This window comes from Limanda limanda, chromosome 16 (genome assembly GCF_963576545.1).
Source record: "Limanda limanda chromosome 16, fLimLim1.1, whole genome shotgun sequence".
NCBI lineage: Eukaryota > Metazoa > Chordata > Actinopteri > Pleuronectiformes > Pleuronectidae > Limanda > Limanda limanda.
Window position 1 is genome coordinate 7800410 of NC_083651.1, and position 70914 is coordinate 7871323.

Consider the following 70914-nt stretch of genomic DNA (forward strand, 5'->3'; position numbering starts at 1 on the left):
CTCTAACTTTACTCTGACGGCGAGATGAACCCGCAGTGTCCCTCAGCCGCTGGTAAGTATGTGTGTGTGTAACCCAGGTGCGGAGCTGACGAGTGTGCACCCTCGGTCGGCCCACCGCTAAACAGAGTAGATGATGGTTAGATGGTGATCAACTAGGAACTGTAACAGGAAGCGTGAAAATGTTTGAGTGTGTGTGCTTGGACCGCTGGTGGTCAGTGACGGGGCCGCTCCGTCACACAATTAAACAATCTGTGAAATAAGGAACCATCATTCCAAAGTTGTATTCATTAGAACTATGACAGTTTTCTTTGATTTTCAAATATGTGCCTGATTTAGAAATTAACTCATGATCTTACACCACCACTTAAGCACTGATTACATTTACATGGACACCAATATTCAAACTGTTGACCCCATTGGGAATAAGGGCCTGGTCCCACATTTGCAAATGCAAAGCCAATATCGTTGAACTCCACGCGACGCCACACTGCAATTTTTTCCACAGGCAGCAAATGTTCTGTCCGTTTCCTCGCTCGCAAAGATCAGAAGTGAACAGGAGGTGAGGGTTCGACATTGAAATGAGGAGGTATTTCTGATTATGACGTTTCCATGAGTTGCTAATAGAACATTCCATTCATATTCCTGTTTACATGTTACAGATCTGATTATGACACACAGCTATGACTTCTTTACACTCGGACCTGAGGCATGTGTCGTCAAGCAGTTGGTGACTCTTGAACGTCGACCTCTCAAAATGCTGTGCAAATTCCAACAGAGCATTAGGCCTCTATGGAGGCCGCCATGTTCCTTGTAGTAGCCCAAACTGGACAAACTAAACCCCCTTTGTGTTTTGTTTGAAAACAGAGGTTCCACATGTAGGGGAGGATGAGGTTAGGGGTGTTCAGCTGCAACGTGAAACTTTATGTCACTAAATTTAACACACTGCAACATTAAACAACAAAATTCAGGAAAAAGTACTTGTCAATCAATTTCTAATTACATTCAAATAAGTTACTATCGCAACCACGGTGAGGGCGGCAGAAAAATGTAGCTAAATTCACACGTTAATCAGAAAATACACAAGCTTATTTAAGTATTTTTAAAACAAAACTTTAAACATGAATCAAGACGAATCAGTCATGTGATCATTGACCTTTAGAAACATTTTCAGACATGGAGACTAGATTTTGTCTGATGCTTTACATGTGATGGACTCTTTATAAATTGTGTATAAAATAAACTCATAAACTAAACTTATCTGAGTTGGAAAAAGTCTTTATTATTTTTAGACTCCTGACCTGTGAGTGCAAACTCCAGCTCTGTGGAAAACAAGGCAATGAGTAGCCCAACAAAAATCTGATCTACTGTTAGCTTTGTACAGTGAGGATTCATTATTAACCAGGGTGAAAACTTATTTTGCATTAGACAAATATTGACTGAACGGCTTGGACAAACTCACGCAGACAAAATACCTTCAGGTGGGAAGGAAGGGAAGATCACATGAGGGAGAAACGAAAGGAATAAAGGACAAATTGGTTATATGGACGGGGATGAAGGTGGATTGAAAAAAGTGGGAGGAAGTAGAGACAGAAGGAGGACGGGACAACAAACCATTGACCTGCAGCTTTTGGTGTGTTTTTGGCACAAAGAGAGGCCGGGGTTCAGAGTGCTGACGTGACGGCTTATAGCTGGTGCAGCGCCACCGAGGGAGGAGCGTCACACTGTGAGGGAGGGGTGGGGGGGTGGAAGGTCGTACAGGGGGGGTCAGGTGGGCCGGGGGGGCTGCCCTCTGACATGACCCTGTCACATGAGAAGGGAGCCAACACGCACTGTAAGCTGGACAAGCAGCTGACTTTAAGGTAAGACAATGATTTCATCCCCTTCACTGTCTTTTATTTACACTTTGCTGAATTCTACTTATCAGCTTATTTTACCTTTTTCAGCCAAATGTAGACACCTATAGGTTTTTTTTTTCTTCCAGATATTTTAATGGCAGCAACAAGGTGTCAGGTTGTGTTTATTTCCTGGGGATGAGACAAGGTCCGGGCTAACTAAAGGCCCATGTTGAACTAATAATCTATAACAGAAGCCGATTAGATCCTACCCTTGTTTTTTTGCATTTCACACTAAATGTCAAACACCAGGTATTCTAGAAACTCACCTGGACAATGTGCTCTCAGCAGCCATTCAATGAACAGGACAGAGCTCTCATTCACCACACACATCCAGCCACACTGGAAAAAACGCTTTTACTCACAGTAAATAAACCAATTTTATTAAAGTTAGAAAAAAAAGATTTTGTAGCTGTGTAGTCTGGTGGAACTATAAAGATTGTAAAAATATACTGCAATTTTCAAACAACACGTTTTATTTGCTTTAATTGTATCTATTCATAGTTTTGCAAATGTTTAAGTACAAAGATGTAATGGAACGTATAATTGCAAATATGTCAAATATTGTTACTTACTTTTGAAAACTCACATTGGCCTTCTTATTAGTCTTTCTTAAGTTAAAGAAATATAGGGAAAAAAAACAATTCTAGTTTAAATATTAAAAGAAAAGAAAAGCAGGTTGGTAGAGTTACAGTGTTGTGGAGTGTGGAGTGCGGTGTCTTGTTTACTACAGTAAATATTACTACAGATAGTATTACTACATAACCTACTAACTACAGACATCTATGGTTTTTCTATAAAGTTTTTAGTAGCTGCAGTACTGACACACACACACACACACACACACACACACACACACACACACACACACTAACTGAAGCTTGTGTTTACCTGCTTTACAGATGTTGAGTGTCTCTTTAAGAACAGACGTCAGTCTTTCAGATTCAGTCAGTGTTGTACTGCCCTCAAGTGTTCACAGATGCAAACTTATACAACAGGATTTGTGCTGGAGAGATGCATTTATTTGATTTGGTCCCATTGAGATACAACATCTCTTCTCTCAGGAGTCATGGTCAAGATGGGCAGCAATGAAATAAAAAGTTTAAACTATGAATACAAGAATAACAGATTCTAACACAGAACAAAGTCAATGGTAAAAAAAAAAACACTATTATACTATAGAATTACTTATTGCAGCAGTAATCAAATTCAACAACTTATTACTTTTTTTATTTAGTTTATCAGATATAATATGAGACAATGGCTATCACAAATGTGTGTCAAAATCCAAGGCTTATATAAATATATAATATGGTAGTAGTAGAAGTAGCAGTAGTAGTAGAAGTAATAGTGGTAGCGGTGTTGGTTAAAACAGTGTTTATCATTTTACAACCTGAAACTCTTACAGTATCTAGAGGAAGCTCCACAAGTAGTGTTTGTATTATAATGAATATATGAAATATTTGTGATAGTAGCAGCTTCTAACTTTAGCAGTAGTGGTACTCCCATGAGTAATATAGTTGTGTACTATATTCTCTGTTTTTGTGATGGTTGCAGTGTAATGTTTGCAGTAATAGTACCACCAGTACTGGAGGTAGTAGCAGCACTATTAGCAGTAGAAGCAGTAGCAATGGTCTTAATGGTCAAAGTAGTAGTATTACTCTCAGTACTGGAAGTATCAGCAGTAGAGTATCTGTATAGTCTGCAGTGGTGATGTAACTCCCTGTGTTTTATTCTCAGGTAATGATTCTGACGAGAGGGAAAATCTACTGAGTGAGAATGAACATTTGTAATCGGTGAGTAAACTCAACTAAAACACAACAAATGTGCGTGGCCATATGTAAACTACTGTATGTACTGTATTTGTTCATATGTAGGATTGTGTGACAGAAGCGTGTAATGTTTGTACTGTATGTGTTAGCATGTAGGATTGTGTGTACGGAGCGTGTAAATGTGTGTGGCCATACTTACACTACTGTATGTATTGTATTTGTTAGCATGTAGGATTGTGTGTACGGAGCGTGTAAATGTGCGTGGCCATACTTACACTACTGTATGTGCTGTATTTGTTAGCATGTAGGATTGTGTGTACGGAGAGTGTAAATGTGCGTGGCCATACTTACAATACTGTATGTATTGTATTTATTAGCATGTAGGATTGTGTGTACGGAGTGTGTAAATGTGAATGGCCATACTTACACTACTGTACGTATTGTAGTTGTTAGCATGTAGGATTGTGTGTACGGAGAGTGTAAATGTGCGTGGCCATACTTACACTACTGTATGTGCTGTATTTGTTAGCATGTAGGATTGTGTGTACGGAGAGTGTAAATGTGCGTGGCCATACTTACACTACTGTATGTATTGTATTTGTTAGCATGTAGGATTGTGTGTAGGGAGAGTGTAAATGTGCGTGGCCATACTTACACTACTGTATTACCACGCTGCCCTGTGTCAGACACCTCTTGTCCTCACTATAGCTGCAGTCACCATCAGCACATTTCCAGCTTGTGGAAACACAATAAGAGCAGGGGTCACCCTCGGGTCACATTCACTGTCACTGGCTTTTATAGTGGCTCTATGAAAGTTTGATTCTGTGCCGACACAAAAGCAACCAAGTCGACACAAGGACTCACACACACACACCAGGATTTAAACTTGTTAAAAGGTCCACATTGACAAAAGTAAAATAATCATTTAAGTTGCTCTGCTTGAGGCTTGACGGATTGGTTTGTTGGCCACGTGATGGTTCCACATTTGCTGAGGGGTGTTTGAGTTTGAGGGGTGATGTCGCAGCTCCAGTCGTCTGTGGAGGATGTGTCACATGAGAGGGACGGACTTTGTTTATGACGGATCGATCGTTTCGGGGTAAGTCTTGATGGCGTTGTCTGTTGGTGCCCGTAGCATTCTTGTCTCACATGCAAAGGGACAGATCCTGTTTGACACTGGAGGAGAGACGACAGTTTGGGATAAACAAAAACAACTGACTCTGTGTAACAAGAGGGAGTTTACTTTATTGATATGATCAAAATATATTGTGGATATTTAAATCAATATTTTAAGTGAACCATCATTATAAGGCCTGTGCATGGGGTGAAATGTATCTTGGAGGAGGTTGTGTTTTTAATGGTGTTTGTCTGACTTTTAGCAGGATTATGCCAAAACAGCATTACGTTTTATTAAATTTACCGGAATGGGACATAGAAGAACCCGTTAAATTCCTAAGTGGATCTTAATGAAAAAAATCTGCCATTTATGAGTGTGTACAATTTGGTGCAGTTCCCTAAAAATCCAGATCTAATGAAGTTAAATGTGTTTTCATAAGGAAAGTGTTGGAGTTGTGGTTTCAACCATGTCCATGTGTTGGTTTGTTATTCAGCAGGATAACACAAAAATTGCAAGATGGATTACCACAAAACTTGATGGAAGGATGCGGTACAGGTCAGGGAATGACGTGGCATTACATTTTCCAGGAATTGATTTTAAGACGAGGTGTTTTTTTGACTTTTTACCTTGATTTCGCAGAGAATACTTCACGGCTCTAGATGCAAAAAAGACATGTTTAGGGAACTGATATTTGTGAGTATGTACAAGTTGGTGCAGCTCCAATAACAATCTGGAGAGTGAATTTAAATGTCTGGCTGTTGGGACTTGTCAGAGAAATGCGCTCTATTGTGTGCCATAGTTTGTATATTGTAAATTTTGTTCTTGTCAATGTTAATAAGCTTGAGACTGAAGATGTTGTGATCTATGTCCCCCCCCAACAGAGAGGGGGGTCGCTGTGCAGAGATGGCAATGGTATGCCTGACAGATTTTGAGGAGTATGCCAAGGAGCATCTCTCAAAGGCCACCTGGGATTACTACGCAGCCGGAGCAGACGAATGCTGCACCAGGGACGACAATCTGCTGGCTTATAAAAGGTACAGTTTACAGTTTCATCACAAATACACAAAATCAGTGCATCAACAGTCCCTTTTAATACTCGGATACTTGTATTTATGGTAACATGCCGGGTCATCTCTACACAGCGCAGAGAGTAAACAGGATTTTTATTGACAGCTTTAGTGCCATCAGTGTCACTGTAACTCATTGACACATACTGACATGCTGAATAAAGTACTTCACATCTAGAGGTTGACATGATTAGTGTTTCAACTCCTGGTCGTACGAGGACGCAGCTTGTAAAAGATCGTAAATCAAAGTTTTTGTGGACTGTAATCTGCTGTAATTAATTTCAGTTGAAACAGTTTTTTTACGTGTGGTTTTAATTCCTCCTAATCACAAACAGACACTTATATTCCCCCGGAGCTTAGGCAGTGTTGTTGTCCCAGCTCCTTTATGAAGACTAATGATCTGTTTTGAAAGTTGTTACCAATGGGACAAAGTTATTTTTGTATCTCCTCAATGTTTTTCCTTTGCGTGTCTCCTCATGCATTCCTCTCAGCTCTGCTCATGTCTTTCTGAAAACGTATAGACAGTGCTTTTCCTCTCTGCGATGATGTGTACATTCATGTTTTTGCTACAACAAACCTGTTACCAAGGATTTATTCGCCGGTGCATTTGGCGTCAGGTTGGAATTTCTGTCTCCCAGTAGGAATAAAGGTTGGGTTGTGTCCTGGAAAGATGATGTTACCTCCGAGGTTTGGGAAAACAGAATCACAGCTTCTCCTGATTCCAAGAAATATGGTTTGTCTCAGAAAAACAGCAGGTTATCATTACAATAAGAATTTACCTTCGATAGACTCTCTTTGACTTATATATAGACTTATATAATATTAGATAATGTTCTTGCAATGCTGTATCAATATTCTGGTTTAGTTCCATCACAGTTCAAGACTTTTTTTCTCTCCAAATGAGAAAACTGAGGTAGACAGTCAGTTTAATAGACTTTTACTTTACGTAATTATATATTTTGAGTTTTTAAACATAACAATGTCATGAAGTCATTCTCATAGATATGTGCCATTTTATAACATAACACATATGAGACGATATAAACGTCCCTACCATTGGAGACATATATGATTCATACAGCTTTCATTTAAATAGCCACGTAATATCATTTATCAGGCCACAAATTATTTAGATCAATGATATCTATGGTTTCAGCTGTTCAAATTGTAAAATTAGGTCATTTTGTGTGACTGCATTGGCGTGAACTGAATTATCTTTGGTTTGTGTTTGTTAAGTAAAGTAAAGCAAAGCATTTGAATAATTGAACTAATCAAACAATCGACTAAATAATCTGTACATTAATCAATCATAAATGCAATAATTATAATCCTCAACCTTCTGCGGATCTTAAGCTGGTCAAAAGATGCTTTTCCTACAAATTCCCCACAGTGTAGTTTTCAACCGAGTGAACACCACCATCTACCTGAACTTTCACCCCCTTCATCATGTTAATATCGCATGTTCATCTGCTCTCCAAACCCAGGATCCGTCTGAGGCCTCGGATCTTGCGGGACGTGTCGGTGAGCGACACCCGGACCACCGTGCAGGGGACAGAAATCAGTTTTCCAGTGGGCATCGCACCGACGGCCTTCCACTGCCTGGCCTGGCATGAGGGAGAGGTGGCCACAGCTCGGGGTGAGGACGGTGTTTCTGTGTTTGTGGGTCAGCGAGGAGCATCTCTTCATTTGAATTGAACTGATACGTTGAAGATTTAATAGAGGAGCCCTTGCTTAATTTAGTTTGAGTTACAGTTTTTGGTTCCAAACATGATGAAACCATTTCTCAAATGGAAAAGATCATGAGATTGTGTTTATCTATAACTATTATCCAGTAATAACGTAGCATACATAGCCAACACTAGATGGAAGCATATGACTGAAATAAAGGCCGACATGTTGTACAGGACACAAAATCATTTCCTCATTTAATATTAAACTGAACTGGGCTTTCAATAATTGAGTTGATTAATAAATGCAGTGCAGATGCACTTTTTATACACTCATAGTATATTATATTACCTATTGTATAGTCAAATACTTATATTTATACCTCTACTATATATCATATATTATATCATGCTCTCTGTATATTCTTTGTGTATATAAGTCTATATACACATATTTATACATGTGTACATGTTATAATTATAATTATTATTATTATATTATTACTACTATTATTATTATATATACTGTTGCTGCCATTGTTACTATATACTGCTATTATATTGGTATAATTACTATCATATATAAATATATATTATGTTATATTATATACTATATATACTGTACTATTTTTATATACTGTCTAACAATAACATTACCATCATATCATCAGTACTATTACCATCATCTTGCCACTGCACCTTATCTACCTATTTATCTTGTGTTTCTGTTTTTTATTCTTTCTACCTCAATATTTTTTATTTTATTGTATTGTATTTTATTGTATTCAAATATACCGGCTGCTATGACAACTTAATTTCCCTTCGGAGATGAATAAAGTACTCTATCTATCTATCTATTTATCTTTTGTGGATCTTCTCAGAGAACCCAAAGGGTTTTTAGATCTACATATCAAGTCATTGACCACTTCTCATCTTTCTCCACACAGCCACGGAGGCCCTGAACACCTGCTACATCACCAGCACCTACTCCACCTGCTCGGTGGAGGAGATCGTGGCAGCTGCACCGAGCGGATACCGCTGGTTCCAGCTGTACGTGTACCGGGACCGGAAGCTCTCAGAGCAGATAGTGCACCGTGTGGAGGCGCTGGGATACAAGGCCCTGGTCCTCACCGTCGATGTGCCCTACACCGGGAAGCGCCGCAACGACATCCGCAACCAGTTCAAGCTACCGCCTCACCTCAAGGTCAAGAACTTCGATGGAGTTTTCCAGGTGACAGTACTTTTATTATTATATATATATTTATACTACTTTATGTTTCATATTAGATCTTTTGTATCTTAGAATTAAGCTCATTATATAACTAAACATTTCATTATCAAATACACATATTGCATATTGTTAGATGAGTTTATACGTAAATGTGTGTATTTTTGTTTTTTTTATTTACATTCTCATTGCCTTTGGTTCCTACTTGCCCATGCTTATGAGGGACAATTGTAAAGGTGACACTGGGGTTTGCACATCTGCCGTTGAGGGATTTAAAGTTGCCGTATCAGAACTGTTATAATTAATGAGACTGTGAAGAAGAAACTGTAACCTGCATGTTACAGTTATAAATTCGGCTTCCTGCCATATTGTAACATTTTGAAAATTATTAATATCACATAATCATTGATTAACTGATCACCAATGCAATTATGTCACTACTAGGTTTTTGTAGTATTTGATATAGTCAAAGCATAGACACTGAAAAAATTCACTTTTTCGACCAATTTAATAAAAATCAGTGTTACTGGCAATTAGTAGTACACAAAAGGTATTCCATTTTTATTTTAGATTAAAGTTAACAATTGAGTTACTATAACTTGTTTGCGTTAATTACTTTGTGTGTTACCAATTCAATATATTTATTTAAGCTGGTTAAGGATTCTGTTTTTGTGCATAGGAAATTATTAATGCATTTTGTTTTATTAATCAATAAACTAAATATCACAAAAGATCAACTCCATGTACCAGTAGTATCAGACCTGCCCCCCCACAAGAAACAGCAGTAGTTCATCAACTACATGCATAAATCAGTTGTTGTTGTACGTTGTGTACCAGCAGGAGACTGCAGGACCAGAGGATTATGGGATCCCGGCCAATACCTTGGACCCATCTATCAGCTGGAAAGACGTGTACTGGCTGCAGTCCATCACCCGCCTGCCCATTATCATCAAGGGCATCCTGACCAAGGAGGACGCGGAGCTGGCCGTGGAGCACGGCGTCCAGGGCATCATTGTCTCAAACCACGGAGGGAGACAGTTGGATGGAGGACCGGCCTCGGTACTCACAGACCATATCACATTTTATTTCATATTTGAGAATTGTCCTGTCCAAAGTTAATTAGTGGGGTATCACAGTCTGAGGATTGATGCTTTGGACGTAGAGGTGAAGCCCCGATACAGGAGAATAGGAAGTATTATAGCAGCTAGAGCAGTTGTATCATGTGGCTTTTGTACTGCTGTTAGCTCTAAAAACACAAGGCAAGTAACATTACTGCAACTGGAGTCTCTCTCTAATGAAATCTACTTATCCTAGCTTTATATTCAGGACAAAGACATGAGGTAGGTTTCAATCCTAAAAATGTTCTATCCCTTTATTGTGACAGTGATATTGCAGTAATAATATCATAGTATTATATCATTTGTTTGCTGTCATTCTGGTTTCAAAATGTTTAAGGGAAATGTTTTTCAGTCTGTGGCAACACATACAGTTAAACTTGAGGTGCAGTGGAAAGCGAGTCGACATCTCTTTGATAAATAGCAGTGGCCTTACGTCTCCGCCTCTGCTGCCAACAGATCGATGCGCTGTCAGAGATTGTGGACACGGTGCAAGGAAGGATCGAGGTCTATGTGGACGGAGGCATCAGGACAGGAAGTGATGTTTTGAAAGCGCTGGCCTTGGGCGCCAAGTGTGTTTTCATTGGCCGTCCAGCAGTGTGGGGCCTTGCGTACAAGGTAGGAGAGCAGCACTGATATGACCGTGTGACGTACTCTGTGTGTATTTGTGTCCTTTGATGGATTATTGATTGAGTTGTTTCTTGTCATTATGGTATTATTACTGACTGAAGTCTGACTCTGTTGATGTAGTTCTTGGATTTGTTAAAGCTCCACATACTCCACCGACCTCCACAGTTTAAGTTTATCCTTGAAAGTCGCTGACATTGTAGAAGCTGAGGCCTTCGTGTGATTTAAACTGCTCTTGAACTGAACACAGTCTGTAACCTCTAACTCCGTCTAAACTCAATGACGTCCTTTCAGTCAAGATCACATGAATTCAATCAAAGTTAAGTCAATGGATGATAAGATATTTTGTGTTTTATAATAATTATGGTTCCTGTGTGATCTTCCAGGGAGAGGAGGGAGTGAGGGAGGTACTGCAAATCCTGAATGATGAATTCCGTCTGTCCATGGCTTTATCGGGTGAGTCTGCTCATGTTAAAACAAGTTACACACGTGATCACAGGGGACTCATTGAGATCAACACAACACATCAGGTGGTGGTGTGGGTACTCTGGGAGCTGAGGGGGCCAGTAACAGCCGGGCAAAAAAATACTACTGTTCCTCAAATCAATTGAAGAAATTGTATTTAATTTTCTACAGTTACATTTTGAGGGGAGCAAAGTAATGGGTCTTTTTTTTTATTTTTTATGTAACATTTCGTTTTCTTTGAGAACATTCAGTGTATTTTATAATGCACATATGTAGAACACGACACAGATAATGTTAGGCAAGTACGGAAGAGGATTAGGGCCACTGTGGAAAAAACAAGTGAGTTCTGAGTTTAAACTCAGAATTCTGATATTAAAGTCAGAATTCTGAGAAAAAAGTCAGAATTCTGAGAAAAGTCAGAATATTGAAAAAAAAGTCAGAATTCTGAGATTAAACTCAGAACTCACTTGTTTTTTCCACAGTGGCCCTAATCCTCTTCCGTAGGCAAGGACTGAAAGTGCACTTGTAGTTTAAAATATACAAAACCTAGTTTAAAATGTTGTAAAAAAGAATACACCACTGCCATCTCTCTCTGACATCCAGTGCCCCTGTGTACGGCCACTGTCTACGTCCACTGAAGTTCTCAATGCAAACAAGAGTACGTTCTCATTCGAACTTACTCAGTTGGTTGTGAAACTTTGACAACAATGATTTGTAGGTAACTCTTCAAACGGGTTTTCTGCAAACAGAAATCTTGTGCAAGGAGATGAAATCAGATCCCTCGAGAGAGCCAGGTTTGGCCTGGTGTGAACAGGGCCTTTGAGATGTCAAGTCACTGAAAGCAGCCAGACAGTCGCCATGTGAATACATTTTGTGCACATTCAGCAATATTTAATCTCAACAGTGTCATTTTGTTTATATTCATATGATTCAGGCTGCAGGAACGTCGCTGAAATCAACAGGAACCTGATTCAGTTCGCCAAACTGTAACTGGCCAGCAGAGGGCAGCAGTGTGGACAATGACGGCAGCCTCCCCCCACAGGACTGAACCAAACCAGAAGTAGTTGAGCCACAGACTGAATCGTGAAATGATGAACTGAGAGATGTCCACCTGAAACCTTGTGTATTTATCATTTAAAGGAAACGCGATACATTTGGGGAAGCTTCCATCATTTGGATATGTCTCGTGTCTGACATCCAACATGTGTTCAGAGTGAAGTGAGAGTGTGTGGGGGAGCCCGAGGGTCAGTGGCAGATTTAGCAAGTGAATAATGAAAGTGTGTTTGCGTTTGGAGGGGATGGAGGCTTGATTATGACAATGACAAATTTCTTTTGGTTTTATTGTAATGAGAACAACATAAAAAGAATTTGCCCTGTGGTTTGAAAAGCTGCCAGATGGTTTTGTGCCATAATAAACACCTGCTGAGAGTATGAAGATTTGTTTTTGTCAAGCAGGGAAACACACATGTAGCTGTAGCAGAAGTCGTTTACGCTCGAGGAGAATTACAATTACACTGTTGAATACAGGGAGGATTCGGTTGTACGAGTCTGATCGAGAGATGCAAACAAAAGTGGCCACAGTATCTTTACAGTATCTTTACAGTATCTTTACAAAAGCTTGTGGCAATTGTGAAAATAGCTCTATTGTGTTTTATTCCCCAATGGATCTAATATAATCGAATCAGTGATACTCTGTAAGGTTTATGAGTAGCAGGACCCGAATGAAGGAAAAGCAGATTTGTCGAACAGGGCGTTTAGAAACTGGACCATGGTGAGACATAGAGGTGTGAAGAAGTCATGGATCTAAAACTCAAAAAATCATTCCTCTGAAAAATAAACAAAAATATCTCACAATTCTGACAAAAAGGTGAAAAAAAAATCTTGGATCCCCCCCCCCTGCTCCAGATCTGCATCCAAATATAAAAGGTTGATCCTTGGGTCACGCCCCACCTCTTCACAAACCTTCATGGAAATTGGTTGATTCGTTTTTGAGTAATCTTGCTAACTAACGGACAAACCAACACACAAATGTAAATCGGTGAAAACATCAATCAATCATTTAAATGGTAATATACTCAAAGTGAAAACACTCCTTACACTTAGCTATTGCATTTTACTTATTACTTACTGATGCCTATTTCTGACTCTTGCTGCTGTAATATTGAAAATGTCCCCATTGTGCGATTATCTTATCTTATAGGATTATCTTATATTTTATTATCTTATATTATCAAACAACTGAGAAGTAAATACAAAAAACAAACACTAGGAAAGAACGTTGCTATAAATAAAAAACATGTCCAAATATACAAAAACAAAGTCCAAACACAAGGAGAATACAAGTGCAAACCAAATATCACAAAGTCTATGAATTAAACAACGAGTCCAACACAAAGATAAATCAAAAGACTGTAACAGGGGGAAAACTCGAGAATGAAAAAAATCCAGAACTAAACCAATCAGTGCTTGAACCTTGAACAGGCCGGATTCTCACCAGCATCTAGAAAACACAGTATGAGTATGTTTCATGATTTCAGCTTCATCTAGAGAAAGATATACAATTGCCATTAGAAATGTAAGAATCAAGCACGATAGTTCCAAACGCTTACTAAAAGACCTGAAAAAATCCTGTGTGAAACTTTCTGCTCATTTAACCCACAGTATCTGACACACTGTGGTGTTGAGCGTCAAGGTGCAGAAAGACTCCGACGGCGATACACAGAAGTAGAACAGGAAGTGGCTGAGGTCTGTGTTAAGCTACAGACACTATGATGCTTTGCTCAGACGCCTCAGATCTCCAACCAGCGTGTACAGTGCAGCAGACGCTCTCTGCTCAACTCTTCCTCTCGGAGCTCTGGTTGGTCCCACGGTCAGGCTGGAGAAGGGCCTCGGGTCCAATCTGCTGAGGAGGATTTCTTCCAGGTAGGTTGGGATACGGCCCTGTGTGAGGCGCCTGCACTAACCCATGATAACAGAGTATTACAAAGCTGCACAGGAAGGTGCATTTAGCCTAAAGAGTGTAGTGTATAACTTGTTTTATTTCTGTTAAATATAATGTATGATGTTAATGACCCCGAGGTGTTGTGTCTCTTCATTATGACACTGATGAGTTGAGAAAGAATTAGAATGTGGTAGATCCACTTCACTGTGCTTCATGTAAGAGCTTACTTAAAGTGCAGAGGAGCCCCTCAACTATCGATCACACCTTAGACAATTTACCCATTGATTCTGAAACTCATTGTATGTTATTACTAACATTAAATAGTTTTAAATGACAGATCATGATGACATCCATTATGGTGGGGCTCTAAAAACATGATTAACAGGTCAAAACAACCAGAAGAAAGAAGAAGTATTTTAGAAAGAGGACACCAACACGCCCTCATATGGTGCAGTTATGTGCTCCAGGATATTTTAACCTCAGTTTAGAAATTGAAATGGGTAAGACAACAAGTACACACAAGAGAAACGGCCATTACAGATTTGAGTCCTGTTTGCAACAATAGAATAGAATAAGCAAAAATCTATGGAGATCCTCAAATATATAATTGAAATCTTTTGTCAGATTATATTTTGGTTTAATTCAAATATATGCATGTGGATAATATTTTGAGCATCTATTTACAAAAAGAGAAGCTGCAGCGTCTCTGACTAAAGTTTCAGATAAAAAAATACACAGGAAAAAAATTTTCGGGGGGGGCTCAGCAGACACAGTAAATAAATGTCAGTGACAATAAATGCATTTTGGTAAAGACTGAACTAGAAGGTTTAAAGTCAAGGTCGGTGAAGTTTGTATTGTCGGTCACGTTTATCACAGATAATTTATCAGAGTCTGAAATTGTGTGAGAAAGGTAAATTCACTTCAGGAAACTTAAGAAAAATCAGACTAACTTAGTGTCAAAAAAGAATCATCATACACGGGATGTAATAGTTTAGCTTCTTGCATGGATGAACTTCCACATAAACAAACTGTCTCCTTCCTCTGGGGACAAAACCTCTATAGCACCAGACAAAAAAGCTAATAATATAAATACTTTTTTTTTTTTTGTCCTCAGAAAGTCTCGCCAGCGGAACGACAGTCCTCAGGAGCCCAATGAGATGGGGTATTTTTCTTTTTTTATTCAACACCCTTAAAAGACAGAGGATAAATTCAGGGTGTCACTGAATGCATCACTAACTGGAGCTTTATGTTTAAGTGTCTTTATGTTGGAAACACAGTCTTTCAAGTTAAAAGTGTTTGATTTCCATATTTGTAATCCTGTCCTAGCCTGTGTCTACAGTGTTAAGTTTGATATCTACTACTGCACCCTGTGATTAATGCTAATAAGAAACAAATTTTACATTTATTAATGATTTACTTAGTTACTCTTGAAACAGTTTTGCCAAAATATTAAATCATTTTGATTCTTGACTTCCTCATGTTACATTTTAAATAATGTACCATGAATAAAGCAGGTAAGGTACAACATTTTGGCAGTTTGAGTGAAACTGGTTTTAATTATAATGTCAGATTAATACTTAAGTACAATAGCTCCATTATTCTAGAAACTGACAGTTTATACCTTCGTTTTGGTTTATGTAAAGTAAAATAATATTTAGTTTTGTTTGCCAAGTATTTCTCTTTGTTTTGTTTTTTTAACCTGGACTTACTGTATGTGAGTAGTTTGGCAGGAAGCACTTTCGAAAGAAGTGTTTTTTTAAAAAAAGCGTTTGCTAGTTCCTTCTTTTTAAGGGCACAGACGCACCCACACACACACACACACACACACACACACACACACACACACACACAGTAAGAAAAACAGATGGGTGACTTTCGTCAGCTGTGTTAACATCTGTCAGTTCTGATGAAGCAAGTTGAACTTGTACACAACTTGAAACGAAAGAGACAGAGAATAAAAATTTGAATCAAACTGAATATACAGTTAATTAAACTGTCAAAATAGATCTGTTTTTTTTTCTCAGTTGCATTAAATTGCTTCTATGTTGCTGGTTAATAAAATCAAATCAAATGAAGCAGTTTTTAGTACAGCTTAATCTCTATATGCTATTTGCTTTGGGGAAGTTAAATGTCACAGTTATACACCTCCTCCTCCTTCTCCTCCCACTCCTCCTCCTCCTCCTTCTTCTCTGCAGGGGAAGTGGAGACGAAAGCGGGACTGGGAGGCTGAGCCGCAGACGGTCTCTTTTTGGCAGCAGGCATCAGTCCAGGGATCCACCGAGACCTCCAGCTCAGCCGGAAAGACCCCCGGCTGCAGCTGAGAGACCTGTGCACCAAGGTGCGTGGTCACTGGCTCGCCTGCTCCAATTCCATTTCACTTTTCAATTATTACAATACATTTCTTCCAATAAGTGTTCTCCTTACATCGAGATATTTAAGGATAAAGTCAAGATTCACATGTTTTCTCAGGCTTTTAACTGTTCTCAGTATGTCTCTCTATGTTTTTTATTACGTTTTGGTTTAACGACTCTGGTCGAATAAATACATTTAAATGTGCTTTATACATAAACTTATCTTGACTTAATATTTGACAAAAGACAGAGGAGAAATTTTGACATCCCGATGAAATCTGTTTCCAAAGTATTCAATGCAAACACGGAACGAATGCATAAAATGATAAAGGACTCGGTACATTTACTCTAGTGGTGCTCAACAAGACTAACAACATTCATACAAGTACAAATATTTACAACGTATGCAACATTTCACCAGGAAACATTGAACCTTTAAGAACATCAATCTGACTGTTGCAGTTGAGAACTTTTACCTCTGATTCTGGCATTTTGGGGTTATTACTTCTACACCTTCTATACAATCCATGCACCTGCCTTAAAAGCAGTATCATGACTTTAATCACATCTTTGATGCTATAGATGACAGGCCTCCTCCACAAGCTGCTGCTCCAGCTCCGGCTCCAGCTCCGGCTCCTGCTCTTCCCTCGCCGCCTGTGAAGATGCCGCCGAAACGCCCGGACAAAGCAACCAAGCCCAAGCTTCCTCCTCGACCGCTGTCCAAGGTGTTCAGCAGCACTGACCATGGAGCAGCTGTGTTGCAGGTAGACGTTGTGACTGACAGGCAATACCATTCATCAGCCTTCTTAATCCACAGACACCTTTTCGGCAGTTTCAGAATCAGAATCAGAATCAGAAGTATTTTATTGCCAAGTACGTTTACACATACAAGGAATTTGCTTTGGTTATTGGTGCCTACAATGAACATAGAAACACAAAAACGCAATAAATACAACATACATAGAAGAGCAATAAAAAATAGGAAACCAGTATATATTTACTCACTGTTTACTTCTTATTTACTCACTTTTTACCAATATTTATACAAAGTAACATTTATTTTGACATAAACATTTCTGAATAAAAATATATAAAAGATAAAAGATATAAAAAGTAGAGTAAAAAAGTGAAATGCTAAATGCAAAAAAACCGTGAACAGTATCAGATTGCAATATGCAATGTAATGCAGTATAATATAATATGATATGATATATTGTGTTAATCAGGTGGGGGTCCCGGCCTTGTTTCTGTGATCTTCTTGGTGGCTCTTCTTTATCTTCTTTTTTGCCTTCCACCAACACCTCCTACATTCTTCCACCAGCTCCAGATATCTAGATATTGGACAGATATATTTCAGAGATGTTCAGGTTTGTTTTCTCTCTCACACAGGGCTTTGATCATTTTCGGGCAGATACGACTCTCTGCGATGTCATACTGGTTCCAGGGGATAGCAACGAAACCTTCCCAGTCCACAGAGTCATCATGGCTTCATCCAGTGACTATTTCAAGGCCATGTTCACTGGTGAGTGGTCATCGCTCAACAACATACAGTATAAACATCCATTCCAGTGACCCACTCCTTCTATGCTTTCGTCGTGTTTCTCCACTCTTTTTTTCACACTGTAGTAAAAGAAGAGGAAGTGTGTGGTGGCCATTTTTCTTCACTTCTGCCTTATATTCTTCTGCTGTTAGATTACTTGACTTCTACTATTCACTTCTTGTGGATTGAGCAACTGCAAACTTTTTATAGTCAGCTTTGTCTTTGTATCTTGCTGACGGTGCCGTTTCTGCACCGGACAAATCTGCAGAATAACTTTTTCACCTTGTCCGTGACTCTGTACTTTTTTTTTGTCTTTGCTCAGGAGGCATGAGGGAGCAGGATATGAAAGAGATCAAACTGCATGGGGTGACTCAGTTGGGTTTAAAAAACATTATAGACTTCATTTACACATCCAAAGTCAGCCTGGACATGAGTAATCTCCAGGACACCCTGGAGGCTGCAAACTTCTTGCAGGTCATGCCCGTGCTGAGCTTCTGTAATCAGCTTCTGAGCAGTGAGGTGAGAGGGTTTTTTAAAAAGTTATATGTCACATTTCTGCACTCATCAATTATATTCGAGGGTACTGAAGGACAGAGCTCATTAAACTGTCCTTCCCCTACACCTTTTCTTTGTGTTAGCTGTACCGTGCACAATGAAAAACGTCATGACTCAGCCAATATGAAAGTGATGCAGAAAGTAAAGAAAATAAACTATTTTCTGGGATTTTGTTCACAGATCACGATTGATAACTGTGTGGAAATCGAACGCATCGCCACTGACTTGCTTCTGGAGGACGTTAAGTTAAATATAGGTAAGAGAAAACTATCTTTGCAATTCATGTTAACGATATAATATGTAACGATTCTTCATTCAAAAGTGTTTCCAGCCAGTTTAAACTCAGAGGAATCCCCAATTGTATTCAAGGGAAGGTTTAATTTGTCGGCTTTTAATTGCAACATTTCCTCTTTACATGTGGCTATATCCGTCTCTGCTATGACTTCAAATATCCTATGATGAACAAACTGCTGGCTAGGTCCCCTGTCTGCAATTTTTATGGTCACTTGAGAGAGATCAGGATTATTCGTTGCTGTTTGCTATGTAATGTAGATTTTCATTGTTATTGTTTTGATTGAGAGACCCCTAGTGGCTGAAGTGTCATATTGTCAGTTTAACGACTAGTGCATCAAGAGTTTTATTTCCAATCTCACCAATCAGAAGAAAAAGTCCATATAATGGACCCGATGTAAGATCACTGAAATTCATCGTACCAATCTTTTTGGTTCAATAACTCAAACTAAAAAAACACTCAGAAGAGTGTATACCTCCAGGCAAACTCACAGATATCAATCAACTAAAGTGTTGAAAAAAGTAGGGAAAAATCTGGATCTGTCTCTTCGTCCAGATCCATTAAGCAATCTAATGGGTTCTTTCTTGACCCATGCCCCATAATTCCACCAAGTTTTTTTGTAAATCCATTTTTTGCGTAATCCTGCTGACAATCTAACCAACAGACAGGGGGAGGGAACAAACCTTTTGGTGGAATAAACTGAAAGATTCATATTACTCTTTTTTTCTTTCAAACCAGGTCAGTTTGTGAGTTATAACCTCTCTGCCATGGTGCAGAGTGACCGTTACCTCCAGCTCTCAGAGACCAGCATGGCCAACGCTCTGGCCAGCAACTCGCTGGAAGGTTTCTCTGAGCTGGAGCTCTACAACATCGCCAGAGGATGGCTGGCCCACGACCACCCCAAACGTCGCTCGTCCATCTATTCTTTAATGCGTCATATTCGCTTCCCACTGATGAGCCCCAATGAGCTGATCCAGATCTCACAGGATGATGAGGAAGGAGGCGACTCCATGATGCGCTCTGAAACGGCCTGTGTGAACCTCCTGCTTGAGGCCAGCAACTACCAGATGATGCCGTTCATGCAGCCGGCCCTGCAAACTGAGCGGACCCAAATACGCTCGAACTCCACGCATATTCTGGCGCTGGGCGGCGTGATGAGGCAGCAGCTGGTAGTGAGCCGCGAGCTGAGGCTGTATGATGAACACACTGACCACTGGAGGGCCCTTAAACCCATGGAGGCTCCACGCTACCAACATGGTGTCGCTCTTCTGGGCGACTTCCTGTTTATTGTTGGAGGTCAGTACGACCACTGTACACTGTACTGCAAACCGTCGACACTTTCAGGACAATGCTCACATCACATTACCTAGAGAGTAAGCGTTGACTCCTTCAGGCGTTTCGGTACGAACAGTTTGACACCAAAACATTTGATTGAGACACAGGAAATGCAAGAAAAGGAAAATATGGTCATATTGTTTTTAGAAGTTGTAAAAGTGTAATGAGGGAATTGGACTTACTCGTTGTGTTTCTGGAAAGACGTATTCTAAGTGACTAAAACTGTTTTCAGACATGACCTGCGGAGCAACTCTTGATATTTGCGTCCGGACTTTCTCCGCAGATTGCCTTTCAAACATGCACAACGCTTTCCGCTCAGACGCGTTCAAAACAGCAACGAATCCTTTGCAGGATTCAGGTTAAGGGGTGGTGCAGAAGGCAGAGGCAGGAAGTAACATATCAATTCTGCTGCAGAGGTCACGTGTTTTCGTTTACATCACATCGACATCAGCGGACATTTGCAATCACACATACATCATCTCCAGAGAAACTCCAGGGGATCTCCGTAGTTGATTGCGTGTCTAAAAGCTGCTTAAAGGGAGGTTTGGGGTATTTAACCTGTGTTGGTCAGCACCTGTGTTTGTTGGTCGTTTGGAGGTCATTAACTTGTATTCCCCACAGGCCAGAGCACATACGACACCAAGGGTAAGACGGCAATCGACAGCGCGTACCGCTACGACCCGCGCTTCGACAGGTGGCTTCAGATTGCTTCACTCAACGAGAAGAGGACGTTCTTCCACCTCAGTGCTTTGAAGGGGAGACTGTTAGCAGTTGGAGGAAGGAACGAGTCCGGAGAGATCGGTGAGCTGCTGCAAATGCTTCTTCTACCTCTGTTGTCAGTTTGTGCACTGATGATTCATTTCCATCATTGTTTCATATATTATGTAATACATGAGGAATTGCAGTTTAAATTACTGAAATTAGGGTACAATTTCAACTATTGTGCTAATAGATTATTGAAAACTACTCTATTATACTATGATACTGTGAATGTGAATAAAGTTTTGACCCACTTGTGTCTCTGTGCTCAGACACGGTGGAGTGCTACAACCTGAAGAAGAACGAGTGGACGTTTGTGAGCAACATGAATGAGCCTCACTACGGTCATGCCGGAACGGTTCACGGTAACCTCATGTACATCTCAGGTAAAAAAGTTTGTTATTCACACTAATTTAACGAATTTCAATATAATTAATCTGGGGATCACATTCCGATAAACCACAATTCATGATGCGCTGATAATCTGAAATGAATGGCTCTACTCCTGCTTAGTAACAATTTACTAATAAGTTCTCTATCACTTCAAAGCCATTAATAACGTTTGGGTTTCCTTGTAAAGGTAAATTACTTTCACTAGGAGGTAGGATTTTGGGTAACATTGCAGGACATCCAGAACATGAGCCATTTATTAACATTTTTAAGAACATAGTTTATTCTGTATATCCAATTATTCAATGCACAACATGGCAACAGAAACGTTTATCACTGCATAAGTATTAGTAAATGTATCATTAACGTTAAATAAAGTTTTCAAGTGAAGCTTTTGAATAATGGTTTTATAAATTGTTTATTTTTGGAAAGTGAATATAAAAATAATAATAGGAATAAGATAAAACCATTGAAGATAGATACAGATTAAAGAGGTTGCTGCCTTAGATTAAAAACTTTCAAAATAGAGAGAAGAAAAAAAAGACACAATAGAGAAAATTAGTGACTGGCAAACAAAATAAACTTCACACGTTACTGTTTAAAATGTGACTCAAATGTTGGTTTCGATTCCATAAGATTTGTCGTTGAAGGTCTGTCAAGATTTAGGAAACAAAAGCTACTGTAGGGGAAAGATCGTGGTCATGCTTAGAGTTACAGAGAACTTGTATTTGTGGTAAAAGTAAACACAACCCATTCTTTGCATTCTCAAACCATCCAACCAGACTTCCTCTTATGTAAGGGTGTGCAACATTGTTGTGAAGCTTCAGGGCAGGACTTGTCGAGAAACACTACGCACTCATTTTAGATGTTTCAGCAAATGACTCATAAACAGTCATCACATGTCAGCCATTGTCAGATGTACAACTAGACTCCTCGAGCCAAATACATTGACCTACGCAAAGCAGAATTTGTGCATCTCGTGTGTTTGGGTCAATGTGAAAATGCTCCACAAAGAGTTTTAATTGTTGCTAAAATATATAATTCAATATCACACAAGCAGAAAAGCCTTAAGCTGTTCACTAACCCTGTAATCAAGATAGAGAATTCAGACTGAAATAGAAACCACGACTCTGGGTTTACTTATAATATTAATATCAAGCAGCTGTGTAACATCTGAATTAAATTGTGATTTTCTTGCCCACTTAGACTTTTATAAATTGTTTAGGAAGATGATACAAAAATGTGGAAACCCTGTCATTCATACAGATCACGTCCATCAGTGTTCACATCTCAACCTTTTCAGGCAGATTTGACAGCGGTTTTCTAAATATGAGAAAGTTCCACCTTGACAAGATGAATTTTATACAGCACTTGCATGGCCGACCTTATTTGAAACCACTTCCTGTTTAGCAGCAGCCTCAGCGGCTGCTCGTTGTCTGATCCGAGGCAGGTTTCTTAGCAACGTTGGACAGGAAACCGGCCTCTTGTGGTAAGAGCAGAAACATAAGTATCACACGTAGGACGGAGAAGCAGGAAACACAAAGACATGTGGTTGAGGGGGCCCAAGGTGTTTTTCAAGAACGTTAAAACCCAGAAATCGATACTGCTGCACAGTGTTGGGGTCTCCGGATTTCTGCAATCCCACTCTGACAAAGAGGAACGAGAAACAAAACTCTAACAGTATTGTCACGCTTTAATGCTCAGAGCATGGTTCACAAGACAGAGGTTTTTTTGTAATATGCACCCTGATGGGAAGCTCTTCTATTCTCTTTATACATTTGGCTCCTTCCTCCCCTGGTTGAGGGTGTTTCTAAGCCAAAGGTCAGGATCTTCTGATGACATCAAGGCAATAATACCTTAGTTAAAGCAATCAGGCCAAGATTCATTCAGTTGTACAGGATACAGCATGATCAAGGTTACATTGTGTAAGATTCGATCATGATCAATCAAAGGGGAAATGAGCATGGTTACATTGTGCACGATCAAAATGTTACATTTCTCTTACGGTTGGTAATCTTTATTTATTTATTATTAACTAGAATACAACACAGAAGTTATGTGGTCACAACATCCTGTATCAAACCATATACCGTATAATTTCAGTCCAAAACAGTGTCTTGCAACTCACGCCTTTTACAAAAATAATAACTCAAATAAAAAAAAAATTCTAAACTACAGGCAAATTGACTTAGGATTGTATATTTTTCACGATTTACATTAAATATATATATATATAATATCATGTATGTTGGCTTCTGCTCTGTCCCTCAGGTGGAATCACCCGGGACGCCTTCCAGAAGGAGCTTTGGTGCTATGACGCTGTGGCCGACACCTGGAGCCGACGGGCCGACATGAGGGAGCTCCGCGGACTGCACTGCATGTGCACCGTGGGAGACAGACTCTACGTCATGGGCGGGAATCACTTCCGAGGCAGCAGTGACTACGACGACGTCCTGGGCTGCGAGTACTACAGCCCAGACACGGACCAGTGGACGGTGGTGGCGCCCATGTCCCGGGGCCAGAGTGACGTCGGAGTGACTGTGTTTAACGGGCAGATCTATGTAGTGGGAGGGTATTCGTGGAACAGCAGGTGCATGGTGGACATCGTGCAGCGGTACGATCCAGAGCAGGATGCGTGGGACCGAGTGTTCAACGTGCTGGAGCCTCTGGGGGGGATTCGGGCCTGTACGATGACGGTTCATCTGCCGGAGGGGTCAGTGGACGAGGCTCAGATACAGGAGTGTCCGCTGCTGCCTACAGCGAAGAGCTGAGCGCACGCCACAGAGCCGAGCCTCTCCTACTCTGACCACCAAAGCAGAAAAGTGAGATTTGTTTTTGGTGGTTTTGCAAAGTCAAGCTGCCGCTACTAGCATGGCTATACAGCAGTACAGTACAAAAACTCATCTTTGCATCTTTCTTCAAGCACCATCTTTAGTATCATTTCCTTTCCTTGCACTCACTGTCAGCCATGCAGCGTCTCTCCGACTCAGCTCCTTGTGGTTCTTTCTCTCTGCAGTTATGGTAAATGACAGGAAACGGTCAATGCATCCTGACAGAGAGGTCAAACCCACGGAGTAGCTTTGTTTTATACTGTAGGTCAAAGTCAGGGGCATTATAAGAGATGAGACAAACCATGTAGATAATCTTGAATAAACTGCAGCAGGAATGAGTCCTGATATACAGGAATGAGTTTGCATCTTTGCACTTCTCAGTTTCCCAATCCCCAGTTGAAGTGTTTTCAAATGGGATTTAGAAACGTCTAATATATAAACTCTGTGGGAATCACAAGCTCAAGACATTTTCCTTTTTTATTCCACAAAATAAACATCAGTAAATACAGACGATACAAAGGTTGTCTGGAAATGAAACATCATCCCACAGAACATGAATTTAAATCTACTCTGATGTTTTAATGTTGGCTTTTTACTTCTAGTGATTATTATTTTTCAAAAGTCACAAAAGTGGTTTTCATTTGTGAAGATTATCTTGCTGAACATGCTATGTGAATGTCATAAATTCAGTTTTTCTCTGAGCTTATATTCTGCAACGGGCTAAAAGTCGATGGAGTTGGGTTCCCTAAACTCTCATCAGGCTCCTCCCCTGCTCCTCCAAATATGGGTACCTCTGGTATCAAAAAACCAAGATGGCGCTGGCCCCAAGATCAACACAAGGTCTGAGCTCACAGACCAGGAGGTGACGTCAACCGTGTTCTTACTGTGGAATCAAAGATATTATTTTGCAGCCCACACAGCTTATCATGCAGTGTGTGGGAGAAAATACAAAATAAAAGCTGAGCTCATTTCCTCTTGATTACAGAGTTGTTCCCCATCGTCCTGTTTTCTTCCACTGTGCCCACATTTAAATACAAGAAGGAACCTGGAATTTTTATTACGTTTTTTCCAGTAAAACAGGTTTGTTTTCAGTTTGGATTTGGACCATGTTGCCAAAACAAAAGCTCAGTCACCTACTGTCATGTGGTTTTGTATATTTATGCTGATATGCAGTGTTTTGAAGCCTGAGTGTGGAGCTGTATGGCAGTAATATGCAATAGCAACACACTTTCACAGCCTTTCTCTTCATGTGTGATGTAAGTGAATGAAGATAAAGCTGCCGTTGAAAATGCATCCTTCACTTCCAGATAAGACAACAGACTGCTGTGATATCCAAAGAAAACTGATACTATGCATGATTGTGTTTAATAACAAAAAATAAAAATGACCGTCAGCGATATTTTTGGAGAAAATATGGCAAAAGCTATTTTGAATATGCTTACGTAGTTCTTATATACTATATAATATATAAGACATAATCTAATATGTACTACGTTCTTTGGTTAAAATGCCCACAGTCAAATTTAATTCTAAATGTTTACTCACAGTTTCCATCACACCCACCATGTACACGACCAAATGCAATTAATCACTGCACAGGAAGATAGCATTGGCCATCTGGCAGACTCACGTCACCTTGAAACTTCAAGTCTTGTTTTATTTGGCTGATCTGGCCTTGTGCTTTCGTCTAGAGTGCAAAGTATTTAAAACACAGAGATTAGATCGACCCATCTTCTCTTTTAAAGTAATACTGTAAAACTATTCATCTGGATTTCTGAACAGAGCAGAAACAAATGGGTCTGACCATGTGGAGTCACATTATTAAGCTGGCGTCTTGTTTTGTCTGCTGTGGGGCAAAGATTTTAAATATACAAAGTATATACAGCAAGCAGCTGACAAAAAATAATAAAGTCTCTAAAACTCTTTTTGTTGAATTCAATGAGCCAGTATTTTATATCTGTTGGGGTTTTCCTGACGTTGCCAGATTCTAAAATTGAAAGTAAAATAAACTATTCATTAAAACCTGTAAATAAAAGCCTTAAAAAACAGACTTAAAAGTATCATCCACAAACTGTTCTTAATCTTCCAAAAATATAATGACCCATGATGCAGAGTTAAATTATTACATGTAATTCATATCAGATTATTATTAATTTTAAAGTAGCTTATCTCAATATGGAGACAATTTAACTACCCCTTGAAAAAAAGAATGATCAACTCAAGCGGTTTACTCCATGATAATAAATCGTTATACTTCGAAAACTGGGTAGTTTAATCTTTTAAATACATTATATTTATTTGATGTGTTTTTTACACTGGACATTTTATTTTGTAAAATAACTTGTCATTAAAGCTGACAAATAACAAACAGGGATTAAAAAGATTTAATGTGAACTATTAAATTACCTCTTCCTCAAATCATTCATTTCATTTCAGTGAGTAACCCTGGTCTTGTTTTTCTGAGTGTCCCAGGCTGATACCACCACCTGAATCAAAGCAGCATTGACGTTGAAAAAAAGATTGTACCGTCCAACAACAACTGTCCCTGGCATATAAAAGGTCCATCCCACAGTCAGTGAAGCTCACATTCCTTCATCAAGTACCAGCGTCCATCCCAGTTTCTTCACACTCTTTTTTCTGAAAAGGCTCTTGAGGAGATCTCAGAGAAAAGAGCTTTGGAAGAGGAGGATTTGTTTGTTCTCTTTAACCCCGGCCATGTCTCTGGGAGGTGATGTGTGTGTGGTGACGGGAGCCTGTGGATTCCTGGGAAGGAGACTGGTGAAGCTGCTGCTGGAGGAAGAGACGATGGCTGAGATTCGGATGTTGGACAAACACGTGCAGCCTGGAGTTTTACAGACTCTGGAGGGTAAAATCTGTCTTTGTAGCTCAGATAATAAATTCTATTAAGATATGCAGCACATGAAAACTGTTGGATGAGGTTTTTCCTGATTTATCCATCTATCAAAACAACGTTAATATTACAGGATTAATCTGAATCTTCTAGCTTTTCCACCTTCTCTGTTTCCCCATGAGAACTGTGATGCTCATTTGCAAATATCACAAAGGTCATGACCACACTATGAATTATGATGCATTTTATATTCAGTTGAAAAATAACTACTCAAAAAAACTTGTTTTCAAGGGTCCGTGGCCAAAATATGCAGCAAGAACAAGGACAAGTGAATTAATGGGGATAATCATTGATAATTCGTTCTCAAATGTATCCCACAGTAATCAAAACTAAAGCTGTTTTATATAAGTGCTGACTACTTTAAGCTTTTCAAGAGATTTTTTTGTTACTGTGCAAGAACAATAACATTTTATGTGTAGCTAGTCTGTGGCTGCCTAATTGATGACACACAAAATGTAAGACTTTGAAAAAAGTAACAGAAAACCTATATATAAAACACAGAAAACACAGTGAAATACTTTATTATATATATTTATACATATATATTTATTCAAAAGCTATTTGCAGGAAACGGCACTAAAATGACGTCACAAACCTTGTAATGAAGCATCGAGAACAAGTGATTGCACAGATAATTTAGAATAATATTGCACTGTGGGGAGGTTGATATGAAGATAATTAATAAATAGATGCAGCAGTTTACATTTATTTTTTAATGGGATAACAACTGAATGTATTTTGAAGATAGCATATGCTTTATATCATTATTTTTGGAACACATGTATGTATAAGTATTTTTATTGTGTTGTTGATGTCCTTTGTGTAAGATTGTAGAGGCAGCACACAGCTGAGTGTGTTTGAGGGAGACATCAGGGACAGTGACTTCGTGAGGAAAGCCTGTCGAGGTGCGTCAGTCATCTTCCACACGGCCTCCATCATCGACGTGAATGAATCGGTGGAGTACAGTGAACTGTATGGCGTCAATGTCAAAGGTAAGGCGGAAAATGTAATCCATAACGAACACTAATTAGTGTTTATAGGGTTGCAAAATTCCGGGAATATTCAAAGTTGGAAACTTTCCATGGGAATTAACGGGAATATACGGGAATTAACAGGAATAAACAGGAATATACGGGAATTAACGGGAATAAACTGGAAATGTTGTGGGTAATTTATACTACCTGTATTTACCTTGTCATATACAGACATAAATATAAACATTTTGTTTTGTCATAGGCTGATTTGAGCCCTGAGGAAACTTTGGGCACTTGACTATATGCTTCTGCATCGTCTCATTCTTAACATAGGTCTTTGCACAGTATTTGCTAATGTACACAGCCTTTCCTTCTACATTGGATGGGGTGAAATGCCTCCACACATGAGATAGTGCACGTGGCATTGTTCTGTAGAATAAGATGAAAAAAAAGTTTGTAAAAAAACACTAATGCAATGCCAGAGATATAAATAGTTAGCCAAACTATTGCAATCGTCTGTAAACATATTTTACAATTGATGGATAAATGAATGGAAATAAGCTAGATGAACAGATGAACAATCCTCAATCAGCATGCTAATATATTTTCCCCAGTAATATCATCGAAACTTACCTGACTAGTCCTGCACACTACAGCAGGCCTCAATAGCCCTGCTGTAGAGTGAAGGATGCTGGGAATTATCTGTGCATGTGATGGAAGAATGCACAGTGGAGGGTTGAAATTCAACGTGCAGTGTGTACTGCATTCCATACATCTTTAAAATAGAGTTTTAAATTATGTTTTTATTGCTCAGCATTTCATTTGCGTAGTTTTTTTTTTTTTTTTTTAAATTCCCGAGCTAAACTTCCCATGGAAAGTTTCCGAAAAATTTACCAGAAACTTTCCGCCCCTTTGCAACCCTACTCACAGTCACTCAGAGAGAGAGGGAACTTGAACCTGGTGTATTAAGAAAACATAGAGAAGGGAATAAGGTCAATTATTTTCTTCTACTGAACTAAGGAGCCTCTTTCCTTTGCAGGAACGCAGGTTCTTCTGGAGGCATGTGTTCAGGAGAACGTGGTGTCCTTAATCTACACCAGCTCCATCGAGGTGATGGGACCAAACCCCAAAGGTGAACCCATCATCAATGGCAGTGAGGACACAGTTTATGACTGTACCTTGAGGTTCTCCTACAGCAAGACCAAAAAAGAGGCAGAGCAGAGAACCCTGCTGGCCCACGGAGAGGTGCTTCAGAACGGAGGCCGACTGGCCACCTGTGCCCTCAGACCTATGTACATCTTCGGCGAAGGGTGTCGCTTCCTGCTGGGCCACATGGACGACGGGATACGCAACCAAGATGTTCTGTTGAGAATGTCTCTGCCAGAGGCTCGAGTGAATCCTGTCTACGTGGGAAACGTAGCCGCGGCTCATCTCCAAGCAGCTCGCGGCCTCAAAGATCCACAAAAGAGAAATGTGATAGGAGGAAAGTTTTTCTTCATTTCCGATGACACGCCGCCGGTGAGCTACTCAGACTTCAACCACGTCCTGATGGCGCCTCTGGGCTTCAACATTCAAGAGAAACTCCGGCTGCCGCTCCACCTCCTCTACGCGCTCTGTTTCATTTTGGAGATCCTGTGCACGATGATCCGACCTCTCATACGTGTCGCCCTGCCGCTGAACCGGCAGCTCCTCACCATGTTGAACACGCCGTTCACCTTCTCCTATCAGAGAGCCAAGGATGATCTAGGATATGACCCCAAGTACAGTTGGGAGGAAGCACGCAAACGCACCATTGAGTGGCTCGCCTCAGAGCTTCCTAAAGAGAGGGAACGAATTACAGCAAAATGATTAAAAGTTGTCAACTGTCTCTCCTCAAATTGTTTGTCATATACAAAGGTTTTAACAAAGAAGGAGCTCAAATTGACTATTTGAAAAAATATTTTTTTCAAACACAACCTTTCCCTCAACTTAACCAAAGTAATTGTGTTACTTAAACACAACCCTGACCCTGGGTATTAATGCGTTAATGAATGTGCAGCTTTATTCATTTAATAAATGTCCTTACCTGAGCTGTAATGTTGCCCAAACCATGTCATTGAGAAAAACTGATTTTGCATTTTTTCCCACTAGGGGTCAAGGTCGGACATGTAATAAAAAATATATATAATTGTCAAAAGATGAAAACATAAACAGCGATGTAAATAGTTTATTGATTGAATTATTGCTTAACTAATGATTGACACAATAATTTAACAAAAAAATTTAAAAAGTTATCTCTATGTTATTTTTTTATTATCAGTTAATGATTATCAATAAATATCAATACATATTTAATTGTATATGCCTTTTAAATTAGCTCCAATCTAGTGACTTGGAAAATATCCATCATGATTCATGCATTTGTTTTCTCTGACAGTTGAACACTTCACATTCACACAGGAAGAATAAGCTGATTATTATCAAACCAATGAGCTGAGATGGAAACTTGTCGCAGCATCGCTCAGTGGTTTTCTTTTTGGCACCTGCATGTTTTTTTGCTTTTCAGTGCATTGTTCTCTTCTTTTCTTCCCTTCTCTCAGACCCATCTGACAAATATCAAAATAAAACCAAATGCATCACTTGTGAACTTGACCTTTTTGCCTCCAAAGAGAAAAAAATCAATTGTTCTTTGAGATTTGCAGCAAATACACATAACTAAGCTCTAAATCATGATTAACACAGAGCCAAACAAATCACTGCCAACTGTGGCAAATATCCTTGACCTATTTTCCTAAGAATGGATTGTTCTTTTGTGTGACTGCTCCAAAACAACTAGTTGTACTTGTATCTGGAGAGAAATATCACACTTATAATTAAGTACAGAAACTGCAGTGAAATTATTGAAATGCTTACGGCTGTGGAATTAGTATTGTTTCTATATATTCGCAACGAGCAGTGATTACATAAACCAGCATTGATGGTGGAACAATCAATCAGCTGATGATTGATTTCATTTAGACACAGCAGGATGACCTCTACACACACACACACACACACACACACACACACACACACACACCCACACACCCACACACACACAGTGCAGGCCAGAGTCCAGCTTTTTAGACAAACAGCCATTGAACGCCAATGAGGTCATTCATGTATTCACCGCCAGTCAAAGAGCTTCAAGCACTTGTCGGTCCAGAACAAACGCAGTCTAAGAAAAAAGAAATCTCTGACAGATGTGATGACTGGGTGAAAACACAGAGGAAGGTTTGTTGTGGATCGGTTCAGGCTCAAAGACGAGGAGACGCCACAAGAATCATTCAAAACATTTGTGTTCTTGGACTCTTTTTGGGGATTATGGATTCCTGCCTTGCTTCACGTCTGCTGCTTGCCAGTTAGAGGCTGTGTGGTCGCTGCAGAGTTACAACACTGCTTTGGATTTTCTCCAGCCACCAATCTGTGGCTGAGGAGAACAGCAGCATTTAGCACAGACTAAGGCTCCGGGCAGCTTCTTCTCTCCCTCATTCACCGCCCTGTTACTGCAGACATGAACTGGGAAGTCGTCCTCCTGTGTGTTTGGACGGTCTACATCACATCACTGGTAGTGGGTAAGTGAGATTTGAAGGACGCATCGAAGGACACATTTTCTTCTGCATCACTTCTTTTAGGAATTTGATTCATGCAGTAGCTTCAAAAGGTGCTCGAGTGGAACAGACAAAGCTTTGTCAGTCGTGTTATTACTCACACATTGAATGACTATGTAACACAGTATTATGATTATTTAGTCTTTGGTCTATTTATCCAATAATAAGAAATAAAACTTACACATATACATGAGTTATTGTTAATAAATAAAATACAAATTCAAAAGTAGGTCCTTTTTGAAGCCATAATATTTTCAAAAGTGTGTTTTAAATACATATTAATAACAATTTAGTAGCTGTGATAGTAGAAATAAATATTTTCAGAAACAAGAATAGTTGTTGGTCAGTGACTTCGTCCTTTTTTCCCCATAATGTTTCTTTCTACTTTGGCTGAGTTGGATTTGCATTATTAGAACATTAATAATACTAATTCAAAGTTGCACTTAGTTGGGATGGAGCACTTACATCAGTGTGATAACAACTACATAAAATGACGGAAACCATCTTAGTTCAAATTGAATTAAGTATGTACTTTTTAATTTGGTCCATTTCCCAGCATGGAGGTTTATGACATATACTGCAGCAGACCACCAGGGGTCGATCAAGCAGTTGGTTTAAATTATGGGAGCTGTCGTGTCAGCCATCTTTATGTACAGTATATATTTTATATTTGGAAAAGTAGTTAAGTCAAGTGGTTCGCAAACTCGGAAATCAAAGGCTATAAAAAGATAAGGAAATTGGTGCCAACAACTTAACGTATCACTTAAAAGTCAACTTAATGCTAACAACAACAAAAAATGCTAACAACTCAACATAATGCTAACAACTCTAAAAAATGCTAAAAACTAAGAAACACAAGCTCATCATAGCTTGCATGTATAAAGTAACTAAATATATCAAACTGCTAGCGTGACAAGCATTTGCAGATATAAAAAAGGTTTTGCACTTTATATGTAACATTTTGATATCCAACAACATTATTATGACTAATACACAATATATGACTAATACACAGTACGTGGGCAAACGCTTCCTTCTAATCAACCGGGTTTGGAGGAAACGCAGGGAGATGATGAGTGTGCCGACCTCAACAACACCACATGGAGCGGGTACCGGCAGCAGAGAGTCAAACTGCAGGTCCAGTACATGCTGCTGACCAGGACAAACATGGACTGTGCACAAACGTTCGACCAGGAGTCTCTCACCAGGCAGCCGTCCTACTTCAAAGCCTCCCGCCCCACCAAGGTCATCGTCCACGGATACAGGTGAGAGGAGGAGTCTCAAAGGCCCTGAAAACACCTGGACCACATGGACCAGTTCTAGACCAGGCCTACAACTACTACAGACCGAACTGGAAATTTATCAAATTGTGTACTAGGGATAAAAAAAAAAACACAAAATGTCATAGCACAATCAAGCAATTCAAATGAGTTAAATAACCCTTGTTGTTGTGTTTTCACAAATACAATAAAGTTTTAAAGATGAACTGTCCCATTCAGATTTGGTGTGCAGGTTTTATGTGTCTGTGCCTGAACCTATAAAATGGTAAATTACAACATGACATTTGGCCGGAAGATTTGTCATGACTGCAAGAACAGAGACTTGCATGCAGAAATAAGGGAAAACTCAAAGTTCAAATCAACAGTCCGAGTTATAATGGGGCCAGAGGTCGAACACAGGAAGGCAGCAGGCAATGCAAAAGCTACAGGTAAATATCACAAAAATCCCAAAACAAGCGAAGTCTAAAATCTGATCATAGCCACAAAAATTACTGGAACCATCCAGGAAATACCAGGAATTATCCAGGAGTCTGATTCACAATCTCAGTCACGCAGCTCAATTCCAGACACATTGAGGCCTCCTACAAGCTCAGATAAGTTCAATTTGAAGAGCAGCTCATCTTGTTGTTTTTAATTCTTGTTCTCCACCTGTCAACCTCATCATGGACCCACCACCCATGATCCGATCCGCCCCTGCCCTCACAGAGCCATGGGCAGTAAGCCATCCTGGGTGAAGGAGCTGGCCCGGGCCCTGCTCAGGGCCCAGGACGCCAACGTGCTGGTGGTGGACTGGGTCTACGGCGCCTCCTTCGCCTACAACCTGGTGGTGGAGAACTACAAGGAAGTGGCGTTGCAGATCTCTGTCCTCATCAACCAGCTGCAGGTGAGACAAAAGCCACAGAGTGGTGAGCTGATATTCTGAATTTATCTTTGATTTCAGAAGTTTCTCACATGACTTATTTATTTTGAAGCACTCCTCCTTTCCCTGCTGCACCTCATGATAATAATATTGAAATTTAATGTTGACTTCAGTTACAAAAGCTTTGTTCAATTTATGTTGGAATTCAGGGACTCAAAAGTATTTAATTGTTAATTAATTATTTATTTATGTATAATTTAATAATTTAAGTGAGCATTTAATGTTTTTGATGGGCCAAACACCATACATACATATATACAATATAAGTTGTCTGGAAAGTTTTTAGGTTTAATGTTTAAGTAGTTTACAGCTATTTTAGACGGATACTTTACTACCAGAGAACTGATAATAACAGTGACTGATATTATAAGCCAAAGTGGGCAGTGACCCCAAGACATGAAGAACTTCTAGTGTCCTTGGTCAATTTTCTGTCACTTTAACATTGTGTTTAAAAATATGTATATTTTTATTTATACAAATTAAATGTGTGTGTCTTTGAAACGTTTTCCAGTGTCCAGGGAAGTGATGGATCACTGGGGAAAGTTTACAAACTCTGTGTATTCTTCTTTTTGATGGATACAGAGGCAGTAGTGAAGTCAACCTGCAGGTTTCAACCCCTCTTCTTCTTGTGCTGCTGACGGAAATTTTCCTTCTGATACAAATTGCTTTTAAATATGATGCTGATCATAAGAGATGCTGCTCAACATCAAGTATAGTTCCACAGAAACACTTGAGAGCTTGACTGTCTTGTCTCGTCCAACAGGAACACGGATGCAAGCTGGAGTCCTTCCACTTCATCGGGATCAGTCTCGGGGCCCACGTCGCTGGTTTTGTGGGGACTCTGTTTGAGGGGAAGATAGGAAGAATCACAGGTGAGTGCGGATCAGTGTTTTTCAGGAGTGATCATCTCTCACAGTTCATGTATAAAGATCCTGATTTTAAAGTTCTGCTACACTGCTCCGGCTTTGTTTTAATATCGTCATGATTGCTGGTGATTAGGAGAATAAAAGCTGTCGGCTGTTGTGACACTGCTGCATCGTCTGGAGTCAAAATAAGGAGAGCAACAGTCCAGACTGTGAAGGTCTCCACAGCTCAGAAGTGACTGAGCCTCTCGTCTGTGGCAGCGTGACCTTGGAAGATTAGTGGCGCTGTTCAGAGGCTCACACTGCTCGTTCCCTTCAGTCAACACAATCCACAGCTCACTGGTTTATGTCGGCTGTTTAGTGCGGACACTCGTGTGAGTTAAATGTGCAGCTCAGAGGAGCCACAGATGAGGACTGTAATTCGAATTCTGGAATGTTTACAGATTTAATATATTTGGTTGCAAGAAATGTGTACTCATACCAAAAATACATCTATATTCCTGTATAGATTTCAGGTGGTTTTCAGTTGTGGTCGTTAAAACACTAGTTCAATACTTTTAAGAACTGCAAAACACCCTGAATCATTTTCTACAGTGATACAAAGTAACAGCAGATGTGAAACACGATACGACTGAATCCAACCAGACACATTTTCTTCTGTTTTCATTTCCTTTCTCTTGCAGCTGCCATGCAGAAAATCTCTGTTGACTTCACCCCAGTAGTTGTGCGCCATCTACAGATACTGATGCTTTATTACGTGATCAGCCTGAACATCCGAATCAAAACCGAGACTTGTGACATGAAAATAATGAGAAGCTTCACTTTACATTTAAAATGGCAGATACAACAAATCCCTACTCAGTGAGGCTACATCTTCTTTCTTCTTCAGCTCAGAGGAATAACGCTTGAGAGCAACTATGAAAGAAGAATGGGTTGTGCATCACTGAACACAATGTGAGCCTATACTACTAAATACATAAAGATAAAAGATAGTGTAATCAAACTTTTTTGTAATCGATCTTTGAGTTATTTCATATCTCCATCTTGTTGTGATGACACTCATGTCAATTTGAAGTTGATCTGATGTAAGCCCTGGTACAAGTACCTCAAAGTAAAAATGTGGAAAATTGCCAAAAAGGCCACTAAATGGAAAAAAGCAGGCTTCCTGTGTTGTATCAAATTGCACCTCTAGACTTACCTGTCTCGGGGGGCACCTTTGAGCCATTTTGCCACCCCAATTGAAAATTCCTCCAGAATATGTAAATTTTCACCATTTTCTAATTTTGGTAAGAATTCGAGCATGTTAAAGCCCTCAAAAGGCCAATTCATTTGCCTGAAAAAAAATAAAATTATAATCCTTACAATTTCAATTGACTGACTGTCAGTGCTTGTCAGTGCTCGGGCCCTAAATAAACCTGGATATGTTTATGTCATTAAAGACACAAACTCTATACCAGAAAGTTGCATTTGAAATAAAAACTGAGCTTCACAAGAGATTCTGAACTACCGACAGCACTGAAGAATGATATTGTTACATAAATGATCATTTCTCATGCAGGCTGTGAATTTCATGTATTCAATCCTTTAATTTCCTCCTTTCAAGCCGAGTTTTCCCTCCCTGTTGTCCAGGCCTGGATCCTGCTGGACCCATGTTTAAAGGAGCTGACACCTTTGATCGGTTGGACCCGTCTGATGCTCTGTTTGTTGATGCCATCCACACAGACTCTGACTGTGAGGAAACAACTTTATCTTTCTTTTCAAGCTGATAGAGCCCAGTGCTGCACAATGCATAACGTTGTTGTCTGACATTTTACCTCTTTATAGCATTAGATCACATGACAAAATGAAATGATGAGGTTTTCCTCTGCATCAGATTTTGGCATCTCCATCCCTGTGGGTCATGTGGACTTCTTCCTGAACGGAGGGATGGATCAGACAGGATGTGCCCGCTCCAGGTTCGCCTCAAGTACGTTCCACATGCTGTAGCAACAGCAGCTATGCTTCTTCAGACCCCTTCTAATCAACTTGTTACTATTAAAATATCAATTCTAACTATATAGATGTATCTATAATTCCGGAAACATCTGGCTCCCTTAGTGTCTGTGTGTGTTGTCAGTTCTCATCTACTCTCCAGTGTACGGTTATGTGATCTGTGACCATATGAGGGCGCTGCACGTCTACATGAGTGCGTTGAATGGCTCCTGCCCTCTGAGGGGGATCCCCTGCTCCAACTATGAGGACTTCCTGAATGGACAGTGTGTGGACTGTGATGTCTTCAAGGGGACGTGTCCATCTATAGGTAATAATGCACCAAAATTCTACTTTAATGAACTGTTCCACACATACTCACTATAAGTTATGATATATTTATGTGACATTGAACTTTTATTATTAGTCACTGAAGCTGCCCCTCTTTAGACAAATCTATGGAGGACAAATCCCAAAAATGTGGGGACCTTTATGCAGGATTTTCCAATCCAAGAATTTTATTCATCTCAAGGTACAAAGTTGTTATTTCAGGAAATGAGGACAAACCGTATTTTTCTTTTATCCTTTTTTTTCTTGTCATTAATTAAAGTATTGTCTCTGTTTCTCTAGAATTGTACTAAAAATTTAATGTCAATAAATATAAAAAGTATAGTGATTTGAAGCTCTTTTCCTGAAGGTCAAATAACAGACATGTTTTACACATTATTCTAACAAAAAAAGTACAACGAAGGAGATAAATGTTTAACATCTTCCATAGATTCATTTTAATCATATTGTAAATGTTTATGACTGCATTTAAATAGTCAAATCTATTTTTCTTGATTCGAAAAAACAAAATAAGAAACGTATTTTCTTCTCAGCAGCAGTGACGGTAGCTGTAGCTGCACTGTAGCATCAGTGTGATATAACTTATTTCTTTTTAACAGATGGATATTGACTCCATACAATCTATAACTGTTTCCACCATTACAACCAGACATGAAACTCTCTGAAACACCACACGAGCAGTGGAAGTAATTGATGTTTTCCTTCAGGATGTAGAGAAACAGATGGGGTGAGGAAACACCAGCACATAAAGGAATAGAGGTTAAAACTGCGTATCGTGTTTCAGTCTAAGTGTCACCGGTCGATATAACTGCACTCGCGCTGCAGCTCTGCTCTCGTCACACAGCAGCTACTGGCAGCTTCTTATCATCTCAGGCCCTGATACGCCAACACACACTGATACTGTGACGTACACGGAGCCCTTTCTTATATGTGACATACAAGTGTGACCCTCATTCACATTATATGTGTGTGTGTCTGTGTGTTTTAGGTTTATCAGAAAACAGTGGGATAGCCATATCTCCAATCCCCAAAGAGCAGAAGCTGTTCCTTCTCACGACCTCTTCGCCACCTTTCTGCAGTGAGTGTGTGTGTGTGTGTGAGAGATAATAGTTGTGGATTTATTACTCTGAGAACAGGGTGGCTTGCTTCAAGCATTTCAATAGACTTTAGGGCCCCAAGGCAAAATTGGCTCTTTACCAACAGTCAAGAAGAAGAGTTTTTATGTTTGTTGTCATTTCGACAGCTGGAAATGTAAGAAGGTAAAGAATGTGTGTTGTTGTTCCTGTGCTCAGCTCATCACATCCTGCTGGAGCTGGAAGTTTCTCGACTGGATAAAAGCGCTGAGGTGGAAGTGACTCTGAGGACTGGGAACCTGGGAACAGAGCGGAGGCTCAGGTTGTACGTACCACACCTCTGATTCCACTTTTTCAAGTTCTACAGGCCAGAATAATAACTTATAATATAATAATCATAGCAACTGATTGGTAGAGTTTTTCTTAAGGTAGCCAATCCTGCCAGATTACACATATCAATGCAATTTCTTTGTACTTTGAAATTTAGATTTCTGTTTAAAATCAACATTTTATAGCTGGAACCATTTTTCAATCAGTTAAAGAACCTCACATAATAATCTGAAGTCATTCTTAAAACAAAAGTGCCAAATGCTTTGCTCAAGCAAAAACAAAAAAAAGCATATGAAAGTAATTGTGATTTACAGCCATGCAAAATGATCCTCTTGCACAAAAAGTCTGCATGTTTGACCCTCTGCTGTCGTACATGCTGTTGACAAGGAGAGAGGACGAGTTGAGATCCTGTTTCCAGACTTTTACAAGAAATATAAACAAATACGGATGTTTACTGAGTTACTCTGAGATTTAATTAAAGATGGTGACTTTAAGTTGACTTGATGGAAATCAACACAAACAGCCACAAATCTGATGCATAAACTCGCTTTGTAAGCAAATGATGCAAAAAAAAATCGTCATTATAATGTAAACTCTAATCTCTCAGCAACAATTTCAGTGTGACAGGCAGCGTTCTCAGAGACTGTCTTTGTTCAGCACAGACTCTGACAGACGCTTCTCATCCCGCAGCTCCAACTGTAATCATATTTCTTTACAGAAGAGGCGAGTGTGCAGCTTCTATTTTCAGACGCGAGGTACTGTATTTCTACTGTAAAGAGCCGGCCAGGTGCAAGATGCTGAGCCAGAAACGCTGAGAGAGGAGAAGTGTCTGTGCACAGGTTCAATCTAGTTCATGAAAACATTTTTTCACCTGCTTTTCATTTACTTTACCGGCGGAAGAAATAAATCTATTTCTAGCGCCGACTTTTTTTGTGTGCAATATTAGATTTAATCAAATCGAGCAAACACGTTGAAGAAGACACAACAACACTAATGGAGTCAGTCTGTTGTATTCACTTTAATTGGCAATAACCGGAAGCAAAGCTATAAGTTTTAGATTCTTAAAAAGAATATGACACTGGCCCCACAATAACAATAATGTTGGAGGCCCCCTGTTAGTGCAGATCAGCCCTTGGAAACTGCCACTGGTGATGAATATGACATTATTCCAATGTTCTGTTTCAGTCAGACGTCTACGACAGTGTACCGGACGGTGATGGCTCATCCCGTGGCTCTGTGTGAGATCTACTCCATCCAGCTGAGGAACACCGGCTCTCGGTTCTACAGGCAGGGAGACATCCACTTCAAGTCTGTCTGTCTGTCCGGGTTCCCCTCTGTCAGGTATACAGGACCAGACATGTATAGTTTAACTGTGCAAGATTTCACACTTCCTCCTCCTTGCATGGGCGAGTTGATCCTTCTGCAAAGTTACTCAGACAGCGTCCAGGCCTGTTTCTCTCAAGCCGCAATTGGTTGGTCGAGCCAGGATCACTTCTGCACAGACTCTCGCTCCAAATTACGTCAAAAGCACAAGATGGCAGTTGTTACATCCGGGATATTTGAACAGTTTATGGTTCATATGTACTGAGACGTCTAGCACATAACTGTCCGGGCATCCCTTAAGTCCTCGTGCCTTAAACATCCCTGATTTGATTCTAGCCAGGGTCTATGTTGCATGTCATTCTCTCTATTTGCCTTTTAAGAAAAATAATCATCTTAAAAATACAGTTATAAAGAAAAATCGTGACAAAATAGAGACCCCACCTGAACCACTTTGGTCTTGTACAGTTTTGTCCAAAGTTTGTGTTAACCTATGTTTAATAGCTACTTTCCGCTCAAAGTTTAACATTAACATTACATGTGTCTGTGTTTCAGACGAGAAGATCCGTTGTGCATGAACAACGTCAACGTCAGACGAGGACTTCCTTGGTCTCATGACTTTGTGCAGGTTTGTGACTGACGGAAGAGAGAAATCTGCTGAATAAGACAGTGGAAAAAATATATATAATAATGAATATGTGCTGAAGTCAGCCATCGGGGCCAACATGACCTCTAATGCACCATCTTATCTAAAATTATATGTAAATCTCTGTGGAACCACACTGAGAACCACACGCTGTTCTGGATTTACTCTACTACACACTCAAAATGCAAATTAGTCCCACTGTTGTTCGCCTCCTCCACTGATTTCACATTGAGAGAAATAAGTGATTTGAATCCTTATTTCTGATTCTGTTTGTTGTTATTTAAACTTTGCCTCTTAGTTCCTTCCTTTCGCCTGAGGTGTTCTTTGTTCCTGTTGTCTGGTTTTGTTCCCAACATCTGTCTTACTTATGAACTCCAGGCGACAAGACTCTGTTGTATTTAGGGATTCTGGCAATAAATGGTGATTGCTCTTTAGGGTTTTCCCATGTTGATATTTGAATGTTTATTTACCAAAATAAAACTGTAAAAAACTGTCAATAAAAGCATCTTCATGATAGTTTACTGTAATCAACGATTGGGGAAGTGTTTAGCTACCGTTACATAAATCCATAAAAATAACAACAAGCTTTCGGCTCTGATGGCAATGTGACACCAAACACAGGGCGGCTGAGGCTCAGGAGGTAGGGACCAGAATAATGAAGGTTCGATCCCCAGCTCCTCTAAATTCCAATGTGCCCTCAAGAAACTGAACCCTGAATTGTTCCAAATTGTTCCAAATTGTGTAAATGGGTAAATATTGCTTGTAATATAAAGCGCTTTGAGTGGTCAATACTTGTGTTGTGACTTTTTTGAGTATTGCATTCATATTTTGATTTTAATTATATCATCTAATATTCAAATCACAGAAAATCCGATACACCTTCACTGCACACAAACATCTTTATGGAGAAATCTTGGCCCCATGAGAAAAACCTTTTACAAACACTGACTGCGTCCTTTTAGTCCCATCTCTCTATTTGGGAAGATAACAACAGACAATTCACCTTGTGAATCTGTGTATAAATTCTCAATTAATTACAAAATATAAAATAAAAAATATATCGCCAGAGGAGAAGTGAGAGGTGGTCGTACATCATTTGTTAAAAAGCATTAATTTCTGCTACTGAACCAAGAGTCATGGTGCATTCAGGTAAATAACAACAACACATGAAAGTAACTGAGAAAATCTACGTCCTGAACTTAATATTTTCCAGATCATAAGAGAATGATTTGATGGAGATTTTCCTCTTTCATACACTTATACATCAAATCAGTTTATACTAAATAAATCTAAATTCGTCATATCTAGAAAATGTCGTAAAATTGTTAACCAACTTAAAAGAATAGTTAAATTAGCCAAAACGAATAAATAACGTTTTTTAATTAAACTTGATAATTGTGTTGATTTATCTTTGTGTCACCACTTCAAGTAATTTTTTAAGTTGGTCCAACAGTTTTCTTATTCTAGTGAACTTAAACCTGTGCAGTTAAATTCATTCTCTAAATACAAGTGAATTTCTGTGAATTAAACAACAAAAGTCCCCAACTCAGGTGAAGTCAAGTCTAAATCAAACAATCGGAGATCCAACATCGAATATTAATGAGATGGAAAAAACATAAAATCAGATTTTAAAACATTACAATAACTTTTCAGGCATTTTATGTGCTGGTGATTGACAAAGTGAAGGCTTGTCTCTCCTTCCTGTCTCAGTGACAGTTACAGATGAAGGTGTTCTTGTGATTTACATTTGGGTTTAACTTATTGTTAAAAGTTAATTATTATAAATATTTTAATGTTGGATACAGAATCTCTTCCTGTTCAACGTTCTGTCTCTTTGAACATTTAATCAACTCGCTCAGGTTTTAAATTGTACATTGTAAAAATTACATGTTCATTTAAAACAGCCAACAGCTTTTAAAGCACATTTCAGAGCCTCATTTATGCCTAAAAGTTGCTTCAAAGCCATCATGACAAGACTTTTAGGCAAACTGATTATAAAGTTAATGGGTGATACATATATGCTCCAAATATTGATTGTTGCAAAATATAAATTTTGCATTTTGGCATCGGGGAGAGGGAGGAGCACCTGTTTACCATACTCAGGACTGAAGATGTGAACTGAGCGTGAGGAGGAGGAGACGATAAGTGACATGTGACACATTCATTCGACTGCACTGCAACATATATCCGTGTTTCCAGGAGAGACTGTTCTCACAGCTTGGGAGTGTCGGTGGGAGCCAGCGGCGCTCTGCCTCTCAGAAACCGAGGCGGTAGATCCCGGTCGCTATCACCTCCTGGAAGAAATTCAGATCTTTAGTAAAAATCCTCTTCTACACGTAAAAATCAAGCCTAAATTTAAACTCAATCATATTACGATCCAAAGTAAAGTACTCATAATGAAGAATGATATATAACAATACACTATTTACATACATTTCTCGTCTTCTAATTGTCATCGCTTCTGTCCAGCACCATATCAAGTTTAGGTGTGTGTGATTTTGTAAACTTTCTGAATGGGTGTTTGTCATGACATCATTTTACTGAGCTTGTTGAAAACCTACAAGAAATTAGAACCAAAATATCAACTATGATCTCACTGTATCTACATAACAAGCCCAGTTTAAAGGTTCAGTGTGTTCAGTTGTCATAACAACTCAAAAGATGTTTAGTTTGTCCAGTCTGGGCTACTGTAACATGGCAGCCTTCACATCTCCTGATGTGAATATAAAGTATTTCATTATGATGGGCTCCATTGGGTAAAGATAACAACAATTCTTACAATATAGATGAAACACAGTAGTGAAAACATTCATAGGATTATGTTATATTCAATTGCTGCCAATAGATCATTTTCACCTCAATCTTACACACTGGACCTTGAGGAACGGATGTCAAAAACACATAGCTGCATACATTTCACACTATTTCAATATTTTCTGCTGAACATTTGTTGCTGCTCAAACCGAAATGAAGGGACTATCAAATAGTATCCAAGGGTTCAAAGTTGTGGATTCACGTTTTGCAGATTGGAGAAAATTGAGTTGCCACGAGGTCTGAGTTTTGAGCCTCCTCTGTCTGAGCCGAAGTTGTGTTTCTTCGCTCTGTGATAGATTTGATCTACGGCCTCACAGCCGCCCTGCAACCTGAGCCGGACATTAAACCAACTATCTGGATATGAAATATGATGCTCCACCTGTGACTGGAGGGCTGGTAGAATGACAGGTGGGGTTGAGGCGGGGTGATGAACACATAAGCAGACAGATAGCCAAGTGGTTAGCACACTGGATTAAAAGCGCGGCATTGAACTTTTTGGACATCCCCTGAATTCCCAGGCTCTAATCCTCGTCAGATGAGGACACAGCTGATGCCGCTGCTTCCCCCCCCCCTCAGTCGGATGTCTGAAAGCAACATGAAGCCGCTCTGCACTCATTTGCTGTAAAACTGTTTTTACTGAGCAGATCTCTTCTTTCTGAGAGGACACTTTGAGCTCTCCTACTGCACCAACCAAGACTGGCAGCTTGAAAAGGGACTGAATTAGAGCAAACAAAGATTTTAATCCTAAAATATTGTTTGGAAAATATAATAATAATCTAGATGTTCCCAAAGCAGAGGAGCCCAACAGGAAATAATTCCCAACAACATTTCATTTCAATCTACAGCAAGAAATTGTTTGGTATAGATCCTTAAAAACCAGCAAAATCAAAACACAGGCTAATCATTTACATTTGAAAGTTAATTTGTTTTGACTCTCAAATGCTTAAAAGACAGAGGAGCCATAGCATCAGATGCACAAAACACAATGACTATATAGATATATCACAGCAAAGATTTCTTCTCTTATGACAGAGAATAGAGCAGCACAACAAATCAGGAGCACACATTCATAATATCATGTCAAACTGATTGAATTATAAATTGGCAATCTAATAAAATCCTAATAGTTTACTGTATAATTTGATGATTAGAGATCTGATCAAATCACATCATCATCAGCGCTGTACACCTTCAAATTTACATTTTATAAAAAATAAATTGTAAATTTGTTGATGATGTGATATATTTCAAAGTTCCAGAACAAGCTAATAACTAAACCTTTCTAATAAACCATTATTTTTTTACTGTTTACAAGGTCAAGAATGAGCATTAAAACCTTGATTTGACTGTTGTGTGTGTCATTGTGTTCACATTTAACCCAGAGGTGCAAGACTGCTTGAAAATTTAAATTAAAAAAATAGTCCATAGTTGCTGTACCTTAACAGTTAAAAAATCCTGCATTTAAAATCATACTTGAGTTAGAGTAAATAAATATTATTGTACACAAATTATAGTATAATGTGCAAAATATAGATATTTTAATTGATACTTGCCATTAACAAGTAGTATTTTAATGTTTTAGATGGTTGAGGTGGATTCCATGAACTATTATATCTTAATGCTTAATTAATTAATAATTTAAAATGTTTTTATGGAGATTATACTTTCGGCATGTAATGTTTAAGTCTGCAAAGTAAGTGGTAGCTACAGCTGTCAAATAGATATAACGGAGTAACAATAATGTATTGTGAATAAATATATGCCCCCATATCTACCATTAAATTGATATTGCCCTATGTGTCACGACAAAGCCAGGGTTAGTAAAAACTGTGCACCTCAAGCCATGCACACACACGCCCCCTCCACACCACTCTCCGCCCAGGTGAGGTACTTACATGTAGCTTAAGTGGTGACCCAGTGTGTTAGCTCCAGCACCCTGCCCCTCTACCTCAAATAATCCCTCTCACTGCCATAATCCATTAAGGAGCCCGCCACATCAGCAAAGTCCTCCAGGACCAGGCTGGTGGAGTCCTCACCAGAGATCGGCTCCGGGTCCGACGCCCAGGGGTGCTGGTACCGGTCAGGCTGGGAGGGCCGGGGTTCGTCCAGGTAGGGCTTCCTTGGTCCCTGCAGGTACGGCTGGAGGGGCTGAGACTGGGCTGGGTCGGACTTCTCGTAGGCAGGCACCTGGTCTTCATCCTGCTGCTCAACTTGTTGCTCCTTAGGGACGCCGCCATCGCTGAAACTGCCGCCCTCGCTGCCCTGCGAGGACGGGGCCAGCACGTGGTAGAGACTGGGCAGGCGGATGTCCAGCAGCACGCCGCTCTTGATGTAGAGCTTGCTGTTGAGGTTGTAGAGCTTTTCTGCAATGTCATAGCCCAGCATGACGGAGAAGAGGCGGGCGATGTAGCGTTCCTTTGAGATCAGCATGTAGAGGCGGCGGCGGCGCCATGAGATGTAGCAGGAGTCCTCCTCTGCTGTCAGGGTCACCTGGGGAGTAGGAAGGTCAATGTGTTTTCTCCGATCAATAGTTTGTGCAGGACAACATAACAGTTCATCAAAAAAAAATGGACCGGAAATAAACTGCTACCTAGACATAAACAATGATTTACAATTTTTGAGATGACAACTTTACAAATGTTTTAAAAGGAAAGACATTATGCAAGTTTCAGAAATGTTTGTGTATCATCGCACCATTTTTTTAGACATCAACGACATACACAATGCATTTTGGGGAATACACTATAGGTAAACATGCATTTTGTTTACAAGAAAGGCCCCAGGGAATTCATTTCAATGTAAAAACACATAAACAAAGATAAATTGGTATACAACGAACTCTTAGTTGCAGTCCTTTTCTATTTGAGGTCCAATGTCATGGCAAGTTCTTTTTTTTCTTGAACTGAATTATTCTGCATCAACAGGATGCGGAAAAGACAAGACAGAGGACATAATGTCTACGGCTGGTGAGTCATTTCAGCTCCTTCAGGAAAAGTTCATTTATCATTCTAATGCCACTCTCTGGCCTGGAGATGTCCGCTTATTGAATTTACTTAAAGGGATAGTTCACCCAGAAAGGAAAATTCACTCACTACTATGCCAATGGGTGGCTGGGTGAAGTGTTTGAGTCCACAAAAAACTTTGGGAGTTTCAGGGGTTAACAGTGTAGCAGCCAAATCCAATAAATTGAAGACATTAGTGAATTATCTTCAGACGTGATAAAACAACAGAAAAAACACAACATACCTCCATACTCCGACAGAAGCAGGAGCAGTATGGAGGAATGTTGTGTTTTTTTTGTTGGTTTATTACGTCTGAAGAAGGAATCACCATTGACTTCAATTGTATTGGATTCTGCTCTGACAAAGTTTACCCCTGAGACACCAGAAGGGTTTTGTGGACACAAACACTTCACCCACCCCCTCCATCAGCATGGGGTGCATTTTTGAATTTTTTAAGTTAAAACATGTAATCAACTTAAACGTCTCTGCGAGTTGAGGCCTGTGCAATACCTGGAACTTTCCCTCCTCGTTTGGTCTGAGAGACTCCCACTCCGGAGAGTCGAGGAACTGGTGGCGGTGGATGTAATGCAGGAACTGGCCCTCCAATGATACATTGATCCTGAGAGACAGAGAGAAACAGAGACATGGCGTTGAAAAGAGAAATAGGGATTTTTCTGCATTTTGAACTGATAATAGCTAGCTTCCTCTTCTGCCTCTCCACACACAGAAATCATAATTAAGGGATATCGAGGCATTCCTCCTTCTCTGGGAAGTTTGATTTAAAAAGGACACAGTTTCCGCAGAGTGAGATAATCCAGCACACGCAACATCAGGACTTCATTCAGGATTACATCACAAGTGTCAAAGTTTGTTCTATCCTCACTTTGGTGTCATTTCAGTGCTGCAGACGATCTGCTTCATATCAATCACCTGACATCTGCACAGAGAGATGGACGTCTCCTTCAGGAAATAATTCTTTCAAATAAATATTCTCCACCTGACTTTGTCCTTTCTTAGGTCATTGTTACAGCAGTTGGTACTTTAAGAGGGTATTCTTAAAATTAAATGGAAGTAAAAAATAAATTGTGAGTGAGCATAACTGGTATTCTGTTTTGGCCAATTTTTAATTTTTGAGAATCTATTAATTTAAGCTTGAAATATTGAGGCAGAGAAAATAATGTATTTTTTATTTAAACTCTTCACATCATTGTTAATTAAGACAAAATGTTGGGACCTAGAAGAACATATAATTGGATTGCCTGTACAGCAGTTCCACCAATTTACAGCTATGTTGCTGCAGTGCATTGTGGTCTGATTACCCTATAAGGAAGCTACACAGTCGTGGACAGGGATCTCCACCAGGGAGTCCCACGCTAAAAATGTCCCTGTTACACCAGGGCCTCCGGGGGGCAGCTGTGTGTCGTGTCGGTGGCTCGATCCCCGGCTCCTCCAGCTCACATGTCGTAGTGTCCTTCAGCAAGATACTGAACCCCAACTTTCCCCCGGTATGTTGTCTGTGTATGAATGTGTGTGACATAAATATGCTGTATGAATACGTGTGAATGTAGCCTGCTCTGTATAGTGCTTTGAGCTGAATTTAAGTGCTGGGGAAAATGAAAATTATGGGTAAAAAAATCTTATTTTGACTTAAAATGCCTTTAAACGTATAGAGTTCCAGAGGCCTCTCAGGTAGAGTAGAACATTGACATCAAAACTAGCATGGCAGATGTAGGGTGAGTCTAAACCCATTTCTAGACATGATTTCCAGAAAATGTGGTCTGGACAGTTTGGGGAGTTTTTTACATCTGAACAATGCAGCAGGAGATTCGGCCAAGGTCGGACAAGAAATGTTTTTTTGAGTTTGGTGTGGAAGAACTTGGCTGGCGTGCACAAGCAGAGCTCTGACCTCAACCCCAATGGAAGAAGCCAGAGTTGTAGAACATTAACACCCATGGTGGTGGAATGAAATGTTCCAACAATCACGTCTGTGTGTCCACATGCTTTTGGCCATGTGAACAAAAGACTCTTGATGACACATTAAAAATGGAGCTGGTTAAATCTCAACGTTTGCTTATCTTTAAATCTGAAAAGTATGTCTGTCGAATACAGGCACAGACCCAAAAAAGCATATGCTGCACATCTAATACACAACTATCTAAAAAATGCAGAAAAGATCTCCTCATTGTTCCTTTGTCTGTTGTTTAAAATGTGTCTCGCACACCCAGAGCAGTCGACATTGGGTCCAACCTTTAATTCAAGGTAAGAGGAACAGTCACCGTCCACTCTCCATGTCCTAAGTACAAAGATATCATTTAACCAGCTGGCACTCTGCAGGGGGACGACACACCAGTGAGTCACAGACAAAAATACTCTGTTTAACATTTCTCTTGTGCAGGCTCCAGAATAGTGAGATCTAACACAGCTCTACTTTGAGGATGTTTGGATGAAGAGGATACATTTCCTGTGACGGCTGCACGCTGCCAACAACTGAACAAAAATAGAAACTCAGCTCTGGAGTAGCCGGTTGAAATAGGAGATTTCTTCAAAAAAAGATTGGTGTTATCTTTAGCTTTAAATCAATAGATTCTACACTATGTCTGTAGTAGAAATTGGTGAGCAGTAATATAATAGTGTCATTGATATCTGCAACAACCAAATGCTTTTTTCAAATCAATTAAATGTCAAAACTACCTCTCTCAAAAGCCTTAAATTGTCCATTTACTATGTGAACATGTATAGTAAGTCGGAAAATCATAAAGCAATGAATACCGAAGATATTGTGAAAATTAGAAAATGATTGTTTTTGCAAAAGACTGCATCAGAGAAATGTTTGTTAGTGGAGGTAGGTACTTTAAGTCAAGTATTAAAGTATGATTGTGTAAAATATGTAAAACTAGCTTTCCTCTCATAGAAATGTTGTATGATCGTATAACAACGATCTTAAAAGGTGCCACTAGCAAAAATTAGCAGCTAAAGAGCCAGATATTTCCATCAGCAGATGGTAAAGACCAAAAGAAAGCTAAATTAAGTAGGCATTAAACTTTCATTCAAGGAGTGGACGTAAACACATAAAATGCAATGCTTATGTTGCTCCATGACTGTGTTAATAAGCTAAAGTTGTAACTTAAAGGGTAATCCTAAATGTGAGATGTGTTTTCACTGGTTAGTGTTGTGTGTTGGTTCTATTCTCTGGAAACAGACGTACACACACATGCACACTCCCCACCTCCCAGACAGCAGGAAGGAGAGCTGGTCGATGGGCGTCTTGCCCTCCACAGCATACGTCTCTCCGGCCTTCAGCTCCACCGCCTTGTTCTCAAACGCTCTGGCTATCTCCTTGAACACCTGGACGGGGACGCCCAGCGGCAGGTAGACCGCCTGGTAGAGGGAGGTGAGCGTCTCGCTGTGAATGCCCTGCTGGTGCAGTCGGTGGAGGAGGTGGCAGATCTGAGCCAAGCAGGCCAGCAGCAGAAGCAGGTTCCAGGTGAAGACATCCAGGCCGCACATCGTCATCCAGCCCCACAGGGTCAGGCACCCGAAGGCCGGGGTCAGGAAGCCAAAGATGAAAAGGCACCCATAGGCCCCACTGCCTCCCATGTAGCCCAGGAACATGATGGTGTTGCCCAGGTGGTAGATGGCTCCCTCGGTGTTGTTGGTCCAGCCATCGCACAGAGGGGCGAACAACAAACTGTCCAGCAAAGTCGAGTTGTCTGCGCTCATGTTTGAATCTCCTCAAAACAGACTTCTTGTCCAACTCAGTGTTTCGGTTTGACTCACAGCTTGATCCAAAATACCGGCGAGAAAATGTCAAACGTTTGTTCCCTGGAGTTGCAGTGGGAAAAACCTTCAATGTGAAGAAGTTCTCACGACTCTACTTGTGACAGAAACACAGCTGGAATGGCTCTTCTTCTCCTCTCATTATGTGTCCCTTTGCTCTCTCCCCTCCGTCTTGTGCCCTCTGCGTCTTCCTGTCGTCTCTCTTTGCAGCGCTCTTCTTCCTCTCGCCGGCCGGCCCTGCACCGTCGAACCAACAGCTGGAAGAGAAAGGACACGGGAGGGGGAGGTTGCCGATTGAGCCCTAGAAGGATAACCATGTTTGGAATTGAAACCCAAGGAGGGAAGAGTGGTGGACGGAAAGCAGGCCTGCTACTTAACATAACAGAAAGAGAAGGCGAGAGAGGGGCAGGAAACACGAGGGAGGAGAGGGACTAGAAACAATTTCTGTCAGAGACTCACAAATGGTCGCACACATTTGTTGAGAAAGTTCCTCCAGAGCTGCAGCACAGTTCAGTTCATGAGTCCGGTTGACTCCGTGCAGAGTGTGGGGATCTGCTGGGGAATATTTAGAGGCACTGAAATGAGTGGAATGACAGCACAGGTCAGATTTCAGGTATAAACACCCGTCAGTGCCACCAACGCCTTCATGTCTCAGTCACGAGAACTCTCCCAACAAGTCAGTTCATTAGAAACACATGTTCTCTGCTTTGTTTACTTTGTTTAGTTTTATCGGTGTACGGCAATAAACAGAATGTAATACAAATAATAGTCCGAACAAAAAACAATAAATATAAAATTTATTTAAACAAATGAGAACCAGCTGGCTTTCTGAGGTTGAAGTTGGTACAATAGGAAAATAATTGAGGAAAATAAGATTGTGATCCTTGTGATGTGGGAGACACATTTTATTCTGTAATCTGTTTTCACTCATTTTATGCCTGATGAGTTCGTGTTTCATGAACGGTAAAATATTTTTGCAATGCAGATTCTTTATTTTTCTGTAAGGGTGCAGCCTCTGGAATTATTCAAACCAAATGTTATGCGACTTAGTCTTGTTGATAGAATCATTTGGATATTCACTGCATTATAGATCTGATATTAGTTTCATATACATGCAGACTGGGCATATTTTGAGTATAAACAATTTAAAACAGGTCATAATGAATTTGTACTGAGCAGATGTTACTCAAGTCAACTTCCACCTTGCTGTCAGACATTCACATTAGATCCCTCTTGTAAGTGGTGACGTCTGAGTGCTGAAACATTTTCCATAGAAAAAAATGATAACCTTGTCTCAAATATTGAGCTTTAAAGTGTTTCTAAAAATTGCAAAGTTCTACAATAAATATTTTGCAACAATGGACTAAATGATCTGGACACTTGAGTTATCATTGCTGTAAATTAATAGTTGGTTTATATAATATATATCAAAATACTGCTCGAGTTCAGGCACAAATTAAGCTACTCAATTCTATGCAGACCATTTTAACACAATCACAACAGTCTGGTGTGGTAGACTTAAGAATCGATTTAAATCTAAAACAGGTATATACACACTTGTTACTAATTGCAAGCGGTGGATCACTTGCTAATGGAAGTTGTGACAATGTAAGTCACTGTAAACAAGTCTTAAAATACAGACATCAATTAGTCCCTTCAAAGTTTGCAAATGAATGTCAAGCCAAGTGTCCGCTGCCCGGCACACTTCAGTAACACCGACACACTGTAGAGAAAGAATGCAGATAGGGCAAGTATTGACTTTGCAGGGGCAGGAGTTATTTTTAAGCCTAAGTGCATACCAGTGACAGCAACTGTGGCAAGTAACCGATCACAGGCAGAAAGGACCTTCACTGCCGTCAGGAGCTTTAGATGAATCCACTCCAACAACCCTCAAATACACTTAATCCAAACCAAAATAGACTTGACAAAATGTATTGCATAGAACTTTTATTCATCACAGACAGCAGTTTAGGTTTCACACATTTCTCAAATGAGCACATTAAAAAAAACATTCCCACACACACACTGTCTAAATCCATCATTTCTACAGTTCCCCTCTCGTCGAGGTATAAATAAGCAGGGGGGGGAAAGGAAAAGCCAGGGTTGTCCTCCACTCACACCGCAACACACTGCAGGGAAATCAAAAACACAAAAGTACACAATGAGTATTTCACCTTCAACATTTTGAGTCAAACAAGTCACAAGCAGTAAGTCAGGATTTTATGATCAGCAATAAGACGCAGAAATTTAAAAAATGTACCCAGATCAAATGCTGAGGTCTGGATTTAAGAGTTTATTTTACAAGAGCAGGTAAGAAAGAAAGTTCAACTGCTGAGACGAGAATGCAGCTGTGTGGCTATGGGCATGTTTCATGTGCACTATGGCAACAAAGGACGAGACGTGAGGCCCACAGCACACCACATCTCCTTGCCCCCAGATATATGATGTCCTAGTAGGACACTGCAGCATTGGTGCTCAACAATGGATGAAATCAGCAATGGCCAAGAGACACAACTGACCCAGCAAGGAGACCGAAGCTAGGAACAATCTGCTGAATACAAATAACCAGCTGAACAGCAAACATACAGGGTGTCATAGACCTGAAACACGGTTATTTACAGTACATTAAAACAAATAACTGGAAGAAAAATAATATATCCGCAGGTTTTTACATCCTGCTCTGATATTTAATCCATCTATGGCATAATTTCATTGATTTTACAACATCTGGACATCAAAGAAAGTGATTTCTCCCCAATTGGGTCCAGAACACATTTCAAAGTAATTTAAATATGTGATCCGATAACTAAAATTCAAAGGCACATTACCCAATAAAATGTAACATTTGAAAATGTGCGTGAAGAGTATTTTTAATTATGGTTCTGGCAAACAAGCCTAAATCATCAAGCAAAGTGCAATTTGAGCACATGTTAATCAAATGCACACATCATAGCCTGAATAAATGTCATAGCCTGAATAAATGTCAAAATGTTGAATAAAATGTTTTACTTCATCAGATCGCAACATTTGCTTGAAATTGCTTGAGTGTCCAAAAATCTGCCAGTTTCTGTACTGCTGCCACATGATTGGCTGATTGGGAACTTGCATGAACAAGCAGGTGTACAGGTGCTGCTAATAAAAGGAGTCACCTAGTTCTAAACAAAGATATAAATACCTTAAATACTTAAAGTACTTTGAATTGTGTGTGACTTGGATTCACCCATGAATTAAGAACTGCATGTGGTCAGTTTAAAGCTGAAATTAGGTAATTATAGACTTTAATAATAGCACAGTGATGTGAGTGCATTGTTGTTTTAGTCCAATTTGGGTTTGGTGGTGGATGAATCAGGAGCAGCTGAGGGATACCAACGACCCAGCCTGAGGAAATTAGTTTCAAACAAGCTAGTGCTACCAAAGCTGACCTTGTGAGTTAAAGGTTGTAATTATTAAATGATACTCACCACACACACACAAATGGAGTCGTTAAGGGATGTTAAATCTTGAATCCAAGTGCCCTCATGCAGACTTTATGTGCCTCAATCAGCTCTGTGCAGCTTTCCTCTCCCTTTTCAATGATGCTGTGCAGGAAAAAGAAAAAAAAAAAAAAGGAATGAATAAATATTTTTTAACGACAAAATGTTTCAGTTCCTCAGGCGACAGATACTCACCAAGCATCCCTGGGTTTCTTTGTCTCTGGACAGGCGCAGCATGCCTTCAGTGGCTTCTTCTGCTCAGTGCCCTCAGTCACATGAGCAGACTCCAGGCTGGCTGCAGACACAGTCGACATCTTCAGGCTGAGGGAGACTAACAGAAAGACAGGCAATTAAATATCCAGCAGAAAACATTAGGTGTGCATTTTTTCGCTTTTGCATCTCAGAATCACTCGTGGACAAGTTTCCAGAGAACAAGCTCAAGGTCGTTCATGCAATTATTCAGAAATGTTTCTCAAAATAAATGTTACTTTGTATAAATATTGGTAAAAAGTGAGAAAATAAGTAAACAGTGAGTAAATATATACTGGTTTCCTATTTTTTATTGCTCTGTATGTTGTATTTATTGCGTTTTTATGTTTCCATGTTCATTGTTTGCACCAATTACCAGAGCAAATTCCTTGTATGTGTGAACATACTTGGCAATAAAATACTTCTGATTCTGATTATTTTAATATCATCAAGTCAAATCACAGAAGATGACACTGATAAAGCATAGGTGAAAATGACAATAGATGCCATGTAGTTCCCTTCATGGACCTCATCACACAAACAGTACGCAACATGTTAAGCACTAAAATCATAGTACACAGTAGAACATGGTATGCAGTGATGAGTCACACGGTGGCTAGGAGTAGTGCAAATCAGAATTGTGCAAAAATTATTCATTGAAATTGGAGTTAAACCACAGGATGAAGTTAATAGCAGTTGTAGTATGACAGAAGCAGTAATAAAAAAGGTAAAATTACTACAAATATACAGTATAATTGTAAAAAAAAATGCTAATTTCTGTTGGTTCTGGCTTCTACAAAGTAAATATTTGATGTTCTAGGAAAGCAAAACATCAAATATTTGATGTTTTCCTTTCCTAGATGTGACAGTAAACTCTAATCACTTGTGTGTATAAAACATTGAAATATGAGAAGTGAAATAAAAAAAAATTAAAGGGCATTGAGACTCCATAGCTTTACTTCATTCAGTTCAGTTATGAAATTCATTTTTATAAACACCAGACAATTTTGTGTGACATTAACAATTATGTATAGAGGCAGTGGGATGTTAGAGGTACAGTCTGTGCCTTTGCTTTAGATTCACATATTGACAGGGGGGGGGGGAGGCTGATGATGTAACATGAACCCAGATCAGCACACAGAGGATTTTTTATACACTGAACTGGTGGAGCTAGCATCTTTAGCTTCCTGTTCTGTAAGAGTTAGCCTCCAGCTTCTACACCACAGCCTCAGAAACGTGCTCCACTAACATTTACAGAGTCCCAGCAAATCAACGAGCTGATGACGTCACAAACAACGTGGATTAAAAACCCGGTGGAGAACCTGCGGCGCAGTTCTGTCACTTACTTGGATGGAGGACGAAGAACAGCGATTACTTCACCTTCAAAATGAAAGAGGAAGACACCAGCACGTGTTCCGCGTTTTATACAATCCGAGCCGGCGGCAGTGGAGGCTTCTGGGAAATGTAGTACTTTGTCCTCAGCGGCCAATTGAAGGAAAGGAAAGACAATTCATTTATATACTACAGCATAAATTCATGTGTACTTTCAATTTTTGTGATTTTAATTAAGACATAACGTTTCTAAATACAACAAAATGCTTTTTTCGTGTCGAGGGAAAACATAAATTTGAGAAAATAATCCAAATTCAGCGTCTACTTTCTGACTAATCAGAATCAGAATCAGAAGTATTTTATTGCCAAGTACATTCACACATACAAGGAATTTGCTCTGGATATTGGTGCAAACAATGAACATAGAAACATAAAAACGCAATAAATACAACATACATAGGAGAGCAATAAAAAATGGGAAACCAGTATATATTTACTCACTGTTTACTTCTTATTTACTCACTTTTTACCAATATTTATACAAAGTAACATTTATTTTAACATAAACATTTCTGAATTAAAATATATAAAAGATAAAAGATATAAAAAGTGAAGTAAAAAGTGAAATATTAGTTTCCAGGCCCCTACTGACCTTTGTTATATACAATGTTTCATTATTTCCTCAGAAAAACAAACAATACTCTGGTAACAGCTTATTAGATGTTAATATTCCCAGCTTTCTGTAAATACCAAACAAAATTAAATTCTCTCTTTTTTGTCATAAAAAAACAAATCAATTAAAAAATGTGATAATATACTATAATGCTTTATCAGTCCCACCTTAGGGAAATGTGCCATGTTACAGCATCAAATAAAAACCCCGGATGAAAATAATAAATTATAAGCACAGGGTAAAACAGATTTAAAAGATAATATTATGAACAACCAGGAATGCATATTTAAATATCAGACACTAATTTAAGATTGCACACAGAACATGGGGTTCCGATGTATCTAAAAATCTGTCTTTCCTTCTTCTGATTTCTTTTATTTGTATTTTTTTCATGTTTGCTGCCTTAAAATGTACCAGTGAGTAAATCTACCTCGTCCCAAGGCTTTATGTGTTACTTACTTGACATTTGACAAATTACGCAATTTGAATTCAAAGAAATATAAACTCGAGACAAAGATGAGAGATCGACAGTGAAAAGATTAAATATAAAAAATCGTATTCAGACCATAAAATGGCATGTATCAGCTCCAGTGATTCTGAATCATGTATTCAGTGCCACACACACACACACACACACACACACACACACACACACACACACACACAGCCACAACTTTACCGTGACCTATTTAAATGTCAACTCTTGCAATTTATAATTAAAGCAATATTTATTATCAATTTTTTCAGCAACCTACTGGTGATTTCTTGTACAATATCAAAATGTGTTACTGTAAAATCTGAAAGCATAATAATAAAATAAATGAAAAATCCTGTAAACATTATATAAGTCGAGAATGAACATCAGCTAATACACAAAGCTATTGTTTTTCTACATGAGCAGGTTCTGTTGCAGATATTATATTCTGAGCTGTAAGAATATATTACTGATGGCCTGACCTCTGTGGTTTGGGAGTTTTTTTAATATGAAAAATGTGCCTGTTCTCTCCGACAGTGGTAAAGGTGTGTGTGTGTTTTCACATGTGTGCTGGGTTCACAGTATGTCAGCACAGCACAGCATCACTGAGTAACTTACTCTGGTTTGAGGGCCAGCTGTGTGCTAGATAAATGAGCAACTAAGCAGATTGTAGGTTTACTCTGTATGGTGTGATATATAGATATTTATATATGCACCTCCATGTGAATTACACTCTGCAGTCTTTCCTCAGGAGTAGAATCCTTGTAGTGTGGCACTAGAGCTGAACATACGGGTCAATTAACTTTTAATTCACTTTGAGTTTTATCTTAATTCTGTCATAGTTTTTTTTTTTCATGTGGAAATGTGCCCCCTGATGGAGATGAGGTGTAAGCCGAGGTCCCGACCACATGCCACCTCCTCTTCACTGCTGCTAAAAGCTTCCAGCAGTCTCCAGACACGCAGTAGGGTTTTTATTTGACTGGTTTTTGCTTTGCGTACATATAATAATTATCCCCCATGTTCTGTCTATTCCAATAAGCCTTTATGGAAATGCAAAAACGTCATTGCCTTCACACAAAACAGTGCTCCAGAAAAGCTGAGCATTTATTTAGGTCACATTATGTCAATGGATTACAAACACCAGTGTTTTTTTAATCCAAGCAAAATACAACAACTCAGGCATTTCTGTTATCTTACTGGACAGCAATTGTCAGACTAAACCCTGTTATTGTTATTTGACTGAGTGACAAATATCAACCCTCTAATAAGGGGAGCTGAAGGGTAACACAGGCTCCGAGTTCATTTCTGTCCACTTTCTGCAAAAATAACTGAGAAACATTTGACTTTCTCTGAGCAGCGTTATGTTCTGCAGCATTTTAAACACTGAGATAATGATGTTGTCTTCAAACTCTTCTGCTTCATATGTGTAATGACAGAAGCCAAAATCCACTTTAATGTTAATTCTTTACAGGACAGAGGAGGGATTTAAATGATGTTTCCCTCTGATCCCTCGGTTATACATATCAGCATGCAAGATATTAAGTACTCAAAACATAGTACACAGTACAACATAGTATGCAGTCATGAGTCATAAGGCACACAGTTGAAAGGATGAGAATAGTACAAACTGGATTAGAGAATGCAAAAAAAACATAGGAAGGAATGTATTGTACATCCACAGAATGTAGTAAATTGCAGTTAAGCAGTGTGACATTATATCACCAAAATACATAATGCTGGATGGTTTCTTGTTCTGCCTTTTCACCAAATACTTGCAGTGTCCTGAACGACCCAGTCTACTTAATATCAATCTCTATAAAGACATTTTGCATGGGAGTATGTGGAGTCTGTATACGAGGGACAAGACTCTGCCAGAAGCTCCCAAAATATTGGCCTCTGCCCCCAGAGGTCGATTCACCCTCAGACGATGGCAGACAGATTAAGATTAAGATACAGATTAAGATACATTTATTTGTCCCAAACACATGCACAGACATGCACAAGCACACTCATGCAAGGAGGGAAATTTAACCTCTGCTTTTAACCCATCTGGTGCAGGACACACAGAGCAGTGGGCAGCCATGTACGGCGCCCGGGGAGCAGATGTTGGGGGAGTAAGGTGCCTTGCTCAGGGGCACTAGACAGGGTAGGGAGAATCCTCTTGGATTTTTGGACAGATCAATCCAGGTTCGTCTTTTTGTTGTTCCCCGTGGAGACAAGCTACACACTTGCATTAAGACTGATTTGGTAGAAATGTTGGTTTAACCCATTCATCCCTCTTTCTCTCAGACAGATCCACTTTCCACAACAAGATTATTATGTTATTTGAAAACTGTAATTTGGATTTGAAGCTCACCTAAGAGAAAAGGTACAATAGTTATGATATTCCTGTGCACGGTCACAAGGGGTTGTTGCCTATTTCGGAGCGAACATCAGACGAGCATGCACCCAAACAGCTCAACAGTCCATCACATTACACTGTGTTTTCCAATAACACTTCACGTATCCGTCCAACTCTTTACCAATACAAATCCCTCTTTGTAAGTGGAGAACCTTTGCTGTTTCCTGTACCTCTCTTCTGATGTCCTACGATACTCTGAGCAGAGTCATCTCCAAAATTCTCCCTCTCATTATTAGACATCTCACCTCATGCACTAAGCTGCCAGCAGTTCCCCTCACCCACTGGCCTGAGCCCTCAGTTAATTCCCCCGTGATGCTGCATCCTGTAACATCATTTTGTGGTTCAAACTTCGCCTGCCTCACAATCCCGCCAACCCTCCCCGGAGAAGAGAAAAGATCAAACACTGACATGTTTTTGCTTCTGCTGCAGCAAACAAAGAGCACGGTAGCTGGCTCTGAGCTGCGATCATATGTACAGCATCACCAGGATCAGGTAACACAGTGTAGTGTTTAATTACATCCCCGGTAGAGACGGCTCAGACCCAACTTGTCCTCCGCACGTGTCGGCAGATGTAGAGCTCACATGACTATAATTGTGATCCCCTCAACACACACAGGCACACACACACACACACACACACACACACACACACACACACACACACACACACACACACACATACACACACACACTCACACGTCATTGTCTTCAGTATTAATGTGGGCTGGACCTTACCCTTTTGACATGGCTTGATTTATGTGGGGATGAGACACAGACACTGAATAGTTGATGAGCTGGGAGAAAAAGAAAAGAAGTGTAGGGGGCTGGGAGGGGGCAGAAATAGAGAGAGGCTGCCGGAGAGGGAGGGAGGGAGCGAGGGAGGCTGCTGAAAGGAGGGTGTCCGCTCGTCTCGCTCCACACAGCTTCTATAAGCCCTGAGGTTTCGGAGCGTTGGTGGAAAATTACCTCGTGAACAAGAGGGGAGGTCAGAGCCGGTAGAGTCCGACTCCACTCGTCCTGAGAGGAAGACGCAGCTGCCGCATAGGAGAGGATGGAGCCTGCGATGGGCTGATCAGAGGTGGACCAAGGTCGGGCCATGGAGAAACTAAAAGGTCCCACAGAGGGATGCGGTATCCACAAGACCTGTGGATGGAGAGCCCTGCTCCTCCCGCAGCTGAACAGACAGTCGCTGTACTTGTACGGCAGCGAGGTGGCCGTGGAGAAGGAATGCCTGCGACAGCTGGAGAGCGGGGTCTTTGTCATTCACCCTTTCAGCCTCATGAGGTATGTAATACATCTGAGTCAGGCTAGTCCTGTTCCCTAACTCTAAAACCAACCCCAACCCCCAACCCCAACCCCAACCCCATAGTCCAAACATATTTTTTGAAGTTGTGTTGTTGAAGGGAGGTCCTGCAGGTATTTTGCTGTTATCTTATGTTACCTTATCGTCTATCTGTATTGGAAGTGTCATAATGAGTCATTTAATTGATTCATTATTGATTGATAGAAAATTTATTCGGAACCATTTTAGTAATAAATCAAAAGATTCCAAACATGTTCTGGTTCCAACTCGTCGGTTTTACAGATTTTAATTTTTTCTGAATATTTTTGCATTTTAAAAGTGAAGTGCAAAACAACAACCTTGATGGTTTAGGATGTGAGGAAATTGTGTTTTATGATATATCATATTCCAAATATATAAAAAGTGATTTGGTCAATAATATATAAATTAATAGCAGATTTATCAGCAATATAAAATGATCAGCCCATCACCTACCCAGCTACTTTATTCACATTTATTATTTTACTTATTACTCAAAAATTATTCATTATTTGTCTTGCACTTCTGAAAAGATGTCAGAAAACTGATTGCAAGTGTGAAAACAAAAATATGTTCAGTGTCATTTGTGTAAATATAAAGAGAAATCAAACATAAGAAATAACAGAGATAATTAGGGGAGAGTTTAAATGATTCACGTTTTTTTTAGGTGCGTTTAAAGATAATAGCTGAAGATTGGAAGGGAAAAAAGCAGATGGATCAAATTACTGTGTTTTCACCGATGAATGGCTTTGCATTATCCATATTGTTATTATCAGTTTGTAAGGCGATCAGATGGAGTGAAAACAGAGAGGGGATGAAACAATCAGGATCAGAGAGCAGGGAGTTATTTGAGCCTGGTATTGAACCCCGGCTGAGGAGATGTGCCGTTATAGTATCAGAGAAAATCATCCTGCCGCATCTAATGAGTCCCTCTGGCAAATGAACAGTGGCTCTACAAAACCACATAGTAAACAAGATCTGAGGTTCACGCAACAGTCACAAGGGATTTTTTTTTTTGTCCTGCAGGAGTTACTACATCATGTGCATGATGGCCATCACGTTTCTGAACCTGATCGGGATTCCCATGGAGATAGCTTTTCTGGACGGGACCAGCGGGCTGGCATGGGAAGGATTTAACGTGTTTTCAGACACGCTGTTCCTGATAGACGTGGCACTGAATTTCCGCATGGGCATCATAGCAGAGGACAGCGAGGTGAGAGTGGCGGTGCTCTATTTTCAGACACAATCTGGGAGACTATAATCCCCGTGCAGACAAGCACGTACAATCCATCTCTGTCCCATCTGTAATCTACTCAATACACGAAAGGCTAGATTAACGAACTTGCGCCCTCATCTCCTGGACACCAGCGATATTGGCACCTGCTGTTTGATTTTATAACAGGGATTATTGTAATGGGTGAATGAGAAGTATAACATTTCCAATTAAGTATCATACAGACAACTGCATCCTGTTTGTTTTCATCCGAATATGTTCCGGCACTTCTATCTTGGCAATCGCAAATTGGCCCATATGTGGTGTTTACTCTGGATCTCACGAGCATCTGGTTTCTCCAGATTTATTCTCAGTCGGTTTATGCCTTGGTTGAAATATTCATGCATGAGCTTCCCCAACAGCTCAATGATGCTGTCAAATCAATTCGGATTCTCTTCTTTGAGCACAGCGCTAATCTCATTTGACATCACTGTCTCCTTAAATGTTGGACAATCGCCCAAAAATATTGGTTCAGTTCAAGTGTTAAATTATACATCTGATCTGGCTGCACGTCGTCTTCATCCATCTGCTCGATCTGCTGCTCTGTTCTCTATCACAGGAAGCTATTCTGGATATCAAGCGGATCCGGCTCAGTTACCTGAGGACATGGTTCATACCGGACGTCATAGCTGCCTTCCCGATCGGCTACATTCTGCTGTTTGCGGTAATGAAGAGATCAAACTGTTGAAGCAGCAAAAAGCCCACAGTGTGCTTCAGCGTGTGTCGGTGCACAAAACAAACATGCTCTTAATTTTACATGAATTTGTTGGTGGTTTATAATTAAAATCTCATGCGGCACTTAGAGCTTTACAGACGGTAAATAATTGAGAAAAAGTAAATAAAATGAAGTGTTGAGAACTTGGGAGTATTATAATATGATGAATATAAAAGATGACAATAATATAAATAAAATAAAACATATAAAGTGACTATTTTTATTTCACTTTGCCAGGACTTGCATTACAACAGTGATGACAACCCGTCCAAGACCAACAAGATGATGAGGATCCTCATGTTTGTTCGGATCCTCAGCTTGATCCGACTCGCCCGAGTGTCCCGACTCGTCAGGTTCTTCAACGAAGTGGAAAAAGTAAGTTCAAACGCCAGACGCTCTTCAGAGCTCCCCCCCTGAAACTCAATCGACCCTTCTACCCGCCCGCGGAAATCTTACCAGGCCTGGATCAGATGACAAATCTGACTTTGACCACTGACAATGTCATCTGTGAAACTAAAGCCGGCACGTTGCTCAACAGTTTTCTCACCTTTTTCTTATCACATGTGCCCAAAGGTAACTGCTCAAACAACAGATGCTTAAAGAAACGTAAAGAGATAGTAGATCCCAGATTCGTTTTATGTTCATACTCATCTCTTCTTGCTGTTAGGTGACCACTGTACCACCATGTTGCCCTAAACCAGAATAATCCTTCCACATTTTTACATTAAGTTAAAGTCATGGAAAGAGAATTCCAGTCTGCACAGTAGGTTTAACGTTTGTATTCATGGCGTGTCTTTACCTTGGTTTCAAGGTGTTTATTTATAGTGGGTGCTCAATCACAGTGTGAAATGCTGCAAAATGGCACATACTCTATCTGAGCTGCCAGTATGGTGTGTACGTAGTGCCATATAATCACCAGTCATTTTGTGTCAACCCCTCTTTAGGTGTCAAATGCAAACCTTGAGGTGGTCCGCCTGTTCTTCCGCATCCTGTCTTTGTTCATGATGATTTTCCTGCTGTGTCACTGGAACGGCTGCATCCAGTACTTTGTGCCCATGCTGGAGGAGTTCCCCTCTGACTGCTGGGTCCGCAAAGAAAACCTGATGGTAAAACTCAACACTGAATCAATATCACATGAGTGCACTTGTATTTACAGTTACCAGACCGATTAGGACCAGCACAGTAAAAACCTCAAGAGAGCTATTAAACGTTGTGGTACAGGCCCCAGTTCTACGGAAACTACTAATGATGTAAATATTTCTTCCAGAATGCCACAGTGATCGTGAAGTACTCATGGGGAGTTTTTCGAGCTCTCTCACAGATGATTGCTCTCTCGTACGGCTCCATGGACGCTCCAACAAGTGAGAGATATTGATTTTTTTATCCAACACTAACACCATTAGAAGTAAATGTGTATCACATCCACTCTCAGATATAAATACACCAAACATAACACTAAATGAGCTGGTGTGTGTGTTGGCCCCAGATTATGTTGAAATGTGGATCGTCATGGTCAGCATGGTGTCCGGCTGTCTGATGTACACCGTCCTCGTGGCCAACGCCACCGCCATGATCGCCAACACCGACCCAGCAGCCAAGGAGTACAAGATCAAGGTCCTCATGGGTGACAATTACTATCCTTCATCAGAAAATACACACCATATTAAACAAGCTATTACATTAGCTCAGGGGTGGGCAAACTTTTTGACTCGCGGGCCACAATGGGTTCCAAAATTTGACAGAGGGCTGGGCCAGGAACAGATGGATGGAGTGTTTTTGTGAACTAATATAAATTACATGGAAAAATCATTACATGAAAGGATTTGGCCTTTACCCAGTAGCAAAGCACTTATTTGCAAGGCCATTTAACAAAAACCCGCCTTCAGAAAAAAGCTTGCTAGCCTTTGCTATTTCGAATGCCCTCCAAAAAACATGCCTTGGTAGATGACTCTTTAATCGCAGTTTGTCTGTGTAAAAAAATTTAGCTGAGTCTGTAAATTAGGCAAAGAGTAAAAGTGAAGGGAGCTCATGTGCCCTTTCGAGCCCTATACACCACACTCACAGGCAAATTTAATTTAGCTGACGCTTTTATCCAAAGCGGCTTACAAGTGCATTCAACCCGAGGGTTCAAACCCAGAACAACAAGAATCAAGAAAGTACGATTTCTTCAAAAATGAATCAAAACTACAAAGTTCTATAAGCATGTGCCATTAAAGTGCTACGAAATTGTTAGTTTAAAAAAAAAAAAAAAAAAAATTTAATTTAATTTTTTTTTTTTTTTTTTTTTCATCCGGACAAGTTGGATTAAAAAGACCAGCGGGCAGGACTTTGCCCATGTCTGCACTAGCTTGTAGTAATGAGTAGAACTTGGTTCCAATTCTAAGTCAAAAATAATTTTAGACTAATAAACAACTTCCCAGAACTCAAATTACAAGTTCTTGACACAAGGCAACCAATTCAAAACAAAATCATTTGAAAAATAGATACAACTTTTTAGTTAGTAAGATGAAATCAGGATTAGCTGGAAATAACTATACTACTAGTTTCTTCAGTTACTTAAACAGGCAGAGGAAAATAAAAGACATGGACATTTTAGATATTATATTATATATTTTTATTATGTTATATGTTAGAAACCATCTGAGTAAATGCTGGTGTAAAATATTGATATTCACTAAATATTACATACACCATCACAATCTTTCATTGGATTTAAAGTGGAGGATTAAAATAAAGAATGTCAAGCCTTTCTTAATTATTAAATGGACTAGTTATTTTTCATGTGATATTTCTTCTCTCTTTATTAATGCAGTTGTATTATAATCTTTGTAAGGATAGGAATGACCCATTGGAAGACGATGACTATGCAAATATTGAGTATCTGAGACACTCAGAGAAACCTTGTGACTCTCTGCAGATGAGTCGTTTGGAGCACTACATGTCCTTTATGAAGCTCCCGCCTGAACTGCAGCTCCGCATCAGCAACTACTACCAGGCTCGTTATGGGGGGAAGTGGTTTGACCAGAAGGACGTGATGGCCACGGTGTCTTCAGCACTCAAAGAGGTAAATGCTCATCCCTGGACTTTTGTGGGTTTATCTTGTTTACTATGCTCATATGAAGTGAGTCTGTTCTCTCATGGTGAGTGGGTCTCAGAGGTTTGGAGACCAAACTCACATCCAAACGTCTGTAGAGGTAAACTAATAAAAAACCAATTTCATAGTTAAAAATTATCAAAACATTGCCCATGTGGGGGAGAAAGTTGAGGCAGTTTGAAACAATCTGTCGGGACAAACTGAAATAAATCAATCACTATTTTGTAACCTCTCACTCTTAAGTCAGGCCCGATTCTTGCTTCCTAGTCATTATTATAATTATAATTATTATTATTATTATTATTTTTTTTTTTTTATTTTTTTTTTTTATTTATTTATTTTTTTTTATGTTTTTCTTTCTTGTGAATTGATAATCATTTCTAATGATTTTTCAGCAAATCCTGACAGTGATGTGCAGCAGGCTGCTGAGAAAAGCTCCAATGTTTCAGAACACAGATGAAAACTTCATCAGTGCCCTCCTCCCAAAACTGGAGTATGAGGTCTTCCAGGAGGGAGACGTCATCGTCCGAGAGAACGTCCCGGGCGACCGCATGTTCTTCATCGACCACGGCCAGGTCCTCATGGAGAGCGATTCCTACGATAGGGAACTGTCTGATGGAGAGTTTTTTGGAGGTGGGTGAAATTTTCTCAGTTTTTTAAATATCTACAAAGTGTTTACTTTGATTTGGAAATTGATTTTCAGACAGAAAAAAGTAACGAAACATTAGTGAAATTGTATTAATGGTTAATTTCAGATGTTTCAACTTCAGAATGTGTTTTAAATTTAATGGAACTGAAATCAGACCAACACAATAATGACAATAAGTACATGCTGCTGTGTAAGTATTATATAATGAACAAAAAGTACCATAAGCTCATTTGTGTTCACATTTTGAGTTTTTAATTAAGCAATATCACAATTTTACAGTGTACTTAAATATACACTTAATTTAAGTACACTGTAGACTAAATCATTCTCTGTTTAAATTTGATATTTCCTGAGTCATCACTGTGATACTACTTCCTTTGGACACGAGTGTGTTCAGGGTATCAATTTAAAGTATTTATTTCTCAAAGCCATAGAGGATCAGTTCACTCAAATTACAGGAAACCAAAAATATGCAGTTGGAGTATGATATCTCTCTCATTGGGAGTTCTGCCTCCACCTCAATGCAATGGACAATGAACATTAATGAAATTCCATATGGTGCTACCTCTTTTGGAAATTTAAGTAAAATAGTTTTTTCCTGTGTCATTTTGACTTTGTGGTTAAAACAGATGCCGTTCATTTATTACAATCTCAGTGTCTTCACTCATTTCCTTGAAACAATGATCCTAATAATGCACAATATATCTAATACACAGTATTGTTAAATTTAATAACCCAGTTAATCAAATTGTTTGGGTCCAACTAAGTTTGTATATCGCTGGGTCTTTAGCATTATATGATGCTGTCTCACTTGAAGACATTGCTCAAAACTCAATTGAAAAATACATTAAAAAAGTGCATTTTCTGTCTTATAAAGCAGTTCATAGTTGCACTCTGGATAATCCACAGATGTCAACGTGAGCACTTCTCACTGAAGCTACTTTCTGCCAGAGATCGTCCACATGAAAACAGCTGACAGCTGGTTGTGAGGATTATCTACAGTGACATGGATCATGTTTCTAGGAAAAGATGTTGCTCTTGTCTTTTTAAGACTGTGAGCTCCGCAAAAGATGTTTTCCATTGCATTGCAAAAAAAAAATCTGAGGCAGGCATATGATACTATCTCAGAGACATATATTTTGATTTACTGATGAATTCAATATATTTGGATTTTATTTTAGGTTGATATAGTCAGATTTTTCAACATTTATCACACATTCTGAACACTTCTATTAGTTTGTTTAAGTTCGCATAGGCGAGCAAGAAAGATTATTTTTTTACCAATTGGAAATGAAAGTGAATAAATCCACATTTTCCAATTTGTGGGGCTGATTTAATTCTTAGGCTGAAGTGGGAACAAGTCATAATCTTTTTGGCAACGAACCTCAGCAGCGTTTAGAGCTAAGCAGGCTTCCCGAAACAACTCGGCTAAGTCTGGTTATTTAATTTAGGATTAATTGTCAGAGCTCATCCCGTCATTAGGGTTTACTCGCTCATTAACCATGCTCTTGTGGTTCCCTCTGTGTGTGTGTGTGTGTGTGTGTGTGTGTGTGTGTGTGTGTGTGTGTGTGTGTGTGTGTACGCTCCGCAGAGACGTGCATGCTGACCAAAGGCCAACATCTGGCCACAATGAAGGCGCTGACCGACTGCCAGTGCTTCACTCTGTCGTATGACGACTTTCGGGAGGCGCTGCAGGGCTTCCCAGATGTCAAGCAGGACTTGGAAAGAATGGTTGAGCTCAACTTTGATGCAGGATTTGTGTAAGAACAAAAAAATGATTCCATATTCGGACATGAATTGGACATTTACTTACCGAGGAGATGGACAGTCCTCGAGCTTCGACTCGAACTGGGAAGGATTCAGACCTCAACAGTTAAGACGGGTCAAACATTTAATCCTGCTTTCTTGTTGCTATCTAAAGTCAATATATATCTTAGTGACCAAACAAGAAAGATTCAGACTTTTTGTCTTTATATGACTTGGGGTTTGCTTTTGATGTTTTGGCCATGATCCCTATCAATAACATTGGACTCACCAAGTTAACTTCTAACATCTGGGATCACATAGATTTGAACAAGAGACACAAGCTGTCAGCCGATCTTAACTTCTTACCCAGCTGTTCAAAGATCCATCACTGTTCAACAAAACACAGGTTTAACTTAAATCTGTAGTTTTACTTTCAAGTAGTCATTTAGATTATTTGGTCTCTTGTGTGTCTTCCCGCTGGACTTATCACCCTGTTAATGGATGACTGTACAGTATTAGATTAGACCTATATTGCAAACTGGAAATTTGCTTTAAAGGGAGATTATATCTAAACAGATTCTTGTGAATATGAAGAATCTGAAGGCGAGGGACAAGATTTTGGGGCCCGGAAGCCTTCTGGTTTCTTTTTCTGGTTTGAGCAATCACATTTGAGCGGGTAAACCGTCAGAGTGGAGAGAAAAAGAGGAAGAACACATTGACTGAAATGCTTTTCAATTTATATTTATTCATATACAGATAGATGTTGATATAGAGTTTAGCCAAAATGTCATCTGGACCTAAAACACTGACATAACATATCGCTGCTTGTGTTTTGTGTGGAGAAACATTCGACTTCTGTGATTTTAAAAACATGTCGGACTCTTGGGAATCCAGAAGCCCCAAAATGTTGGCCATTGCCCCAAGAAGCTAATTAACGACAGCCAATGGATCAGTGATTGAAAGAAGGTAAAATCTCATGTATGTCATTGTTTCTTTTCTCTAAAATGACATTTATTTGTAGCAACATTACTCAAGAGAAATTAATGTCAGTGTGAATGCAACAAAAATAAAGCAGCTACTTTAATATGATTATGAAACATCTGTGTGAGAACAACAGGTCGTTTCCTTCCCGTTTCCCTTTCATCCAAACACGCACACGGTGCCCGAAGCCAGCCGGTGTTTGTACTCGTAGAGGTAGTAGGAGGCTTGAGGGAAGTTGCACTTCATCTCCATCCTGCCCGGAACCACGTGGACCGCCACGCCGGAGCCCAGCCCCTCCTGCAGCTTCTTCAGCATGCGTGAGGCCAGGTAGCGCCGCGCCCTTCCTGGGTCCTCCTCGATGGAGGCGTACACTTCAGGGGGTGGGTTTGGGATCTTCCACTCCAGGTCCACGATGAGTTGATGGATACGACTCTTGTCCAGTGACGTCGGCGTGTCACGGTAGCACGCTACCACGTGGGGGATTGGGGCATCAGACGCCACTGACAGCAAATTGTTGGGCGGCTGCTCCACCGGTGCTTCTTCCTTTTCTCCTTCTGTCTCCTCGACCTGCTCGTCCTCCAGAGCTCCCACGGCGGGGTGGAGCATCACCGCCCAGCGCAGCCAATCGTAGTTCTTCTCCAGGGTCTTCAGGATGCCAGTTGCTGCCTCCTCAGGTGGTGCGCGGTTCTGCACGGCTTCGTTTAACTGTAGCCTAATATCCCCTTCCGCCTGCTCCAGGAAGTATCCCAGGCAGCGGCCGCCCACGTTCTTCATCTTCCTGTAGAGGGCGCCCATACGGTCGGACCAGATCTTCATCAGCAGAGCCTGATCTCTGCCTGTCAGAGAAGCCTGCGTGAAGAGACACAGCAGACCGGTGCCCAGGACAAAGTTTACCTGTTGAAATAAAGAGAAAAGTGGTTGTAAATAGTTTTATAAAATGTGCATTTCCTTACAGAGAGAACTAGATTGGGTTCTTTTAATGCATGAATACTACTGAGAAGTGTTGAACATCCGGAAATTCTACAATAGCTCGTTTTGAACCAAAAGTCATTTTCAAAACACACTGTTAACAACATACTGGCAACAGTACACACAGATACATTATGTTGCACTTTTTGTTATACTGTGGTTTGCCCCGGTCCATTGGTTGGTTGATGATTGGTTGGTTGGTTGGTTAGTTGATAGTTGGTTGATGGTTGGTTCAGAGTTGGTCGGTTGGTTGGTTGGTTGGTTGGTTGGTTGGTTGTTTAATAGTAGCTTAATGGTGGGTTGGTTGGTTGGTTGATGGTTGGTTTGGTTGATAGTTGGTTAGTTGGTTGGTTGGTTGGTTGGTTGGTTGGTTGGTTGGTTGATTGGTTGGTTGGTTGGTTGGTTGGTTTGTTGGTTGGTTGGTTGGTTGATAGTTGATGGTTGGTGGTTGATGGTTGGTTGGTGGGTTGGTGGGTTGGTTGATGGTTAATGGTGGGTTGGTTGGTTGATGGTTGGTTGGTTGATAGTTGGTTAGTTGGTGATAGTTTGATAATGGTGGGTTGGTTGGTTGATGAAGGGTTGGTGGTTGGTTGGTTGGTTGGTTGATGGTTGATGGTTGGTTGATAGTTGGTTGTTTGGTTGGTTGGCTGGTTGGTTGATGGTTGGTTGATAGTTGGTTGATAGTTGGTTGGTTGGCTGGTTGGTTGGTTGGTTGATTGGTTGGCTGGTTGGTTGGTTGATGGTTGATGGTTGATGGTTGATGGTTGGTTGGTTGGTTGGTTGGTTGGTTGGTTGGTTGGTTGGTTGGTTGGTTGGCTGGTTGGTTGATGGTTGATGGTTGATATTTGGTTGATAGTTGGTTGGTTGGGAGATATATTAAGGGAACTGATATCCTTGAGTGTGTGTAATTTTCAGTAGCTTGATTTGATTTAAAGGGACTGTTTGCGCTCTACTATTTTCAACAGTAACATCATCAGAACATGTTGTGTTTTGTTGTTTGTGTTAGAGACCCTGCTGGCCTGATTCCCCAATGCCAAACACATCAAGTCGCTGTTCATCAAATTACTGTTTAGAAAAGCATTGGTTTAATAATCACTTGGAGCAGAGACATGACTGTACATGACAGTCACAACACCGGAACATAATTTTAACACATTTTAATTCGTGAAAATTAGATGTTCTCTTCTGCTGTGGTCACATTTGCTAATTGTGGCTGAAAACAGGTGCAGTTCAAATTACAATCATATTTTCTACAGCTGTAGTACATTGTATATGACACTGTATTGTCTAGTACTACACCAAGCCATCTGGGTTTTTTTTGGCAACTACACTGACCTTAATAGTGTTTCCAAATCTAATTTTTATCGCAAAATAGCGGCTGGTGAGACTGATCGCTCTCCTTCAGATAAAGCTCACAGATGTCCCAAACTCATTTCAACGAAAGACCGCCACCAAAGGTTATCCAAGGTTAACTTAAGAGCACAGAGCCTGGTGGCGTCTGCAGATATTGGGTGGAGTTAGAGCAACCAAGCTTTACGGATATGAAAATGAATGAGACTGTGGATATTAGTTTGGTATTGTATTATTAATCCTATTTAAAGTGTACTGTGTACTAAGATTACAAGAGTTCTTGTGCCAGCAGGAGCGAAAATACCACATGACACATAAACTTATCACCTACAACATGTTTATATATTGATATGATCCAAGGTTAAAGAAACAAAGTTGTGGTTGCTTTGCTTAACAAGGTCAGGTTCTGCAGTGTGAC

General features: G+C 39.9%; 6 protein-coding genes across 9 annotated transcripts; 4 read left to right on the plus strand and 2 right to left on the minus strand.

The window, feature by feature from the left end:
• Positions 1-1774: 1774 nt before the first annotated feature.
• Positions 1775-12378, plus strand: hao2 (hydroxyacid oxidase 2 (long chain)). Of its 2 annotated transcripts, none has more exons than XM_061088734.1 (9): positions 1775-1859; positions 3633-3688; positions 5660-5812; positions 7330-7481; positions 8460-8743; positions 9578-9799; positions 10315-10473; positions 10869-10938; positions 11882-12378. In XM_061088734.1, exons 2-9 carry the CDS (start codon positions 3672-3674, stop codon positions 11935-11937), a joined length of 1113 nt encoding a protein of 370 aa, XP_060944717.1. In that variant the 5' UTR covers positions 1775-1859; positions 3633-3671; the 3' UTR covers positions 11938-12378. The 2 variants fall into 2 exon arrangements, with proteins under 2 accessions (XP_060944717.1, XP_060944718.1); XM_061088735.1 differs by having other exon boundaries at positions 9581-9799.
• A 736-nt stretch (positions 12379-13114) lies between these two features.
• On the plus strand, positions 13115-24925 carry si:rp71-68n21.9 (kelch-like protein 9). Its single transcript, XM_061089096.1, has 12 exons — positions 13115-13125; positions 13732-13869; positions 15003-15050; positions 16084-16226; positions 16822-17003; positions 17629-17761; positions 18102-18298; positions 18515-18590; positions 19365-19922; positions 20583-20762; positions 20993-21106; positions 23382-24925. Exons 1-12 carry the CDS (start codon positions 13115-13117, stop codon positions 23879-23881), a joined length of 2280 nt encoding a protein of 759 aa, XP_060945079.1. The 3' UTR covers positions 23882-24925.
• Positions 24926-26650: 1725 nt separating this feature from the next.
• hsd3b1 (hydroxy-delta-5-steroid dehydrogenase, 3 beta- and steroid delta-isomerase 1) lies at positions 26651-29957 on the plus strand. 2 transcript variants are annotated; one of them, XM_061088925.1, is made up of 3 exons: positions 26651-26807; positions 27680-27844; positions 28866-29957. In XM_061088925.1, the coding sequence occupies exons 1-3, from the start codon at positions 26657-26659 to the stop codon at positions 29672-29674; spliced, it is 1125 nt and encodes a 374-aa protein (XP_060944908.1). In that variant the 5' UTR covers positions 26651-26656; the 3' UTR covers positions 29675-29957. The 2 variants fall into 2 exon arrangements, with proteins under 2 accessions (XP_060944908.1, XP_060944907.1); XM_061088924.1 differs by having other exon boundaries at positions 26657-26816; positions 27689-27844.
• A 998-nt stretch (positions 29958-30955) lies between these two features.
• Positions 30956-40991, plus strand: pla1a (phospholipase A1 member A). 2 transcript variants are annotated; one of them, XM_061087941.1, is made up of 11 exons: positions 30956-31419; positions 32471-32720; positions 33441-33618; positions 34418-34526; positions 36147-36248; positions 36391-36483; positions 36634-36816; positions 37822-37911; positions 38126-38231; positions 39422-39577; positions 40112-40991. In XM_061087941.1, exons 1-11 carry the CDS (start codon positions 31359-31361, stop codon positions 40194-40196), a joined length of 1413 nt encoding a protein of 470 aa, XP_060943924.1. In that variant the 5' UTR covers positions 30956-31358; the 3' UTR covers positions 40197-40991. The 2 variants fall into 2 exon arrangements, with proteins under 2 accessions (XP_060943924.1, XP_060943925.1); XM_061087942.1 differs by having other exon boundaries at positions 36652-36816.
• Positions 40992-41623: 632 nt separating this feature from the next.
• On the minus strand, positions 41624-49823 carry popdc2 (popeye domain containing 2). Its single transcript, XM_061087967.1, has 4 exons — positions 49245-49823; positions 46529-46637; positions 45053-45506; positions 41624-42496 (listed from the first exon to the last, which is right to left on the minus strand). The coding sequence occupies exons 1-4, from the start codon at positions 49736-49738 to the stop codon at positions 42414-42416; spliced, it is 1140 nt and encodes a 379-aa protein (XP_060943950.1). The 5' UTR covers positions 49739-49823; the 3' UTR covers positions 41624-42413.
• Positions 49824-51727: 1904 nt separating this feature from the next.
• Positions 51728-54930, minus strand: LOC133021753 (cytochrome c oxidase copper chaperone). The gene is made up of 4 exons (XM_061088718.1): positions 54864-54930; positions 53464-53599; positions 53257-53373; positions 51728-51924 (listed from the first exon to the last, which is right to left on the minus strand). The coding sequence occupies exons 2-3, from the start codon at positions 53580-53582 to the stop codon at positions 53289-53291; spliced, it is 204 nt and encodes a 67-aa protein (XP_060944701.1). The 5' UTR covers positions 53583-53599; positions 54864-54930; the 3' UTR covers positions 51728-51924; positions 53257-53288.
• Between the last annotated feature and the right edge of the window lie 15984 nt (positions 54931-70914).

What these genes read in the sequence shown, in the direction of transcription:
- pla1a (XM_061087941.1), top strand. Translation starts at nt 31,359, where the DNA reads ATGAACTGGGAAGTCGTCCTCCTGTGTGTTTGGACGGTCTACATCACA. An exon ending in GTCATCGTCCACGGATACAG is followed by an intron (nt 32,721 to 33,440) that starts GTGAGAGGAGGA and finishes CTGCCCTCACAG; the next exon opens with AGCCATGGGCAGTAAGCCAT. An exon ending in CTCTTCGCCACCTTTCTGCA is followed by an intron (nt 37,912 to 38,125) that starts GTGAGTGTGTGT and finishes TCCTGTGCTCAG; the next exon opens with CTCATCACATCCTGCTGGAG.
- si:rp71-68n21.9 (XM_061089096.1), top strand. An exon ending in CAGGAGCCCAATGAGATGGG is followed by an intron (nt 15,051 to 16,083) that starts GTATTTTTCTTT and finishes TCTTCTCTGCAG; the next exon opens with GGGAAGTGGAGACGAAAGCG. An exon ending in CTTCCTGTTTATTGTTGGAG is followed by an intron (nt 19,923 to 20,582) that starts GTCAGTACGACC and finishes TATTCCCCACAG; the next exon opens with GCCAGAGCACATACGACACC.
- hsd3b1 (XM_061088925.1), top strand. Translation starts at nt 26,657, where the DNA reads ATGTCTCTGGGAGGTGATGTGTGTGTGGTGACGGGAGCCTGTGGATTC. An exon ending in AGTTTTACAGACTCTGGAGG is followed by an intron (nt 26,808 to 27,679) that starts GTAAAATCTGTC and finishes CCTTTGTGTAAG; the next exon opens with ATTGTAGAGGCAGCACACAG. An exon ending in GTATGGCGTCAATGTCAAAG is followed by an intron (nt 27,845 to 28,865) that starts GTAAGGCGGAAA and finishes TTTCCTTTGCAG; the next exon opens with GAACGCAGGTTCTTCTGGAG.
- popdc2 (XM_061087967.1), bottom strand. Translation starts at nt 49,738, where the DNA reads ATGAGCGCAGACAACTCGACTTTGCTGGACAGTTTGTTGTTCGCCCCT. An exon ending in ACGAGGAGGGAAAGTTCCAG is followed by an intron (nt 45,507 to 46,528) that starts GTATTGCACAGG and finishes CCTACTCCCCAG; the next exon opens with GTGACCCTGACAGCAGAGGA. An exon ending in GGACCCGGAGCCGATCTCTG is followed by an intron (nt 42,497 to 45,052) that starts GTGAGGACTCCA and finishes AATTTCTTCCAG; the next exon opens with GAGGTGATAGCGACCGGGAT.
- LOC133021753 (XM_061088718.1), bottom strand. Translation starts at nt 53,582, where the DNA reads ATGTCGACTGTGTCTGCAGCCAGCCTGGAGTCTGCTCATGTGACTGAG. An exon ending in AAGAAACCCAGGGATGCTTG is followed by an intron (nt 53,374 to 53,463) that starts GTGAGTATCTGT and finishes TTTCCTGCACAG; the next exon opens with CATCATTGAAAAGGGAGAGG.
- hao2 (XM_061088734.1), top strand. An exon ending in TGTGGGGCCTTGCGTACAAG is followed by an intron (nt 10,474 to 10,868) that starts GTAGGAGAGCAG and finishes GTGATCTTCCAG; the next exon opens with GGAGAGGAGGGAGTGAGGGA. An exon ending in TCTGTCCATGGCTTTATCGG is followed by an intron (nt 10,939 to 11,881) that starts GTGAGTCTGCTC and finishes CATATGATTCAG; the next exon opens with GCTGCAGGAACGTCGCTGAA.